Here is a 59854-nt window from a genome sequence, read left to right as displayed (position 1 = left end):
CAGATGCGGACTTGTAACTGAACACAGAATGGTCGACAGCACACTGCTTCAATCCAAAACGCAAAACCACAGTACTGAACCTTCCAAACCAAGCCCTAGGTGATTGCTTCAGACCATAAATTGCCTTCTGAAGACGGCATATTGCTGAGAACATCTCCCCCTGAGCAACATACCCAGGAGGTTGCTCCATATAAACCTCCTCAGAAAGATCACCGTAGAGGAAGGCATTCTTCACATCAAGCTGATACAGAGGCCAGCCACGATTAACTTCTAGAGAGACCAATACCCGTACTGAATGAATTTTGGCGATGAGAGAAAAGGTCTCCTGATAGTCGACACCAAATGTCTGAGTATACCCTTTAGCAACAAGACGAGCTTTGAGACGCTCTACCGACCCATTTGGAAGATACTTGATGGCAAAGACCAACGACACCCAACAGGTCGTGCTCCTGAAGGGAGAGGAACCAACCGCCAAGTTTTATTCGACTGAAGTGCAGCCATTTCTGCGTCCATAGCAGCCTGCCAACTAGGATGATTTAGAGCATCTGTAACTGACTTAGGCAAAGTAATCGAAGATAGGCTAGAAACAAACGAATGAAAAGATGGTAACAGATGCTCATAAGAAACAAAATTTGAAATGGGATGTGCACCAATACGAGACTGAGTACGGATAGCAATGGGTGAATCTGCAGGAAGAGAACAAATACCTGAAGGAGGACAGTCTGACTGTCGAGGAGGATTAGTTGGCTGAGAGGGTGCCTCATTCATAGCAAGGGGTAGAGATGGTGCTTCATTCGTAGGAAGAACAACCTGTCGAGGTCCCCGAGTATAAGTTTGCACTTCAGACTCAGTACTTTTCCCTAAAGGACTCGGGGGGGGGGGTCAACAACAACTGTAGGTATAGGTAGAGAAGGCAGAGTGGGCACAGGAGGCCCCATCACGATAAGAACTGGCACACTAGGTACGTTAACTGATAAAGGAGGAGGAGAATCAGCCGAATACGGTTGGTCTTCAAAAAATGTGATATCTGCAGAGACATATGTCTTTCGAAGACGTGGACTATAACACTTATAACCCTTCTGGGTACGAGAGTACCCCAGAAAGAAACACTTCTCTGCTCGAGGCTCCAACTTGTCAAGACCAGGAGACAAGTTATGAACAAAGCACGTACAACCAAAGATACGTGACAGTAAGGGAAATGGATCTCCTAAAGGATATAAGACTGAAAACGGTATTTTTCCAGATAAAACAGATGAAGGAAGTCGATTCCCTAGGTAGCATGCTGTAAGAGCTGCATCTCCCCAATGAATCTTAGGAACTTTCATCTGAAACATAATGGTCCAAATCATATCAAGTAGATACCAAATTTCCTTTCAGCAACACCATTCTGTTGCGACGTATATGCACATGACAACTGATGAATGATACCACGAGACGCAAGAAAATCGTCAAATCCATTATCCACAGAAAAAATATTCTTTAGCATTATCAGTACGTAAACACTTAATAGAACAATTAACTTTAGGTTGATGATAAATGCTCCCTATAGGTTTTTAACTTTGGTTGTCCCTCTTAATGCTTTTTTAGGAAAATGATATGGGAACCCGAAACCTTGCATATAAGTGCAGCTAGGCCTAATGTGGTAGTCAAGTTGGGCCCACGATATTAGGTGATCTAGGTGATTAGTCTGTTGGGCTCAGCATAGATAGGTTGTAAATGGAAGCCACAGCCTGAAAACATCTATAAATCGAAGATTAGAATCATCCATGAGGAGATTTTTAACGCACTACCTATATATTCCGGGGCCGACAAATGAATATTTTTTTTTCGCCCAGTAATGCAGGCCGTGCTTTGTTTTTTTTTGCAGAACTCATCTGACCAATAAAATATGAGGAATAGACCAAACCATCCATCAATTCCACTTTCATCTGTACTTTCCAAACGATATCCCATTTTGGAAGTGTTTTCCATTAATAAATAATATGAGGAAGTCTATAGGGCTCCCTTCCAAAAATCAGATGAAAGGACGCCCCCATTGGTTACTCATCACCAAACTGCATCCTCAAATAATATACATCTCTTGAACTGAAAAAATTAACATTGGGAGAGATATACCGGAATTTGGATGTACTTCAGTATTCAATATGTGCAGCGAAGAATGGTTGAAGTTGTTGTTTGATGGCATCATTTTCCCACTCCAATGCTTCCGACCATTCTCTCTCACCTTGAACATACCTTAGATTGACCATTCTCTCTCACCTTGAACATACCTTAGATTGGGTCTCCTTTGGATCCCCAAGGAAAGCCTCTTTAGATTCGGCCACCTATAAACGTCAATCATTTCAAGGGAACGAAAAGCCAAGGAGATCTCTTTGCAAGTACTCCGCACTTTAGTTAAGTGTACACGTTCTAAAAATCTCAACTTTCTCAACTTCATTTACAATTATCTCCTCCGATCCTCCACATCTTGAAACATTCAACTCTTGTAAGTTTAAGGAGTTGTTGAAGATGAATACAACAGTCCAATTTCGGGGCTCTGTTTGGATGCTTAAGCATTCTTTACGGAAGTAATGTTTATGGAGGGCGGCTGGAATTTTGATTCAATTAAAACCCCGGTAAAGCCATATAATGCCATGTGCTTTATTCTGTTTGGATGCAAGTTAACCAGGAGAGAAAGAGGTTTACATAGAAATCTCTTCTTTATTAAGATATTTCATATGTAAATCCAAGTGATGTCATGTCGCAAGACATGCAATTTTACACATGTTGGTAGTCTCTAAGGATTTGGATGCTACATTGGGATTTGTATACCAAATGTGTGTTCTCAACCATGTCTCTCTCAATCTCGGTCTCGATTGATTACAACAAATTAGAAAATGAAATGCCCAACTGGCACCGAGATTGAGAGTTTAAAAAAAAAAATAGCTTTTACAGACAGATTTTTTGAAATTTCGTAGGGAAAAACACCTTTTCCTTACGGATTTTTTTTTTTGAAATTTCGTTGGCAAAAGTACTGTTTACCTAATGATTTTTCGAAATTATGTAGGAAAAAGCACATTTTCCTTACGGACTAATTTCAATTTTCGTAGGGAAAAGTACATTTTCTCTACGGTATTTATTAACTTCCATAGGGAAAGTCCAATCATGTCCCTATGGATTGTTCCGTAGAGAAAGGTGGCCTATCCCTACGGAATTACAAATCGGTAGGCAAAAGGCTTTCCCTACGCCACCTAGCTTACAGACATACACATGATCATATAATTGTTAGATCAAAGACTTCTTTAAGGCATGTTTGGATCTAGGGAAAAGAAAATTATGGAAAGTAATAATCTCTTGGAATTATTTATTTATTTATTTATTTTTTTAAATATATTTTTTTCACTTTTTGGTTGACATTTTTCAATTTTTTGGAATTTTGTTTTCTGTTTGGTTCACATTCACTGTGTTTATCCCCACCAAATCAAGTGGCTTTCAGAAAAAAAGATGGTGAAAATCATCAATAACTAGGAAAGAAAAAAATTGTAGACGAAATCCAAAACAAGCGAGTGAATGCAAATGTTAATACAACTAAAAGAAAGCAGTAAAAGGAACATTCTGATGCCTGTATACTATCTTGAGAGCTTTAGCATTGGATATGTACACATCTCTAATAAGCTCTGCCTAAAAGTAAACCAACCTAGAAAATGGTGTTTGAACTTGATATGATTAACATGAAGTCACATCATTGAGTAATTCCACCAAAAATTAAGATCACCTAGAAAGATGGAAAGTGCAACAGGGAATATTGCAAAAAACGCAAATCAGTATTCTTGCTTATTGTTTGTGCAGATATTGCACAAAACTCAGCTAGGCACCTACTAGATCAATCATTCGAAATAAAAAATAAAGTCATTAGGAAAGCAGAAAGATAGGTCTTGGTCGTGTATAGCAGGAATTTTAGGGAGTTTAATTTCTCCAAAGTTAAATAAAACGTTTCTTTTTTAAAAAATTTGCTATCTTTTTTAAGAATTTTAGGAATTTTAGTTTTTTTTTTTTGTCGCCCGTGTAGATGGTTTTTTGGAAGGATGCCTTTCAGTTTATCATTCCTCATTAAATAAGGCTATTTGGAGGTTTTTTTGTTTTTCTTTCCCCATTTATTGAAGAATATTTTATATACGAAAATAAAAATCCCAATTAAATGAGAGAGCCAAACCATGGAAAACTAAAATTACAATTAAGTTGGCATCCTACTAAAACAGAGATTTTATATGGTCAAAACTCTCCTTTTAATATCAGTTGCGTCTAACTTAACTTTAGGTTGATGATAAATGCTCCCTATAGGTTTTTAACTTTGGTTGTCCCTCTTAATGCTTTTTTAGGAAAATGATATGGGAACCCGAAACCTTGCATATAAGTGCAGCTAGGCCTAATGTGGTAGTCAAGTTGAGCCCACGATATTGGGTGATCTAGGTGATTAGTCTGTTGGGCTCAGCATAGATAGGTTGTAAATGGAAGCCACAGCCTGAAAACATCTATAAATCGAAGATTAGAATCATCCATGAGGAGATTTTTAACACACTACCTATATATTCCGGGGCCAACAAACGAATATTTTTTTCGTCCAGTAATGCAGGCCGTGCTTTGTTTTTTTTGCAGAACTCATCTGACCAATAAAATATGAGGAATAGACCAAACCATCCATCAATTCCACTGTCATCTTTATTTTCTAAACGAAATCCCATTTTGGAAGTCTTTTCCATTAATAAATAATATGAGGAAGTCTATAGGGCTCCCTTACAAAAATCAGATGAAAGGACGCCACCATTGGTTACTCATCACCAAACTGCATCCTCAAATAATATACATCTCTTGAACTGAAAAAATTAACATTGGGAGAGATATACCGGAATTTGGATGTACTTCAGTATTCAATATGTGCAGCGAAGAATGGTTGAAGTTGTTTGATGCTTCCGACCATTCTCTCTCGCCTTGAACATACCTTAGAAATGGTCTCCTTTGGATCCCCAAGGAAAGCCTCTTTAGATTCGGGAACCTATAAACGTCAATCATTTCAAGTGAACGAAAAGCCAAGGAGATCTCTTTGCAAGTACTCCCCACTTTAGTTAAGTGTACACGTTCTAAAAATCTCAACTTTCTCAAACTTCATTTACAATTATCTCCTCCGATCCTCCACATCTTGAAACATTCAACTCTTGTAAGTTTAAGGAGTTGTTGAAGATGAATACAACAGTCCAATTTCGGGGCTCTGTTTGGATGCTTAAGCATTCTTTACGGAAGTAATGTTTATGGAGGGCGGCTGGAATTTTGATTCAATTAAAACCCCGGTAAAGCCATATAATGCCATGTGCTTTATTCTGTTTGGATGCAAGTTAACCAGGAGAGAAAGAGGTTTACATAGAAATCTCTTCTTTATTGAGATATTTCATATGTAAATCCAAGTGATGTCATGTCGCAAGACATGCAATTTTACACATGTTGGTAGTCTCTAAGGATTTGGATGCTACATTGGGATTTGTATACCAAATGTGTGTTCTCAACCATGTCTCTCTCAATCTCGGTCTCGATTGATTACAACAAATTAGAAAATGAAATGCCCAACTGGCACCGAGATTGAGAGTTTAAAAAAATAAATCAAATCTCCTCAATTAACAAAGCACAGATTATATTCTCTGAAAACAGAATAGTTGAGGAATACAGAATGACTAATGAAAGGACTAAGATTCAGAAAGAAAAAAAAAACCATCAACACACAAACTTATATATTAAATACAGGAAATTCAACATATCCATCAAGCCACAAAAGCAGGAAAAAAAAAGCCTAGAATCTAAGAAGCCCATCTGAACACATTTCTTCAAGCAAAAAACAAAGAGCCCAATATCTACAGCAACAAACCCAGTTCGAAAAACCCCTTTCACCACATTAGCAACATTACCACTAATAAGAGACAGGCTTTGGATGGCTACGACGGAGCCCACTTGTGAGAGCTTCCTGCAAACACCAGAAATGATGATGATGAGAGAGAGAGAGAGAGAGAGAGAGAGAGAGAGAGAGAGAGAGAGAGACTTTGGAATAGGGTGATCTAAGCTCAGCGAGGCCTTATGCGATAGTCAAGTGGACCCACATTATTAGGTTGTCTAAGTGATTAGTCAGTCTGTTGGGCCTAGTGTATATAGCTTGTGGCACAAAAATCTTCTCCATGATAAGATGATCATGACCCTCCGTTTGTGTGATAGTATAAAATAGAAGGCACACATACACAAATAGAGGGTTAGGATCATCCTATAAGGAGATCACCATCCTTTATAAATAGGGATTTGGTAGGGACGATCGTAGAAAGCATTTTGAAGAGAGGGTGTTGCATGAAAGAATAAGAAAAAATCTGTTGACAAGTGGAGCCTACTAGCCTTGTGCGATTGTCCCTACCAAATCCCTTATAAATAACATTATAACATACATCTATTGACTTGAACCGAAAAAAATAAAAATAAAAACCTGTGGGGGCGAAAAAATCTATTGACAAGTGGAGCCTAGCCTTGTGCGATTCTCTGTTGCCAAAAATCTTCCTTAGATTAGGTGCCTTTTTTATCCCCACGGGAAGCCTCTTTATAATCGGACACCAATCAAAATATAACTCTTCAAGTGCAGGAAAAGGCAAGGAGACCCCTTTGCAAATACTACCCAATTGAGGTAGGCTGTTAAGATATAAGACTCTCAACTTCGGGAGCAGTGATGGTAGAGCATCATCGTCGTCATCATCATGTTGGAGTTGGTCGACCTTCTCCTCTTCATTTACAATTATCTCCTCCAATTCATCGCAATCCCAAACCCGCAGCTCTTGTAAGTTAGGGAGTTGTTGAAAATTAATACGGCGCCAGGAGAAAAGCTTCCTCAAATTAGGACAACCATTAAATGTCAATTGAGTAAGGCTAGAGAGGGTTCCAGGTGGCATCGACCCCTCCCAAAGGCTCCGCAAATTACGTAGAAATCCAAGATGCAGAAACCCTAAGTTTGGTAAAGCAGTAGTCTCTTCTTGTAGCCTGTTCCAATCCATCACAGTCACCATTTCTTGGCATCTATCGATTATACACTTCTTCAACTCATTCAAGTTTTCCACGCCGAGTTCCAAGAGGTCTCTAACTCCACCATGATCTAAGTATAAAGCATCGGCACGACTTAGTACTTCAACGATCGCATTCTCATGGGTTGTGACCTCACCAACAAGTACCACACCTGGATCTACTTTACTGACCCTGTAGTCTCTCTTGGTGGAAACCAACCACAATTTGAAATGTTTTAATTTGTTTCTCTTTCCACGAAAGGCTGCTTTGGACAAATTGTTCAAGGCACTCCACATTTGGGAAGTAGCAGAATCCGAGATGAGTTAGTTCCCTCAAGCTGCATATCTCCTCTGTCATACAATTTGTAAAGCTCTCATCCCACCTCCCATCATATGGATCTACCCTGATACGCAAGTCTTCTAATAGAGAGAGCCTCGATATTCTTACTCTGAGTTCGTGGCAAGACACATGCAGAAGCCTAAGTTTAGTTAGCTCCTCAATCTCAATAGGTAAACAATCAATCTTCGTCCCGTCTCCAAGAGCAAGCACATCAAGTTCCTTTAGTGCCCCAACTTGAGACGTGAGCGTCTTCAATTTCTCACAATTATTTAGAAATAGTGTTTGAAGGCTGACCAAATTGCTAACGGATTCTGGTAGCGACTCTATGCTGGTGTCACTTAGGTCCAAAACTCGGAGGCTTGCCATGTGATCAAAGAATGCTGCAGGAATTTTTGTTAATGTTCTGTTCCCTTGAAGCAACAATGTCAAGAGCTTGAGGCAATATGGTGACGGGGGAAGACTATTTAATTCATTACGCATCAAGGAGATCCTCTCCACGTTTTCCCATTCCTTTTCCTTTGGGGGTTCGCTTATATCAACACCAGCTCTTACTAAGAATCTATACCCGTCTCCAGTTGGAGAAATGATTCGTAATGCTAGATCCCGCATAACACCATGCATCTTGACAGAGTCTGTCTCGACACTTTCAAAAAGAGATGCATCTATGAGATGTTTTACTATAGCATGTCCCTTATCATATGCACCTGCACCATTGATAAAACCTTCCCCCCTCCAATACTCAATTAATTCATCTATTGGAATCTTATGGTCTTCCGAATACAGTGCCCCATACAAAAAGCAATTCTTTGTATTTTCATTGTTTAACCTGTCGAAATTGAATTTCAAGCGCTTAAACACTTGTTCTTCCATATCTTCGATCTCACATATAGTTGGCGAGCGTAACTCATCCAATGCATTTTTCCACACATGGACATCCTCGTCCTTCCTCAAGCTCCCTCCCACCGCTATGATTGCAAGCGGCAAACCATGGCACTCCTTAACCACATCCTTTGCTAAGGATTGTATGCTTGGATATTCAACAACGTCCCCCACTTTATTTTGGAAAAGTTTCCATGCTTCCTCTTCAGATAAGATATCTACCCTTACCTCCACATCAGTATCCATCGACTTACAAACTTGTAGCCTTCTAGTCGTCAGCACTATTTTGGAACCGTTCTCTAGGTTTATGCGAGGGATTCCAACATTGTCCAACTCTATTTTCTCCCACATGTCATCCAAAAGAAGAATGAACTTCTTTCTTTCCAATTCCTGATATATTCTTGTTGCCATATTGTCATTTGATTCATCACTTCGTAAATTCAATGACAATCGTTTTGCAATTTCATTCTGCACATTTCGCAAGCTCCAATCTTTTGAGACGGTTACCAATATGACAATTTCAAACAACTGGGTTATTTCTGCTGAGTTGTTCAGACTTTTCATCATCGTCGTCTTTCCAACTCCACCCATTCCCCAAATTCCAATCTTTTGTTTTTTAATGTCTTTGATGCATCCCAATATTTTTTGTAGAGTGCGATCAGTTGATGTGTTCCCTTCTATTGTTGGTGCAGGTACGGCTTCAGCTATCTTTGTCGGTGCGTCAACCACCACCCCACCGACCCAAGAGGTTGATTTCTCCAAGAGATCTATGATCAAATTAGTGGACTCATCAATACGTTTGCCAAGCTTCAGCCGCAATGAAACATCTGGACACCATCCCATCAAACAAATTTTCTCCTCATGGTATTCTTTCTCTATCACATTCACCTTATCCTGTAGCCTTTCCACCTTTTTAAGCCAGTTTTCACATTCATTCGTAGCAGTCCCTTTGCTTCCATGCCTATGTATCTCCCCTTTGATGTCGTCCCTTGTACTATACAGAAGGCTTGCTTTTTCATTGCGATTTTTAAAATTCTTTTCAAGATTTTTGATGTAACTAATGCGTCGAATAATAGGATCACCTAACCACTTCACAATTTCACATCCCGGTGAAATCGCTGTCACAAGGGATTCCATATTGGCTGCAAAATAAGAAAAGGATGAGAGGCAAATAAAAGTATGCATTCAATCTTCTTAATAGACATATCATATATATTCCACCTAAAAGGAATCCAAAACAATTCTTTTAAATTATAATATTTTATCCATTATAAATGACTAATTCCATCTTCGTATATGGGCAAAAACAACACTCATATGCTCGTGATAAAAGATAAAAAATATACAATAAAAATCCCTGCTCCTAAAAGACAAGAGAATTGGGAAGACATGAATATTTCTATTAGTGAATGTATGTTAAGGGTTAATGATGATTTCCATCCAAATCAGATCATAATTTACTGTGATTGAATTGGACACAGAAACTTTATACAAAATATTCTATTTCTCGATTGGGAAGAAAAGTTATGCAGACAATTTTATAAGGCAAGCAAAAAGCAAAATAGACGATTTAACTGGATTATTAATGTAAAACGTATCATAGATGATTACCATGGACACCTGGATATGAAAAGTTGGCTACAGTTATAGGAATCGTTATTAATATACATTGTTGGAAAAAGGATGACGAGACCTACAGGAAAGCCAATCAATTAAAGTTCATTGGTTGTTTTGAAGCATCTCAAGAACATGCCATTTAGAGGGTCAAATTTCAGTATGATGTCAAAATCTACTATTTATAATAAGTTAGTACCTTGCTCTTTTTTAGCCATCTCGGGTATTGAGAGTTCTACTAGATTAAAATTCTCCTAATTAAGGGTACTAAGTTTTAATAAGTTTTATATTTTTTACTATTTTATAAAAGTATTTATTTTTAATAAGTACGGCTTATAGGAAAGCGAGTTTGGTTTGGAGTCTTTAGGACCATTTAAGACTCGATAATCATATTGTGTGAGACTTTTGATTATTATCTATAGAATTTTCTTTTTAGAGAAGTTTATTCGCTAGATCTCCTTGTGGGTTCAAGGTTTTGATCAAAGCTACATCTTCTCACTCCTTTCTATAGTTTCGTTCATGTGAACCACATATGATTTGTGACGGGGCTTGCGGTCAACATGTTTGTGATTCACTATACATAGTAAATCATCGACCTCCACCCAGTGAAGATGAATCCAAAGATGAATAGGTTGAGGAGAATATCCTCCAACATTGGGGAAATGAAGAGCGAGACATGATAAAAAAAAATACCCAATAAAAAATGATCTTCTAGACTTCAATTGTCAACTTCAAAAAGCAATTCTTTGTATTGTCATTGTTTAACCTGTCGAAACTGAATTTCAAGCGCTTAAACACTTGTTCCTCCATATCTTCAATATCAGATGTAGTTGGTAAGCGTAACTCATCCAATGCATTTTTCCACACATGGACATCCTCCTCCTTCCTCAAGCTCGCTCCCACCACTATGATTGCAAGCGGCAAACCATGGCACTCCTTAACCACATCCTTTGCTAAGGATTGTATGCTTGGATATGTAACAACATCCCCCACTTTCCTTTGGAAAAGTTTCCATGCTTCCTCTTCAGATAAGATATCCACCTTTATCTCCTCATAAGTATCCATCGACTTACAAACTTGTTGGCGTCTAGTCGTCAACACTACTTTGGAACCATTCTCTTGGTTTAAGTGAGGGATTCCAACATTGTCTAACTCTATTTTCTCCCACATGTCATCCAAAAGAAGAATGAACTTCTTTCTTTTCAATTTCTGATATATTCTTCTTCTCATATTTTCATTTGATTCATCACTTCCTAAATTCAATGACAATCGTTTTGCAATTTCATTCTGCACATTTCGCAAGCTCCAACCTTTTGAGACGGTTACCCATATGACAATTTCAAACAACTGGGTTATTTCTAGTGAGTTGTTCAAATTTTCCATCACCGTCGTCTTTCCAACTCCACCCATTCCCCAAATTCCAATCTTTTGTTTTTTAATGTCTTTGATGCATCCCAATATTTTTTGTAGAGTGCGATCAGTTGATGTGTTCCGTTCTATTGTTGGTGCAGGTACGGGTTCAGCTATCTTTGTCGGTGCGTCAACAACCACCCCACCGACCCAAGAGGCAGATTTCTCCAAGAGATCTATGATCGAATTAGTGGACTCAACAACACGTTTGCCAAGCTTCAGCCGCAATGAAACATCTGGACACCATCCCATCAAACATTTTTCCTCCTCATGGTATTCTTTCTCTATCACATTCACCTTATCTTGTAGCCTTTCCACCTCTTTAAGCCAATTTTCACATTCATTTGTAGCAGTCCCTTTGCTTCCAGGCCTACTTATCTCCCCTTTGATGTCGTCCCTTCTACTATACAGAACGTTTGCTTTTACATTGAGATTTTGAAAATTCTTTTCAAGATTTTTGATGTAACTAATACGTCGAATAATAGGATCACCTAACCACTTCGCAATTTCAAATAATTAACGGTGAAATCGCTGCCACAAGGGATTCCATATTGGCTCCAAAATAAGAAAAGGATGAGAGGCAAATAAAAGTATGCATTCAATATTATGAATAGACATATCATTTATATTCCACCTCAAAGGAATCCAAAACAATTCTTTTAAATTATAATATTTTTTCATTAAAAATGACTAATTCCATCTTTGTATATGGGCAAAAACAACACTCATATGCTCGTGATAAAAGATAAAACAAATACAATAAAAATCCCTTCTCCTAAAAGACAAGAGAATTGGGAAGACATGAATATTTCTATTAGTGAATGTATGTTAAGGGTTAATGATGATTTCCATTGAAATCAGATCATAATTTACTACGATTGAATTGGACGCAGAAACTTTATACAAAATATTCTATTTTTTGATTGGGAAGAAAAGTTATGCAGACAATTTTATAAGGCAAAAAGCAAAATAGACGATTTAACTGGATTACTAATGTAAAATGTATCATAGATGATTACCTTGGACACCTGGATAAGAAAAAACCGGGCCAAAAGGGCAAGTAATATTTGGCTACGGTTGGCTACAGTTATAGGAATCATTATTAATATACATTGTTGGAAAAAGGATGACGAGACCTACATGAAAGCCAATCAATTAAAGTTCATTGGTTGTTTTGAAGCATCTCAAGAACAGGCCATTTAGAGCGTCAGATTTCAGTATGATGTCAAAATCTACTATTTATAATAAGTTTGTATCTTGCTCATCTTTAGCCATCTTGGGTATTGAGGCTTCTACTAGATTATAATTCTCCTAATTAAGGGTACTGAGTTTTAATAAGTATTATATTTTTTACTATTATATAAAATTTATTATTTTTAATAAGTATGGCTTATATGAAAGCGAGTTTGGTTTGGAGTCTTTAGGACCATTTAAGACTCGATAATCGTATTGTGTAAGACTTTTGATTATTATCTATAGAATTTTCTTTTTAGAGAAGTTTATTCGCTAGATCTCCTTGTGGGTTCAAGGTTTTGATCAAAGCTACATCTTCTACTCCTTTCTATAGTTTCATTCATGCGTCAGGATGTGCCCAGGGATTACCCTCTTTTTTATGGCCGCTAACAAATAATAGGGCTAAATGCAATTCATCGGACAATGCTATGAGGAATGACAGTATGATAATGGTAGCATTCAAGGATTTTCAGTGGAACTATCCGAGATCGATGTACGAGATGCAAGTAGTAATTTCTTGATTGGTAGACACCTTCGAGTGCAATCAGATCTGTGACGACGAACCACATATGATCTGTGAAGGGCCTTGCGGTCAACATGTTTGTGATTCACTATACATAGTAAATCATCGACCTCCACCCAGTGAAGATGAATCCAAAGATGAAGATGTTGAAGAGATTATCCTCCAACATTGGCGAAATGAAGAGCGAGATATGATAAAAAAAAATACCCAATAAAAAATGATCTTCTAGACTTCAATTGTCAACTTTAATAAGGGCCCGTTTGAATGCCGAGAAGATTTTGATTTGGATTTCTCACATTTGCAGCCCTTTTTGCATTGTAATTTGGATCGGATCAAATTCTTGGATTTCTAATTCAGCAGCTGAAAGCGAAAAAAATCAGATTTCTAAATTTGTTGTGGAAATAAGAAATTGGAAATCCGTAGATCTAGCAGTTTCCTTCACCCTCTTTGCTCCTCAACCTCTCCCCTCCACTAGGAAGTTCCCCTTTCCCTCTCTGTCTCCCTCTACATTAGCTGCCGAATCTATTCATTTTCTATTTAAAACTCAATTCCAAATCCAAATACAAACTGGGAGGTACCCAAACGGGCCCTAAAGGACTTCCTCGATTGGCTTATTGAGGTAGTTATATTTTTTTTATTATATGGAGGTTCGTGAAGGCAAAGGGGTGAAGTTACTGGCATAAAATCTTAAAGACGGGGCTTCGGCTTAGTGTAAACAATTCCAACTTTCACATACACGACATATGAAAGCACCAATTAAAATTTGGCAAAGAATGAAGCAGTTGCTGCGAGAGTGATTCTTGCAGATAGATTATGATAAAGTGTTATTCCAACAATATCAGTATTGTTGTCAAGGATGCCTATTTGAGAAGGATTATGTGAAAGTGTTTTATTGCTTATCCCCATATAATGATTCTATAATGACAGAACCATAGCAAGTAGCAAGATTCACTGGTGGATCGCCCATGGCCATCCATGATAGAATCTGGCCACAACTCGTTTGGACCCTTAACGAGGTGTCAAGTTAGAACCTAGAGTAGATGTGAAACTAGATCATCTTCGAGTAGGAACTCGGCAATAGGGGGGTCGACTACTATTGAATCATCATGGGACACGATTCACAGTCGAGGGAAGGTTCTTATTTGAGGGTGATTCTGACAATCCCTGTCCATGAGCCGAGTTTTCGAAAGTGAATAAGACAATGATCACTATTAGGGATGGGAACAAGAACTCTTATTCTCCATCCCATCCGCTCCAAAATGATCACTACTAGGGATGGGAACAAAAACATGTATTCTCTACCCTATATGCTCGAGTGTTATTGATGTGGCCAGCCTAAACACAAATTCAATCAATGTCCGGGCCTAACTTGGCAACTAGTTTAGAAGGGGCAGGCAACGAGAACCTTAAAATTGAAGGGGAGGACTAAGAAGTCTCCGAAGAAGATGGTGAAGAAATGTTGACCTATGAAGATCAAGGGTTATCCCTTGTTGTGAGGAGATTAATATAATCTCCTAATCAAGAGGCATATCCACAGTGGCACAACATCTTCTAAAAGAAGTGTACAATGAATCAAAGATTTTGCAATTTGATTATTGATGAGGGAAATAGTGAGAATATTATCTCTAGAGAAACAGTGGATAAACTATAGTTGAAGATGGAAAACACCCTTCCATACAAAATATGCTGAATCTAAAGGTCAACGAACCAAGTTTGTTGAAAGGCATCAAATTTCATTTTCTATTGTAAATTTTTTTAAAGATAAAGTTGTATGTGATGTGGTCGATATGAAAGCCTATCAATTACTTGATCAGCTCTGGCTGTATGATGTTGAATACCCGTAAGGGCAAAGACAATGTTTATATCTTTTTCAAAGATGGGAAAAATAATCATTGCCCCTATGTTTATATCTTTTCTAGGGGTGGGGCTGTCCCTCCTAACTATGATAGATTTGTGAAAGAGTCAACAAAAATATGAGAGATATATGCCTTAATAGTGAAGGGTGATGTTGTGACTTGTGAGGCCTATTGGTAATCCAGAAAGGTTAAATACATTCATGCAAGAGTCAGGGACGGATTTAGTGGGTGGGGGGCAATTGCGCCCCTGAAAAATCTCAAAAAGTTTTTGTATATCCAAAATTTACTTAGATTTTTAAATTTTTGTGAGGGGGGGTGGGGGGGGGCAAATTTCCTTTATTTGTTTTACATTTTTATGTCAAAAAAGAAGTTTGTGGGTTTCCAAATCTCGCAAGAATTGGAAACATGATATTTTTTAGGCTCCTTACGGTGTCAATAATTTTTGGCTCAACGTTTTCAACGATTTTGGGGTTTTTTTTTCATCTCTTTGAAGTCTCCATCTACATTTCAATCTCTCCCTCCTTCTCTTGTCTCTTGATCTCCAACTCTAACAGTTTTACTCCGGCCAAAGGTTGAAAGGTATGCTCTCTCCCTCAATTTCTCTTCCTCTTTCTCTCAATCTCATCTCTATTTTTTTTTCTACTTAGCAATCTGATCTAAGTTTGTTTTGGACTTTGAGATGCCCTCTCCCTCGTTCTCTCAATCTCATCTCTATTTTTTTAAAAAATTCGCTTTATCAATCTGATCTAAGTTTGTTTTGGATTTTGAAAACCGATTGTGAACCTTTAACTCCTTGATTATGACCATTCAATCTTGCGGTTTTCAGCTTTCCTTCCACCAAGCGGGGGCAGGCGTGTTTGGCATGATCCAAAGCTAACTTGTTGAATGAATGGTTTAGATCATTCAAATGTTGGACCTACTATGCTATGCTATAGTGAGCACCCTTCACTGTATTACAATTAAGTTGCCATCGTACTGAAACATCCCCTCTCCTTTTAATATCAGTTGCCTCTAACTTTAGGTTAATCATAAATGCTCCCTAGGGTTTTAACCTTGGTTGTACCTCTAAATGTTTTTTTTAGGAAAAATGATATGGGAAACCGAAACCTTGGATATAAGTGCAGCTAGGGCTAATGTGGTAGTCAAGTTGAGCCCACAATATTGGGTGATCTAAGTGATTAGTCTGTTGGGCCCATAATGCGTAGGTTGTAAATGGAAGCCACAGCCTGAAAACGTCCACAAATCTAAGGGTTAGGATCATCCCATGAGGAGATTTTTAAGACACTACCTATATATTCCGGGGCCAACACATGAATATTTTTTATCACCCAATTATGCGGGCCGTTTACGGGTTTTTTTTTTTTTTTTTTTGCAAAACTTATCTGCCAGGTTGATCAATTCCACTTTCGTTTTTATTTTCCTAATGAAATCCCATTTTGGAAGTGTTTTCCATTAATAAATAATATGCCTTCCAAATATGAGATGAAAGGGCGCCCCCATTGGTTACTCATCACCAAAGTGCATCCTCAAATAATATACATCTCTTGTACTGAAAAAATAACATTGGGAGGTATATACCGGAATTTGGATGTACTTCAGTATTCAATATGAATGGTTGAAGTTGTTGTTTGATGGCATCAATTTCCCACTCCAATGCTTCCCCCCATTCTCTCTCGCACTGAACATACCTTAGTTGGGTTCTCCTTTGGATCCCCAAGGAAAGCCTCTTTAGATTCAGGCACCTATAAACGTCAATCTTTTCAAGTGCACGAAAAACCAAGGAGACCCCTTTGCATTTACTCCCAAATTTAGGTAAGTGAATAAGTTCTCAAAATCTCATCCTTCTCCTCTTCATTTACAGTTATCTCCTCCAATTCACCACATCTTGAAACATTCAACTCTTGTAAGTTAAGGAGTTGTTGAAGATTAATACAACGGTCCATTGTCGGGCTCTGTTTGGATGCTTAAGCATCTTTTAGGGGAAGTAGAGTCTACGGTGGGCGGCTGGATTTTTTATGCAAATAAAACCTCAGTAAAGCCATATAATGCCATGTGCTTTTTTCTGTTTGGATGCAAGTTGAGAGAGAGAGAGAGAGAGAGAGAGAGAGGGGGGGGGGGGGGGGAGGTTTACCTAGAAATATCTTCTTTTTTAGTATATTTCATATGTAAATCCAAGTATGTCACGTCACAAGACATGCAATTTTACACATGTTGGCTTTTTAACTCTCAATCTCGGTCCCCATTGATCATGTCATTTTCTAATTTTAGTTACAACAAATTAGAAAATGAAATGCCCAACTGGCACCTAGATTGAAAGTTTGAAAGAAAAAAAAAATCTCAGCTTCTCAATTTACTAAAAACGCATATTATCTTCTCTGAAAACAAATAATTCATGAATACAGAATGGCTAATGAAAGGGCAAAAAAAAAGCCATTAACACACAAAATGATATAGCAAAGATACAAGAAATTCACATATCCATCAAGTCAAAAAACCAGGAAAAAAACAAAAATCAAAGAAACCCATCTGAACACACATTTCATGAAGCAACAAACAAAGAGCCCAACCTTGAAAGCTACAAACCCAGTTCGCAAAACCCCTTTCAGGAAAAGAATGGTTGGATTTCCGAATCATTTCAGCACATTAGCATCAATACCACTAATAAGAGATAGGCTAATTTGGATGGCTACGATGCAGTCCAAGTGTGAGAGTTTCCTACAAACACCAGAAATGATGAGAGAGAGAGAGAGAGAGAGAGGCCTAATGTGATAGTCAAGTGAGGCCCACATTATTGGGTGGTCCAAGTTATTAGTCTGTTGGGCTGGGCCCAGCGTATATAGGTTGTGGCACAAAAATCTTCTTCATAGATAAGATGATCATGACCCTCCATTTGTGTGATAGTATAAAATAGAAGGCACACATCCATGAATAGAGGGTTAGGATCATCATATGAGGAGATCACCCAATAAAGTGGGTCCATAAATTAATGATTTAGATGGTCCATCCTTAATAAAAAAAATAGTAGAAGGCATAGTAGTAGGGACGATCGTAGAAGGCATTTTGCATGAGAGACCGTCCACCTCATAGGATAAGACAAAATCTGTTGAAAAGTGGAGCCTATGTGGCTGCCCTCTCATGCAATAGCTGGTCCGTGAAATGCCTTCTGTGATTGTCCCTAGCAAATCCCTTATAAATAACATTCAACTCTTGAACCGAAAATAAAAGAAATGAGTTTAACTAAGAAGAAGATAAAATTTTGAGAGGAGGAAAGACAAGTGGAGACTAAAATTATATTGCTTTCTCTCTTTACTTTTTGATTGCCATACATGGATATAAAATAAAAGACATGAGAACATTCTAGCTAGTCAAATGAAGCAATTACTCTCTTAGACTTTCAAAACCGACTTTCCAACTCCCACTACATTCAAATAGATAGTATCTAATTGGTTTATATTTCCAACACTCCCCCTTAAACCAAATTTCTTCCATCAATTATTCCAAGAGAAGTTCTGAACTTGTAAAACAGCTCGGCCTTCACGGCTTGGTAAGAATATCCGCGACTTGATCTCTGGACTTGATATGAACCAATTCAACCTCTTTTTTCTTCACATGATCTCGAATTGAATGAAATCGAACATCTATATGCTTGCTTCTTTCATGATAAACAGGATTTTTTGCTAACTCAATTGCTGATCTATTGTCAATGCAAATCTTTGTAGCCGTAACTTAATGAAAATGAATTTCTTTGAACAACCATCATAGCCAAATAGCATGAGAAACATATGATGATGCCGCCACATACTCGGCCTCACGAGAGAGATACAATAGGTTGCTTCTTGGATACCCATGTGAAAGGAGAATCACCCAAAAAGAAAACAAAACCGGTGGTGCTCTTCCGTTCGTCCATATCTTGATGCAAGTCTCTCCTAGGCTTCTTGGACTAAGGATCGGGAGAGTGACAGACACACACTCAAATGCTCAAGAATTCGGATTCAAGAAAAACATATTTGCACAAGTTCGGTAAAATGAGCGTATCTCCCTTAATATAGGTCGGAATAACTTGATTAAAAAGCCAAAATTTCAAGGACTCAAAGATCTACAACTTTGCCGACAAACGTTTGCTCAGAAAAATACTGGAAAGGGCTTGAAATAGTGATGGAAGTGGATGAATGCGAATGGACAGGTTTCTGGAAATAGAGCGAGGCAAAATAGAGAAAGATAACTTCAATGGCTACTCTTCTAGGTTGCCAAGGAAGATAGGTAACATCAATTCTTCTAGATTGATGGTTGCAACTCTTCAAGGATGCAAACAATAGGGGAAAGCTCCTACTCTTCAAGGAATGAATGAAACTCTTCTAGGTTTCAAGGAAGAACTCTTCAAGGTTCAAGGAAAAATGCACCAAACAAATTTTCATTCAAATATTCAACTAACTCCATTACATATGTTTGATACTCTTTAAATAGAGAAATACATGAGAAAATTCGTTCAAACTAGTCCACTAACTAGTTTAGGGACTCACATACATTATTAATAGTTTAGGAACTCTAAACACATTAACTAGTCAAAGCTAGCAAACACAGTCTACCAAAATAGCCATAACTCTTCAACCACTGAGCCAAATTAGGACCATGAATATCTGTTGGAAAGATAATTCAAAGACCTACAACTTCCTAGTTAAGCATTTTCTCTGATTCGTCCATCTAGAGATCCAACAACGGACTCCAAAAAGTGGTCAGACCCATTAATGCGGGACTCCAGCTCGATCAGCGTGTCCATGGTGGTCTTTATGCTTAATGGATTCAAGTTCGACACGGGCCTTCTGTTGGGCTTGGATGCGGGCTGACCTTCTCACTTGCTTAGGATGGTTCATCTGGGCTTCAAACTTGTCAACCTCATGGGTGTGGGCTGCATCATATCTCCACCCCAATCACTATCAACATAACCAATGAGCTGAAAATCATTTGATGGCACATAATGCAAACTATAAGTAATGGTACCTTTGATGTAGCGAAGAATCCTTTTAGCGGCTTTGAGATGTGTAGACCTAGGATTCTCCATGTAACGGCTTACTAGTCCAACTCCATGCAAAATATCTGGTCTAGTGACGGTCAAATACCTTAAACTTCTAAGAAAACTTTTGAACATAGTTGGATCCACCATTGCACCTTCATCATTTTTGGATAGATTGAGCCCGCACTCCATCGGTGTATTGACCGTATTGCAATTTTCTATCTTGAATTTTTGGAGAACAGTTCTAGCATATCCTTCTTGTGAAATGAATATCCCTTTCTTGGATTGCTTTACTTCAATGCCGAGAAAATAGGACATTAAGCCATTGTCAGTCATCTCGAATTCTCAAACCATTGCTTGCTTGAATTCTTCGAACATAAGAGGATTATTTCCTGTAAAAATCAAACCGTCAATGCACAAGCAAATAAGCAAGATATCACCATTAACTTTTTTCATATAGAGTGACGGCTCATATGGACATTGTGCATATCCATTTGCTTTGAAGTAGGAATCAATTCGGGAATTCCAAGCTCGTGGTGCTTGCTTCAATCCATACAAGGCCTTCTTCAAACGCAAGACTTTGTCTTTTTCTTCTTGTTTGACATACCCCATGGGTTGTTCAATATAAACCTCTTCTTCAAGATGTCCATTCAAGAATGCCGACTTGACGTCCAGTTGGCAAATCTTCCATGAATTTTGTGCGGCTATAGAAATGATCATTCGGACAGTCTCCATTCGAACAACGGGAGCAAACAATTCATCATAATCAATCCCTGCCTTTTGCTTGTAGCCTTTAGCTACCAACCTTGCTTTACACTTATCAATTTCACCACTTGCATTTTTCTTGATTTTATATACCCACTTGACACCAATAGCTTCATGATTTTTTGGAAGTGTAACAAGCTCCCAAGTTTGATTCTTTTCGATGGCTCGAATCTCTTCATCCATAGCATTCTTCCACTTCTTTTCTTGAACGGCTTCTTCAAAAGTGAGTGGCTCACTATCAACAAGAAGGCAAAATAATTGCAAATTGTTGGATTCTTGAATTATCGCATCCGTTCTATCATAAATGTCTTCAACCATCCTTATGCGGGGTGGTGATGAATCACTATGACTTGCTTCGGAAGATGATAAAGTCCTCTGCTCTTGAATTGGTGAAGATGGAGGTTCTTGTGTTTCTAGTGAAGATAGTGGTTGTTCCTCCATTCCTTTAATGATGCCAATTTTATTACTCCAATCCCATGTGCTTGCTTCATCAAAATCAACATCTCTAGAAACATAAAGCTTGTAGTTAATAGGATCAAATAATTTATATGCTTTGAATTTGGAATCATATCCAATGAAAATAAACTTGTTACTTCTATCATCCAATTTTGTTCTCCCTTGAGCCGGAATATGTGCATAGGCAATACTTCCGAACACCTTCAAATGAGAGACGCTTGGTCTCTTTCCACTCCATGCTTCTTGAGGAGTGAAATCTTCCACACCTTTTGTTGGACATCTATTTTGCAAATAGACTGCACACTCCACCGCTTCAGCCCAAAATTCTTTTGGTAAATTCTTGCTTTTGAGCATGCTTCGAACCATGTCAAGGATGGTTCGATTTTTCCTTTCCACCACCCCGTTTTGTTGGGGCGAATATGGGGTTGTTAAGAATCACCGAATCCCATGATCTTCACAGAATTTGTTGAATGCACTTGAAGTGAACTCTCCTCCACGATCTGTCCTCAAGTTTTTGATTTGATACCCACTTTGCTTTTCAATGTAAGACTTGAATCTTTTGAATATATCGAACACTTCCGACTTTTCCTTCAAAAAATACACCCAAGATTTTCTTGAAAAATCATCAATAAAAGTAAGAAAATAACGATGCTTACCAAAAGATTGAGGAGTGATAGGACCGTACGCATCCGAATGTATCAACTCAAGCGGCCTCCTAGCATGATATGTGGCCTCCTTAGGAAAGCTATTTCTGGAGTGCTTTCCAAATACACATCCCTCACACAATTGATTGGGATGATCAATTTGTGGAAGCCCGTGTACCATATTTTTCTTAGATAGCAATTTGAGACCACTAAAGTTAAGGTGCCCAAATCTTAAGTGCCAAAGCCATGTAGTGTCTTTCATACAAGCAACCAAGCACTTTGGAACTTCATTCTTGATGTTTAACACAAACATTCGATTCTTTGACATATCAACTTTTGTGATCAAATGATTTTGTTGATTTCTCAATATTAGGCTTCGGTCCGTCATAAAAATATTATAACCCTTCTCAAATAATTGTCCCAAGCTTAGAATATTTTTCTTCATATTCGGCACGCAATAGACATCATGAATAAATTGATGAGATCCATTCTTTAATAGGATTAAAATTTTACATCTACCTTTCACCGAAGTCTTTGAGTTGTCTCCAAAAGAAACTTGGCCTCTTAGTGATTCATCCAACTCAACAAAGAGTTCTTTTCTTCCACACATGTGGTTGCTTGCACCGGTATCCAAATACCACGCATCTCGGTTGCCAATGTCTCCATCAAGGTTTGATAACAATAGTACATCTTCATCTTCCTTTACAAGGTTTGATTTTTCTTCAACTTGATCTTTGTACCAACAATCCGATGCATAATGGCCAAATTTTCAACAATTATAACAACGATCTTTAGAAGTGTCATACCGTTGATTTCTTGCCATGCCTCCTCGGGAACGTCCTCCTCGACCTCGATAGTTAAATTTTTGAAAATTTTGTTGATCTTCTCCTCGACCTCCTCTTTGGCCTCGACCACTTCCGCGGCCTCTTCCACGGCCACGATTCCATCCTCGGCCACGACCTCTTTGGTTGTTGCTTCCTTTCGAGCTTTCTTCATCATCCTTAATGGTGAGTTTTGTTTGAAGCACCTCTTCAATCGGCTCCTTTTTCTTCATAAGCCGTTGTTCATGTGCTTGCAATGAACCCATAAGTTCATTTATTGACATTTCGTCCAAATTTTTTGATTCTTCTATAACTACAACAACATAATCAAACTTCACGTCCAATGAACGTAGAATTTTTTCTACGACTAGCCCATCTTCAATTTTCTCACCATCTCTTCTCAATTGGTTTACAACGACAAGGACCCTTGTGAAATAATCTGAAATAGCTTCAGATTTCTTCATTCTAAGAGACTCAAAATCTCCCCGAAAAGTTTGGAGGCAAATTTTCTTCACCTTTTCTGCACCTTTAAAATCATTGTTGAGCATATCCCATGCTTCGTTGGAGGTGGTGGCAGCCGCAACTTTTTCAAAAGTGCCTTCATCTAGAGCTCGGTAGATGAGGTACAAGGCCGCTTTGTCTTTCTTCCTTAAGGTCTTCAAGGCCTCCTTTTGAGCATTTGTCAACTCCGATTCATTTTCAAGTTCGGTGTAGCCATTCTCTACCACATCCCACAGATCTTGGGCGCCAAGCAAAACTTTCATTTGAATACACCAATTTTCATATTTTTTATCACTAAGTTGGGGAACCGGAAAATCGGAGGACATTGTTATATTTTTTACCATAACTCTGGTACCACAATGTTAGAGTTTAACTAAGAAGAAGATGAACTTTTGAGAGGAGGAAAGACATGAGGAGACTAAAATTATATTTCTTTTCCTCTCGTTACTTTTTTATTGCCATACATGGATATAAAATAAAGGACATGAGAACATTCTAGCTAGTCAAATGAAGCAATTACTCTCTTAGACTTTCAAAACCAGCTTTCCAACTCCCACTACATTCCAATACATAGTATTTAATTGGTTTATATTTCCAACAAAAAACACTGGGGGCGAAATACTGTAATTGGGATGGGCTTCATCTTTTTACTTCAAGGAAGAAAGGTTGGAGTTGTTGCTTGATGGCATCGTTTTCCCACTCCAATGCTTCCCACCATTCTCTCTCGCCACGAATCTGCCTTAGATTGGGTGCCTTTTTTATCCCCACGGGAAGCCTCTTTAGATTCGAACACGATAGAACTTGTATCTTTTCAAGTGCTGTAAAAGCCAAGGAGACCCCTTTGCAAATACTACCCAATTGAGGTAGGCTTTGAAGATGTAACTCTCTCAACTTAGGGAGAGCAGCATCGTCATCGTCATCATCATGTTGGAGTTGGTCGACCTTCTCCTCTTCATTTACAATTATCTCCTCCAATTCATCGCAACCCCAAACCCGCAGCTCTTGTAAGTTAGGGAGTTGTTGAAGATTAGTACGGCCCCAAGAGAAAAGATTCCTCAACTTGTGACAATTCGTCAATCTCAATTTTGTAAGGCTAGAGAGGGTTCCAGGTGGCATCGACCCCTCCCAAAGGCTCCGCAAATTAGGTAGAGAATAAAGACTTAGATACTCCAAGGTTGGTAAAGCAGTAGTCTCTTCTTGTAGCCCGTTCCAATCCATTACAGTCACCATTTCTTGGCATCTTACGATTCTACACTTTTTCAACTCATTCAAGTTTTCCACGCCGAGTTCCAAGAGGTCTCTAACTCCACCATGACAGATTAAGTATAAAGCATCAGCACAACTTAGTACTTCAACGATCGCATTCGCATGGGTTGTGACCTCACCACCAAGTACCAAAGCTCGACCTCCTTTAGTATAGCGCCAGAAGTCTGGACCACAGGAACCAACCAGAATTTGAAATGTTTTAATATGTTTCTCGTTCCAAGATCGGCTACCTTGGACAAATTGTTCAAGGCACTCCATATTTGGGAAGCAGAATCCGAGATGAGTTAGTTCCCTCAAGCTGCAAATCTCCTCTGTCACATAATTTGCAAGGCTCTCATCCCACCTCCCATCACGTGGATCTACCAAGATACGCAAGTCTTCCAATAGAGAGAGCCTCGATATTTTTACTTTGAGTTCGTGACAAGACACATACAGAACCCTAAGTTTAGTTAGCTCCCCAATCTCAATTGGTAAACAATCAATTTTCGTCCACATTCCAAGATCAAGCACATCAAGTTCCTTTAGTGCCCCAACTTGAGACGTGAGCGTCTTCAAATTCTCACAACTATTTAGATATAGTGCTCGAAGGCTGTCCAAATTCCCAATGGATTCTGGTAGCGACTCTATGCGGGTGTGACTTAGGTCCAAAACTCGAAGGCTCGCCATGTGATCAAAGAATGATGCAGGAATTGTTAATGGTTCGTTCCTTTGAAGCAACAATGTCAAGAGCTTGGGGCATTTTGGTGATGGGGGAAGACTTTTTAATTCATTACGCATCAAGGAGATCCTCTCCACGTTTTCCCATTCCTTTTCCTTTGGGGGTTCGCTTATCCCAACACCAGCTCTCACTAAGAATCTATACCCGTCTCCAATTGGAGAAGTGATTCGTAATGCTAGATCCCGCATAACATCATGCATCTTGACAGAGTCTGTCTCAACACTTCCAAAAAGAGATGCATCTATGAGATGTTTTACTATAGCATGTCCCTTATCATATGCACCTGCACCATCGATAAAACCTTCCCCCCTCCAATACTCAATTAATTTATCTATTGGTATCTCATGGTCTTCCGGATACAGTGCCCCGTACAAAAAGCAATTCTTTGTATTGTCATTGTTTAACCTGTCGAAACTGAATTTCAAGCGCTTAAACACTTGTTCTTCCATATCTTCGATCTCACATGTAGTTGGCGAGCATAACTCATTCAATGCATTTTTCCACACATGGACATTAGCCTCCTTCCTCAAGCTCCCTCCCACCACGATGATTGAAAGTGGCAGACCATGGCACTCCTTAATCACATCCTTTGCTAAGGATTGTATGCTTGGATTTTCAACAACGTCCCCCACTTTGTTTTGGAAAAGTTTCCATGCTTCCTCTTCAGATAAGATGTCTACCCTTATCTCCACATCAGTATCCATCGACTTACAAACTTGTAGACGTCTAGTCGTCAGCACTATTTTGGAACCGTTCTCTAGGTTTATGCGAGGGATTCCAACATTGTCCAACTCTATTTTTTCCCACATGTCATCCAAAAGAAGAATGAACTTCTTTCTTTCCAATTCCTGATATATTCTTGTTGCCATATTGTCATTTGATTCATCACTTCCTAAATTCAATGACAATCGTTTTGCAATTTCATTCTGCACATTTCGCAAGCTCCAATCTTTTGAGACGGTTACCCATATGACAATTTCAAACAACTGGGTTATTTCTGCTGAGTTGTTCAAACTTTTCATCACCGTCGTCTTTCCAACTCCACCCATTCCCCAAATTCCAATCTTCTTTTTTTTAATGTCTTTGATGCATCCCAATATTTTTTGTAGAGTGCGATCAGTTGATGTGTTCTTTCTATTGTTGGTGCAGCTATGGGTTCAGTTATATTTGTCGGTGCGTCAACAACCACCCCAACGACCCAAGACGCAGATTCCTCCAAGAGATCTTTGATCAAAATATTGGAATCATCAACACGTTTGCCAAGCTTCAACCGCAATGAAACATCCGGACACCATCCCATCAAACAATTTTTTCCCTCTTTGTATTCTTTCTCTATCTCATTCACCTTACTTTGTAGCCCTTCCACCTTTTCAAGCCAAATTTCACATTCATTCGAAGCAGTCCCTCTGCTGCCATGCTTACTTATCTTGCCTTTGATGTCTTCCCTTCTACTATACAGAACGCTTGCTTTTTCATTGAGATTGTTTAAATTCTTTTCAAGATTTTTGATGTAGCTAATGCATCGAATAATAGGATAACCTAACCACTTCGCAATTTCTAATACCGGTGCCGCAAGGGACTCCATATTGACTGCAAAATAAGAAAAGAATGAGAGGCAAATAAAAGTGTGCATTCAATCTTATGAATAGACATATCATATATAATCCACCTCAAAGGAATCCAAATAAAAAGATCAATTCTTTTAGGGAAATGATTTTAGCACTCCGTTGTTTTGATATGTCGCAACAGTACCTTGTCTTTTTATTTTTAATTGGCATTGTCAGAGCTTTTTGGGAACTGTAAATAACCTTTTGACAGCCCTTTGAACACTAAAAGACAAGAATCTTGCTCGACATATCAAAACATTGGACTGCTAAAATCATTTCCCTTCTTTTAATTTATAATATTTTATTCATTAGAAATGACTAATTCAATCTTCGTATATGGGCAAAAACAACACTCATATGCTCGTGATAAAAGATAAAAGGTATACAATAAAAATCCCTGCTCCTAAAAGACAAGAGAATTGGGAAGACATGAATATTTCTATTAGTGAATGTATGTTGAGGGTTAATGGATGATTTCCATCCAAATCAGATCATAATTTACTGTGATTGAATTGAACGTAGAAACTTCATACAAAATATTCTATATCTCGATTGGGAAGAAAAGTTATGTAGATAATTTCGTAAGGCAAAAAACAAACGGACGACTCAAGTGGATTACTAATGTAGAACGTATCATAGATGATTACCTTGGGCACCTGGAATAGAAAAAATGGGCCAAAAGGGCAAGTGATATTTGGCTACGGTTGGCTACAGTGATAGGAATCGGTATTAATGTACATTGTTGAGAAAAGGATCATCATACCTACAGGAAACCCAATCAACTAAAGTTCATAGGCTGTTCCGAAGCATCTCAAGAAGAGGCCATTTAGAGGGTCAAATTTCAGTTTGATATCAAAATCTACTATTTATAATGTGTTTTTATCTTGCTCATTTTTAGCCGTCTATCATATTGAGAGTTCTACTAGATTATAATTCTCCTAATCAAGGGTAATGAGTTTTAATAAGTATAATATTTTTTACTATTTTATAAAATTTAATGTTTTTAATAAGTACAGCTTATAGGAAAGCGAGTTTTGTTTGGAGTCTTTAGGACCATTTAAGACTCAATGTGAGACTTTTATCTATAGAAGTTTCTTTTTAGAGAAGTTTATTCTCTAGATCTCCTATGGATTCAAGGATTTGATCAAAGGTACATCTCCTCCCTCCTTTCTATAGTTTCATTCATGCGTCAGGGTGTGACCATAGATTACCCCCTTTCCGATGGCTGATAACAACGGAATGGGCTAAAACAATTCGCCAGGAATGACGATATGATAGTGATGGCATTTGAGGCTTTTCACTGGAACAATTCAAAGATGAATGCAGGAGATGCAAGTAGTGATTTCTTAATTGATAGACACCTTAGAGTGCAATCAGATCTGTGAGAACGAACCAGACATGATCGGTGAAGGAGCTTGCGGTCAACATGTTTGTGATTCACTATACATACTAAATCATGGACCTCCACACAGTGTAAGTGAATCCAACAATAAAGAGGTTGAAGAGAGAGACATGATAAAAAAAACAATCAAAAATGATCTTCTAGACTTCAATTGTCAATTTCAATCAAAGGCTTCCCGATTGGCTTATTGAGGTAGTTATATTTTTGTATTATATGGAGGTTTGCGAACGCAAAGAGGTGAAGTTAGTGGCATAAAAGCTTAAAAGTGGGACTTCGGCCTAGTGTAAACCATTCCAACTTTTACAGACATGGCAGATGAAGGAACCGATTCAAATTTGGCAAAGAATGAAGCGGTGCTGCGAGCATGATTCGTGTAAATAGATTATGATCAAGTGTTATTCCAACAATATCAGAATTGTCGTCAAGGATGCCTATTTGAGAAGGATTATGTGAATGTGTTTCATTGCTTATCCCCATGTAATGATTTGACAGAGACAGAATCATAGCAAGTAGCAAGATTCACAGGTGGATTGCCCATGGCCATCCATGATAGAATCTGGACACAACTCGTTTAGACCCTTAACGAGGTGTCAAGTTAGAACCTAGAGTAGATGCGAAACTAGATCAGCTTCGAGTAGGAACTCGGCAGTAGGGGGGTCGACTACTATTGAATCACCATGGGACATGATTCACAGCCAATGGAGGGGTCTTATTTGAGGGTGATCCTGACCACCCCTATCCATGAGCCGAGTATTCGACAGTGAATAAGATAAAATGATCACTATTAGGAATGGGAACCAGAACTCATATTCTCCATCCCATCCGCTCCAAAATGATCACTACTAGGGATGGGAACAGAAAACCTGTATTCTCCACCCCATCTGCTCAAGTGTTATTGATAGCTTTACCGACTTCAATGGCATATTTTTATGCGGGTCCTACTAAAAAAAGGATTGGGTTATTCGGTAAATACATTCAACCATGGCCAGCCTAGACAAAAATTCAATCAATGTCCCCAGTGTCAAGTATCTAACTTTGTAACTAGTTTAGAAGGGGCAGGAAACGGGAATCTCAAAATTGAAGGGAAAGAATAAGTCCCCCAAGAAGGTAGTGAGGAAATGTTGGCCTATGAAGATCAAATGTTGTCCCTTGTCGTGAGGAGATTAATGTAGTCTCCTAATCAAGAGGCATATCCACAGTGACACAACATCTTTTAAAAGAAGTGTACAATGAATAAGAGATTTTGCAATTTGATTATTGATGAGAGCAATAGCGAGAATATTATCTCTATAGAAATGGTGTAAGAACTATAGTTGAAGATGGAAGACACCCTTCCATACAAAATATGTTGGATCAAAAATGTTATAATATGTGGGATCCAACGGTTGGATTGGGTTAAGATCTCACCGTTGGATCATCTTGGAGGTAGATTGGGCAAGTGGCTAAATGAAGCAACTAGATAAATTAGCCAAGTAGATTAGGAAAGTAGATTTGATTAGGTTAGATTAGAATATTCTAGTGTTATCTCTCTCCATAGTTGTCTTGATTTATTATGTAAGTGCTCTATAAAAGCACCAATGGATTCTCTTTGTAAGCAGCCAAGATTAATATAATTTTCTATTATTTTACAAAAAAGGTCAATTAAAATTGTTTGTTGAGAGGGGCATCAAATTTCATTTTCTATTGTAATTTTTTTTTTAAAGATAGAGTTGTGTGTGATTTGGTCGATAGGAAAGCCTATCAATTACTTGATCGGCCCTAGTTGTATGATGTTGAGTACCCATAAGGGCAAAGACAATGTTTATATCTTTTTCAAAGATGGGAAAAATAATCATTGCCTCTATGAGAAGGAAGAATCAACCTAGAACTTTAATAGTGGTGGGGCGGTCCCTCCTAGCTCTGATAGATTTGTGAAAGAGTCTACAAAAATATGAGATATATGCCTTGATAGTGAAGGGTGATGTTGTGACTTGTGAGGCCTATCGGTAATCCAAAAAGGCTAAATAAATTGATACAAGAGTTGAATGAAATTATTCCCAATGAACTCCCAAATGGAATTCCTCTATATGTGATATTCAACACAATATTGAACTTATTTTGGCCACTAGTTTGCCTAATCGCTCGTAGTCATATGAGTCCAAAGAAGAACAAATTATTACAAGGTTAAGTAGAAGAATTGGTTCATAAGGGACTAGTTAGGGAAAGTATGAGCTTGTGTGTCGTGCCAACATAGACAACAATAAGAAATATGGAAATTAGAGCATGTGTTTGATAGTAGGGCCATTAATAAAATTATTTTCTGAAGTATAGATTTCCTATATCACTGCCGAATGATATGTTGGATATGCTAGAATGGTTGACAATGTTTTCCAGATTAGATTTAAGAAGAGGGTATCACCGGATTAGGATCAGATCAAGTGACGAATGGATAAAAGCCTTTATGACCAAGGAGGGTCTATTATATGAGGGTCCAGTAATGTCATTTGGGCTCACAAACGCACCAAACACCTTCAGAGGCAAATGAACCAAGTTTTTTTTTTTTTTTATGAGTACTAATGAACCAAGTTCTCAAGCCTTATCTTGGTCAATTCGTTGTAGTCTATTTTGAAATTATACTAATATACAATTGTAGTGAAGAAGAGCATGTTGGTAGCATAAGAAAGGTACTTCTTGCCCTCAAAGGAAACAAGTTAGGTAAGAAGTGTAACTTTATGAAATAGCCTTCTATTGTTTTCTATCTGGTAGGCTCTAAAGGGACCCATATAGATGAGAAGGTAAGAGCTATTATGGAATGACCTACACCTAAAACCACTAATGAAGATAAGGAGCCTTCTCTCACCGGTTTGTGAAAATTTCAACACTATCATAGCGCCCATCACATAATGCATGAAGAAATATTCTACTGACACTACAAGAAAAATGGCCTATAGCGATGACTTTTTCCCGTTGCCCATTAACCGTTGCTACAACATAACTAGGGGTGCAACTCGGGTCGGGTTGGGTCGGGTTGAGGCCAACCCGAACCCGACCCGACCCGAGTCTCAACCCGAAAGTGTCAACGCGACCCAACCCAACCCGAATTAAAAATTTCTGAACCCGACCCGAATTGTAGAAGAAAAATAGAAATAAAAAAAAGCAAAAAAATAAAACTAGAAAAGAAGGTATCTGGGTGCTTCTTCCACCTGAGAATTGTGGGTGATAGCAAAAACGTGCCCATCAAATGATTATTGGCCTGATGAGTTGAGGTGGAACATCATCTTGTCATGGAAGATGGGCTTGATGAGATGCTCCTTGAAATTAGCAGTTTCATTGTGTGGAAAATGATGGTGAAAATGAGAGCGTTGTGGTGAGGAAGGTGACTGTGTTGTGGTGAGGTACCAACAACAAAGCATGTGGGATGAGTGGGTTAGTGTTACCGAGTTCAAGCAAAAAGGAAGAAGGAAAATGGCTGAGGCGGTTTACAATATAAGTGTAAAATAGTTGGTATAGTAAGAAATGTACAATAATGGAAGAAAAGAGGTCTGATGGTGATGGGCCTGACGTACTGAGTACTACTGACTGATAGCTGTCGAGACAAATTTGAAAAGTAACTTTTGAAAGAAAAAAGATGGCCCCATTTCATTTGATCTCGTTTTCAAAAAATTTAACCTTCTAAGCAAGAAAGCTTCAGGTTTCGGGTCGGGTCTGGTTTTCCGTTCTTCAACCCGAACCCAACTTGAAATCAAATCGGGTTGCCTTTTTCAAACCCAAACCCGACCCGAGTTTTGACCAGAGGGAGTAAAATGAGTTTTGGGACAAAACGAGAGATACGTAGGATAAGGATGTGGATTTGAATGATGTTTCTACGGTTGAGAATTTTTTTAATGGATATTTTAGGGAATTAGGGTGGAAGATTGGTGAAAAAATAATGCAATGTGAGATTAATGGAGGTTTTGGGTTCTTGAGAAGGTAGTTTATGGTAAAAAACTAAAAAAAAAATGCATGAAAGAGATAGATACAAGGGTTGGAATCTCACAAACTAAAAATTCAAGACATCGCACCAAGGGATTCCTACGCATCGCACCATAGGGAAGATCAAGGCATCGTACCTTCGCAAGGAGTAGTGATGCATGACGACCGAACATTTAAATGATATTTGGCTTTGATACCAAAATTAACACAGGGCGGATCTGTGTGAGGAGGATGAAGGAATAATTGAAATAGGGGGATCTAAACTTCTGCAAAAAGTCTAACAGCAGATCGGAAAAAGGGTCTGTTATTGGTGAAGCCTGATCTCAGTCTAATCTGGAAAGTACTGTACACTCTACCTCGACTGCGGCGGTCCCGTACTTTCATGAATTAGGGTTTTTTCTCTTTATTGTAACGCGTCTTAGAACGCTATATAAAAGGGATGTGCTATCAGGAGACGCCTAAGAGAGGTGTGAGGGTTTTTGTAATCTTTTCTTCAGAATAGTGGAATCGTTGGCTTGTCGCTCTGCCGTGGACGTAGCCCATACCAAACTGGTTGGGTGAACCACGTAAATCTGTGTGTTCTGTGTGTGATATTTCATTTTATCTTTGCATCGTTATTTTGCTGCGTTGTTAATTCCTAACAGGGTCGTACAAAACAATTCGATCGTTGGATTGACTTGATTCTTGAATATGTAGTAGGGGATATTATGGGAATGAATATAACTAATTTTAGTGCAAATCCGATCGTAAATCTGGGTGAAAATACAGAATCTGTAATTTTTGTAAATCGACAGCGCAGATCTAATTACAGGAACAGATCCAAACGTTGGATTACTCTGGGTTTTGTATGTGAGAAAAGCCTATAAGAATTAACAAACCCCAAAGTTTGGCCTCGATCAGACAGTCGGATGGTCCGATTGGGGTTGATTTACATAAATTGATTAAGAAATGGCTATTTTTGATTTGGGAGGGGTGGACAGAAAAAAGAAACATGGACGAGAGATAGAAAGGAAGGTCGGAATCTCACCAAAACCAAGGCATCACGGTTCCCCCCTCCCAAATCAAAACCAAGGCTGGTTTTTATTTTGATTCAGCTCAGGAAGCTTTCTATACGCTAGGAACCTTTAAAAGTTGTTACCGGAGATCTTTGATCTTGATAAGCCAAAGGGGGAGTAGAGGGAGATCATCATGGTTCCCCCAAAATCTTTTCCTCGGTCACTAGGAAGCCAGGAGGACTTGGACATGATGACAAGGAGGTTAGTGTTCATAAATGGTATTGCTTGGGAAAGGAGGAACGTTTCAAACCAAAATGAAAGCGACTGGAAGTGTTTGAAGTGTAACTACAACAATTTTGGCCCTCGTAGTATCTGCAGAAGATGTTTGGGGCCGAAGAATAACAAGAAGGAAGAGGTGGTTAAAACATGGGTTCCTAAGGCAACCCCCAAGGAGAATCTCACTCTTAGAGTGAATGAGAAACCCCTTTGTTCATTATCCCAATCGACTTGATTAATGACAGGAAGAAGACCCTAAAAAGCTGCTTGATAGGCACTATGAGAAACAGGTCCCTGCTGAAGAAGTTTGAACTTGGGTGAGGAGACAATGGGCCCTTCCGCTTCTTAGCAAACCATTTTCTATTAGCCCTTCAATGGTGCTTTTCTGTTTTGAGTCTCAGGGTCAGGCTACATCCATTCTACGGCAGGGTGGTGACGCTTTGGGAGGATATCTTGTTTCCCTTCAACCGTGGTCTCCTGCTCTAAATACTGATGCAAAAATAGTGAGGCTTAGGTTCTTCAATATTCCACTTCATGCCTGGTCTCTCTCCACGGCGGAGGTTTTGAGTCAGCATTTTGGGCAAGTTTTGGAATCACAGATGTCTGATAGTCATGACCATTGTCTAGAATTTGCATCTGTTAAGGTATTAACTTCGATGTGGAATTGTCTACCATCTTTTATAAACCTTATGGTAGATTCCACTGTCTATCCAGTTGGAGTTAAGATGGTGGATGAGGCATTAATGTCCTTTAAGGATCGTTCGGTGGAGGGGGATTCCTCCCCTTTGGCCCCCTGTCTTTGAAGCCTCTGTTGACCCTTCGTCGGCGATTGACACCCTGTGGATGGGCCTTTCATAGTAGTCCCTTGGGGTAAATCTGTCATATCCATGGTAAAAGAGCCGTTGGACAGATCTGCCCCAACCTTTGAACTATCCTATACTTCGGGAGCGGAAAAACCCTCAGATAAATCATAAAGGTTAGCCTCAACATTGAAAAGGAAATCTTGGGTTTGGGGCGTGTCAGCAGACATTAAAAGCTACATCTTGTATCAGCTCCTGAAAAGCTTTCAGAAAAGATATCTCTGACTGTCTCAATCTACAACCAGTGTCAGTTGAAAAAGCGGTAAAAATTAAAAAATCACTTTTTTAGAAATAAAAAGAATAAGGGAAGTTCAAGAGTTTTGAATGACAGCATCAGTCATATCAGAGGGCTTCGTGTCAGCTCCTCTAGAAAAGGCACACCGATTCAGAGAGAAAAAGCAGGACAGAAAGGGCGAGGCATGCGTCTCGAAAATCATTTATTAACCATGAAAGGGGGCCTCTCTCTCTTTAAAAGAAATCCCTTGGGTTTCTGGAGGAAAGAAAACCCGAGTTACTTAGCCTCCAAGTTTAGCCTCCTCCTGAAAGACTTTGATAAACCTTTCTCCTCTACCATGTCGTCTGATTCTGGTCCCTCCTCTAGGAAGAGGACGGCGCTTTCTTTTGAGGTAGACGACCTTTGGTTCGTTAAAGACCTGGAATTCGATGAAAAAATGGCGGCAGAAGAGTGTCCTGCACCAAGGGAAATCTCCATGGGAATATGGAAGAGGTAATGGAAACAATTCAAGAGGGACGCTATGGCTAACAAGGATCGTCTTCTAAAAGTCTCAGGGAAGACTGACCCTAAGGAGGCTTTTGTCAGAATCTATAAACTTCCATTTTTTAAGGAAGCTCTGGAAGAGGAGCGAAGAGCCCGACGTCAGCGTTGGGAGGAGGTTAAGGCAGCGGAGATTGAGAGACTGGAAAAATTGGTGGCTATCTCAGTAGAGGAAACCCAGTAGTCAAGGGATTCCCTAGACCGGAAAGTTAGTATGGATGTTCGGGTTCGGATGGGGTTGGAGGTGGAAGATCAAGAAGAGGGTTTAAGGTCGGTGGATCTTTTGGAGTCAGAAGAAAGTAAAGCTCTTCCTTCTGAGGAAATGGACGAGTTGTTGGCTATAGGAGATGTCTTTGGGATAGGTTTTGATGATGATCTTGAAGCCATTAAGAATTTGTTTCTGTCTAGGACAATCAGAGATTTGAATGAAAGAAGGGAGGTTTGTTTGGAGAAGGATGGTGGAGAGAAGGGGGCTGAGGGTAGTAACCCTAAATGAAAAGCCTTTAGGCCCCGATAGTTGGAAAAAAATAGAGGAAGTAAAAAGGAAAAAAAAAGACTTTTCAGGTAAAGAGGAGAAGGACGAAGAAAAAATATACGAAAGAAGAAAATTGAAGAATGGGTTATATTAGAAGATAAGTGTTTTGGGGTTGTTTCATTGAAAGTGTCTTCTTTGGTGGGAAGTTGATTCCCCTAAGCTTGAGAATCCTCAGTATCTCGTGTTTAGGGTCGACTCCTTCCTCAATCTTGTGCATGATGGTGGCGGTATTTTTCTCAATTAGTCTGGTGGTTTTCATTTAAGTTTTAGGATTTGGGTTGTAAGTTGTTAGATGATAAATACTCTTGATGATCATCCAAGATAGCTATCGTTTAAATAGCACTGGGAATTCTCTGTCGATATCTAGAAGCACTCAATCTTCAGTAGCCATTGCTTGAGAGACTCGTTCTTTCGCTTAGGCTTTCCTGTGTGGATACTCTAGCTTTGCTAAATCTTCTTGGAATTTTACGATTAGATCTAGAGTTTTAGAGTTTAGAATGCAAGTTTGGTATTTTCAGGAGAATTGGTTTATCCGTAGTTTTAGAGATACTTGTTAGGGGAACCAGAATTATTTGCAGTTTTAGAAGGGTACAGATGAAAGTTTTGAAAGAATGCTATGGAAGTTTGTAAAGAAGGCATGCTATTGATTAGCAGAAAGGGGTGTTTTATGCTTTTACTTTGGCTTATTTTGCTTAATTTTTGAATTGGTCTCGGGTATGCCCGTGCCAATGCAACTTAATATTTTGTATTGCAGGCTGGGACTCCTGGTCCCAAATGCTATCTGAGTATTAATGAAATATGTCAACTTCCAAAAAAATAAATAAATCAAGGCATTACACTAAGGGGTTCCTAGGCATCGCACCATAGGGATGATCAAGGCATCGCACCTTTGCAAGGAGTAGACATGACGTCCACAAAAGACAAGAAACATTCAAATCTTTTTCATTCATCATAACATAACATAGCATTCTTTTCAAAAGTGCCCTAAGGCTTACAATATATAAGAAGAAAGAAGAGAACTAGAAAGTTCTAAACCCTAAAAGAAAAACTTTTTGGACCAAAATACCCTATCGCTTGCTTCCTACTTAAAAATCCCGTAATACACAAGTGGGGGCCTATTTAAAACATACATAAGTCAAAGAATTTAAGTTATTTTGATGTAAAAAGACTCTAATACCCATACTATAACATAAAGGACTTAAAAGACACCTAAAACACACTTAAAAATTAAAATATAGCCCTACAATGGTCCCCATTATTCTCTCCTACTTGAAAAGCTTCGACCACATCAAATAAAATGATTGGCATGATGAGTAAAAGTTCTTCAACTGGAATCCTCGCACGTGTCGCATACGGTTGTCCTTTCCAATGAACTAAGTACTTCCAACACACAAGTAGCTTTGGGCAATCATGTCGTTGGTTTGAAGTAGTGTAATAACCATGTGCGCTTTCGATTTGTTCCTAATGACGTGTCAGCTTAGGGAAAGTGAAACTTGGTTTTTCTGCTTCCTTAAGTCTGTAGGCTTCTACTTCTGTATCCTCGAGCAAGTAGTAAAAATTTGGCAAGGGTCCAAACATTACGATCAAAGACTATTTTGGTGTAATCTGAAGCTCCTTTTGACTATGTCGAGCGACTTTCCTCTTTCAGGGGTGTTGTATGATAGTTGTTGCTCTCTTGATTCTCTTATAATGTTCACGAACTAACTTCTGTCGGAACAAACTTGGTACGACGATTATGGCTCTTCTCCGTTCTAATTCTGTGTTCTCCAAAGAAGGTATCAACAAAGGTTGTTCCGACAGGATCTCCTGACTCCATGCAATCTGTGAAGTCTCTATGGCTAGAGGACGAGCATGACAACCTTGGTAAATATGACTCACGCAATCCAAGTGGGATAGCAAACCGTCAAATTTGGCGTTCAAGCCTTTCAAAAATTCAACTATTCAATCTTCAGTGCATCTAGATGACATGTTTCCACCTTGAGCACTGATACAAAATTGATGCAGGACGATCGAACGTTGAAATGATAGTTGGCTAGAGGACGAGCATGACAACCTTGGTAAATATGACCCACGCAATCCAAGAGGGATAGCAACCCGCCAAATTTGGCGTTCAAGCCTTCCAACAGTTCAACTATTTGATCTTCAGTGCATCTAGATGACATGTTTCCACCTTGAGCATTGTTACCAAATTGATGCAGGACGATCGAACGCTGAAATGATAGTTGGCTTTGATACCAAAATTGACGCAGGACGGATCTGTGGGAGAATGATGAAGGAATAATTGCACTTAGGGGGATCTAATTTTCTGCAAAAAGTCTAACAACAGATCGGAAAAAGGGTCGTACGGAACAATCCGACTGTTGGATTGACTTGATTCTTGGATATGTGGCAAGGGATATTATGGGAATGAATATATCCAATTTTAGCGCAAATCCGACAGTCCGACCGTAAATCTATGTGAAAATATAGAATCTGTAATTTTCGTAAATCGACGGTCCAGATCTAGTTTCGAGATCAGATCCAAACGTTAGATTACTCCGAGTTTTTGGATATGTGAGAACAACCTATAAGAAGTAACAAACCCCAAAGTTTGGCCTTGATCAGACTGTTGGATTGTCCGATTGGGGTTGATCTACGTAAATTGATTAACAAACGGCTGATTTAGGGGGGGGGGGGGGGGGGAGGGGAGAAACATGAACGAGAGATAGAAAGGAAGATCAGAATCTCACCAACCAAAAGCTAAGGCATCACACCAAGGGGTTCCTAGGCATCGCACCATACGGAAGATCAAGGCATCACACCTTTGCAAGGAGTAGACATCACATCCACAAAAGAGAAGAAACTTTCAAATCTTTTTCATTCATCATAAATAACATAGCATTCTTTTCAAAAGTGCCCCAATGCTTACAATATATAAGAAGAAAGAAGAGAACTAGAAAGTTCTAAACCCTAAATGAAAACCTAACAATTTTGGACCAAAATACCCTCGCTTGCTTCCTACTTAAAAATCCTGTAATACACATGTGGGGCCAATTTAAACATACATAACTCAAACAACTTAAGTTATTTTGATATAAAAAGACTCTAATACCCCTCCCATAACATAAAGGAAATAAAAGGCACCTAATACACACTTAGAAATTAAAATATGGCCCGACGACGGTCCCCATCAAGTAGACATCACATCCACAAAAGAGAAGAAACTTCAAATATTTTCATTCAACCTAACATAACATTCTTCGAAAGGGCCCTAAGGCTTACAATATATAAGAAGAAAGAAGAGCACTAGAAAGTTTTAAAACCCTGAAGAAAAAACCAACACTTTTAGAGAAAAATACCCTCTTGCTTGCTTCCCACTTAAAAATCCCGTAATACACATGTGGGGCCTATTTAAAACATAAATAACTCAAAGAACTTAAGTTATTTTGATGTAAAAAGACTTTAATACCCCTACTAGAACTTAAAGGACTTAAAAGACACCTAAAATACACAAAAATTAAAATATGGCCCTACGATGGGCCCCATCACCTTCCTAAGTCCAAAAGCAAGAAGTGAAGTTTCCAAGAGCTGTTAGACCCCTCTTATCACTCCACTACAACACCATCCCTAGTAGATTCACATACCACTAGCATGCAACATCACATCACACAACACCGTACCATTATTTTGCACTACATTGTAGAAAACTGCCCCAACATTGACATCTCTAGCAGACAAAAGGAAGCTTCTAAATAACCTATCCATAACCCTAGTAGAGAGATAGACCCTCAGAGTCGTATGGCGAGATCGAAGCATCTATTCCATCCCCTTCCTTGAACATTCTTGATCTTTTAAGCTTTTAAATGTTTACCATTGATGAGGGATTTCTGCACGACGACTCTGCAAGGAGTCAATTGCGATGAGACCGGGCTAGGACCTGCCAAGGACTCTGATTGCGCCCGTTCACACACAAAAAATCCTATGATTCTAGCTTTGTCCTCCGCATACTCGTATTCTCGGACAAGGAGGGACACATGTAGATAAATCCTTTTGTGCATTCGCGACGGCACACATTCTAGCACTCTGATGATGAGCCAGAGCTTTCTAAGAAGATACACCTCGATTTCCAAAGCATCCTCGAAACTTAACCCCATAAAATCTAAAAATATAATTCTCGAAAACCTCCACAAACCACCAAACAATATCAACCCAAGGCGTCCAAGTGGCTACCTATTAGCCGGTCAGATGCCTCTCCTAGGACCAATCACAATTCACCTGCTAAGACCTCATGAAACAACTAAGATTGTCTGTACAGCCACCGCCCAATGGACAATGAAATTAAGCTGAACCACTCCGTCAATGGGCGGCACCGACAGAACCTCACTTTTCTAGACTGCCGGCGGCAATTAGTTTACCATCGTTGTTAGTAAAGCTAACCCCCACGCTAGAAAAACGGGATGTCCGACCGGTAGCCCCCAAAATTATGAACTTTACCCCTCTCACTCGGCTATAAATAAGGACATACCCCTAGGGAAAGGAGAGGAGAGAGAGGACCTCTGGGAGTGGAAAAAACCCAGAGAGACCGGAGAGAGCAAAAGGAGGACCAAGTTAGGAAATCTAGAAGAGAGAAAAACTGAGAGAGTTTGGAAATCTAGAAGAGCGAAGAATCGTCGCCTACCCCGCCCTCCTGCAATCACACACAGCCTCACTATATACCCACAAAGCAACCCCCACCACTCACAAACTTAACTCCGTCCAACCCTAGTCGAGACCCTGAGGAGATCAAGGCAATCAACATTGGAAGATTTGCGCCCCCATCTATGTCCTGGCAAGGACCTCTTGCACGGTTGTATTCTCTCATGAGTGCAACTCAATCAACTAGCTTCTTGCATGTATACATTTTCCACTTTAACTCGTATTTCCTTATGTTGTTCAAGGAGCTCTGGTTAGATTTAGTGCCCTAAAAGCCAGTACATTTTGTATATGCTATGTTTTATGTATTAATAAATATCATGACATTTAATGGGTATTATATTCGAATGTGTGTGATGTGCTTACATTTTGACACATATTCGTCCCTCTGTAGTAAAGTAAGAATACCATGCTCAAGGATTCACAAATCCTTGGGTGTAGGGAGATATGGTATCCCGATTCTTTGCAAACCTTAAAAGTTCCTGGTTGGGATCAGGATTGGACATCTCTTCCTGTATACAACCAACACCGGTATTGCCTACAAGCACATGTTGTGAGGTGGCTTATCTCAGTCACTTGCGTAGTGGACCCTAAGCAAGAAGTGTGGGTGCAATGATTGGATCACGCATTGAACAAGATCATATTAGAATAGCCTGTGGACAGGATTTAGTAAGGTTGTTCTACCCAGACAGAACCTTTTACATGTCCTTTGACCGGAGGGGTCATATTAGTCCGGGGGCCCATTCTAGGGTTTTAGTCTACCTTACAGCGATTCTTATTTGGAATATGTAGTACTGGATCACGCACTGAACAAGATCATATTAAAATAGCCTGTGGATAGGAGTTAGTAAGGTTGTTCTACCCAGACAGGACCATTTACATGTCCTTTGACCGGAGGGGTCATATTAGTCTGTGGGCCCATTCTAGGGTTTTAGTCTATCTTACAGTGATTCTTATTTGGAACGGGTAGTACTGGATCTTAGGACAAACCCTTGAGTTCAATAGGGATACCCAACATGGAATTCTCCACGCCAAAATTATGGGGGATGACATCTACAGTCTCGATCAGCACAGTAGGCCTATAAAATAGCTTGGCCAGACAAATTTGATAAATGATTTATCAAATTATTTTCGAAAAACACTTGTATGCTTTTGAAATTATTTCGCAAATACATTTCCGGGCCCAAACTGCTTAACTAGAAGGTATACTGTGAGTGGGAGCAGGGGGTAGTAGATGTCCACACTCCGTAGGACCCCAATTAAGTAGATGTAGATCGGAGAAGGACTTACACGTTAGATGTGGTTAGGGGTATGGTGATCTGACGGTCATCTTCAAGGCTATGTCTCGACGGAGGCCACTAATCTGATGCGATTGTAGTTTGACTATGGAGCGAGATCGCAGTGGGGGCCATCTTTGGGTTCTGCAGGATCGACCGTCGGATTCCTGCAACGATCGCTCTCATAACTCGTATGACCCGTTTACATCCTTCTAGGATCAAGGTACCACATTTACTAGATTGCAGGGTGGATCGGATCCGTTGTATTGGACACCAGGGAACAAATATACATGGTCTTTTGGTATAGACACCAAAGGACATAAAAGTAATAAAAAATTAGTTAAGTGTTAACTAAAGGGTATTAGGGGAAATTCAAGTTATTAAAATAGAGCTGAAATCCCATTGGATCAGAGGTATTGATGAGAAGTATTGATGTGATGTAATAAATAAAAAGAGTTCTATTTATTTTAAATAAATGAATCATGAAAATTCTTAAATGGGAGAATTTTTAGGGGATAAGGTGGTCTTACACGACCAACCCATTCAGATTAAAAATAAAGAAAACAAAAGAGCTTTTATTTAAATTTGAAAATTTGATGTTAATTAGTGCAAAATGTTTTTGGCAGATTATTTAGGGGAGTGGTCCCCACTCAAATTCGTCCACCACCTTTTGTATTTTATTTTTGAAATTCAAATTAAAAGTTAGATACAATCTAGATTGAGAAAAAGTAGGGAAGGTAGAGAGATAAAGAGAGATGGAGATTAGATAGGAATTTGTTTTTGATTTAAACTAAAACAAAGTGGAGATTTTGTAGGACAAAATTCATTCAACTCACATGGAGAATTCGTCCAACATATCTCTCCACTTTAGGTTAATTGAATCTAGACATTTTTTAAACCAATTTGTAAAAGTGATAAAAATGACTGAAGTTTTTGTAGGGATTTTAAAAACCAAAACTCTAGATTCTATATATACATATAGTGCACGAATTTTTCATCATTACCCCTGAGAAAATTCGTGCAACTCATTTCTCTCACTACTCCCTTGATTTCTCTCATCTCTTTCATCCTCTACTTCAAGATCTTGAGTAAAACTAAAAGAACACCAAAAAGCTCCATTGTTTTTTTGTTTTTCCATTCGTTTCTGATCTGTATCAGAAATCTTTAAAGAACAAAAGTTGTTCGTCATCCCTTTGTGTAGGCGTGCAACGCAGGTCGGGTTGGGTCTTGTTGAGGCCGACCCGAACTTGACCTGAGGAACATGTACTCAACCCGAGTTCCAACACGATGAGGTTCAACCCGACCCAACCCGAGGAACCCTTTTCTCCAACCCGAACCCGACCCGACCCGAGTTCAACCCTAGTTTTTTAGCTTCCTAAAACAATGATTAAAAATGTCGGGTTTCACTTGGTTCGGGTTGAGTTCGAGTCGGGTTCAGGTTTCACTAGGGTCGGGTTTCACTTGGGACGGGTTGCCCAACCCCTCAACCCGAACCCGACTCGAACTCAACCCAACCCGACCCGACTTTTTTCTGGGTTGAACCCAACCCCACTTGCACCCTTACCTTTGTGCGATCAAAAGGAATCCATTGGTCCAACTTGTCAGGTAGCGGTGTTAAGAATGATCGTAGCCGTTCGGGGAGTAGATCAAGCAGAGGATGACACCATATCCAGCAGCAAGTAAGGTATTATCTCTTCTCTACGCATTTATTTAAATCGCCATCAGATCATCTAGACCCTAGGATCCTAGGTTAACGGGCAAGATTGATAAAAAAAATTAATCTATGTGATTTTATGTTTCGCTGCGCATAGCAATCTTGCCTGGGGGTGAAAACCCCTCTAACAACTCTGGATCTACCATTAATCAAAAAGGGAATGTTAGATCGGATTCGCACCCTAGGATTTCTAGCCCATTCACACAAAAAGTCCTCCTGTAAGGTTCAACCACTTTCGGTTAGTTCCACTCGGAACTCCAAGTTGCCCACGAAGGCATTCACCCTCAATACCGCTAGGGCGTTGGGGTATTTGGAAGAACGGTTCTTCGAAAAAACGTGGTAGAAGCAGAAGCCGATTTTTCAACTAATAAAAGTTAATCCCAAAATATAGCATCAATTCAACTTTTGGGGATTGTGATGAGAAGGAAAGGAAAAGGAGCACCCCATCTTACGAGCAAGGACACTCAATTAGGAATCGGACCACCTAGAGCAATGGGTGAGCCGGATCCCAGGAAAAGTGAGCCCCGGATCTAGCCAGATCCATCCTTATAAGATGAGGCCTGTGCAGACCACCCTCTGAAACAACTCCTTGCTTCACTTTCTCCATTAGTGGGAATAAAAGGAGCGGATTTCAGTACTTTTTTAGCATCCATTTTTCCTTCAAGAGTCATTGGAATCCTGCTCTCATTTTTCCCGTAAAGACCGATCACCGATCTAGCGGAACCGGTGCAAACCCCTAGGGGGTGCAACTTGGGTCGGGTTCTTAAATCATGGGTCTTGAGTAGGGTCGGGTTTCAAGTTGAAAAACCCGACTCAATTTCGGATAGGGTAGGGTTTCAGGTTGAAAAACCAACCTAAAACCCGACCCAACTCGAAATAGATAAATTGAGTAATGCACACGTTAGTAAATATCATTGAATTTAACATCAACACTATTATTTTTGTATGTTTAAATGAATTGTTTATGTGGTGATATGAAGTTTACTCTTTGGTTTGTTGTACGATTACAAGTGGAGTTTCAAACATTGTCAAAAATTATAGAACTACCATCCTCTGCAAACCGGATGCATGTTTGCATTTTCTTGCTAGTTAGTCCTTGCTTAATAAGCATGAACCAGTGTTTTGTATAAAAAAAGATTAAATGCAAGCATCTAAGCACTCATACACCTATATATACCTTTATGTAATCCCATGCCACTAAGTTTGTTTCTCTCTGCATTTAATCTCAGTGAGTTGAAGTTAGATAATATAAAACAATTCGCCAACGTGAAGAAACCCGACCCGACCTGCGAATTGTAATGGGTAGGGCAGGGTTTGGGAATCGTGGGTTTTCCGGAAAAAAAAACCCAACCCGACCCGACCCGAGTTGCAGCCCTGCTAACCTCTTCCGGCCCCTTGCTCTGAATCTTGATGCAGATCACAAAAGTATCATATCGGGACCTAGGACCTGTTATTTCCTAGGTGGCGACTATGAAAAGAAAGAGACGTGCCTCCCATTCTCATCGGGTCAGCCAATTATCGAAGAAACTTATCTGGGTACGATCCTGTGGTCCATATTTCAACCATATGTGATCGATCACATCCGAACACCATATGTTATCGTATGATTACTTTAATCGATAAGGATCGACTCTGATTATTATCAATGGCCCAAATCTACTCGGAAAAAATTAAACCACCTAGACGATGCACAAAAAGCAACACTATGCACTTCTAGCATCATCAACCAACTGCTTTTGCTCTGCGCGCACATGTGGACCAGCATTGCACCGTCCTATGGCCACCATGCAAAACTCACTTTAAATAAAGCCAGAGCTAGGAGTAAGACATGCTTTATAAATTCCTGTAGGGAAGTGATATATCCGCCCCTTTTCATCACCAGGAACACCCCCTATCAGTGTATCAATGACTAAGGAGGGGCTGTTGTACTTATGTCAGAAGAATTCAATGCCGCTGATTGCCACACACACTGACAGAGGGTGTTCCTGGTGATCAAAAGGGGCGGATATATCACTTCCCATTCCTCTACAATGTGGGATTAAACGTGTAGTCTCCGCGAGCCTTTTGCAAACTTACCTTTTAAAAAGACCCATTTTCAAAAGGCAAAACTCCTAAAAGGCAAGCTCCATTGAAGCTCACCGTGCATTGCTAACCTTTGGCCAAGGCCACTCATTTTCAACTGGGAAACTTTCGCCCAGTCCCCGCATACTCACAGAAACCGTTAAGGGGGGGCGGGGGGGGGGGGGGGGGGGGGGGGGCGCGCGGGGGGGAGATATCAGCGCCCTTCACATAGAGTCATCAATTTAAAAGAAATTATTTTCAATAAGCTACCTCAAATGAATCCAAACAAAATCACTAATTTTATATTTATCTAAGTTTTCTATAGGTGATAAAAAGACTAAATTCAATCTCATTATATGGGAAAAACCACCCAGGTGTTCTTGGGTTAGAACAATAGACAAATATACAATAAGAATCCATTACTCTTGAAAGGATCAAGATTGGAGTGTCATGAGATGATTGTGAGAACACACAAACACTTCATTACATGAAAAGGATAATTAAGTGAGATACTAATCTGAAATACAGAAATAAGAATTCAAACAACATACAACATGAACTCAAACAACATACAATATGAACTCAAACAACATACCCGATTGTCCTGGTTAACAAATGCAATGAGAGAGAGAGAAATGAATGATCTTAAGGTTGTTTCTTCAAATGATGCCTTCAAAAAGAGTAAAGTTTCTGGGTGTACGAAGACCAGAAGATAGCTTTGAATGAGTGGATGAGCTTGTCTCCTCAAAGATAAGGCTGGAGGGTTAAAAAGGTCAGCAATAATTGAGGCGGGAGAGTCTCCTGAAGTCAAGGATTTATTTAAGTGACCTAAATATGGGTTTTATTTTGAATAACGAAGGTCCCAGACTCCCAGTGGTCAGCTGTGGGACCCAAAAAACATCAACCGCTTAAACACACATTAAAGAATGTCTTTAATTATCTTGCTTGATTAACGGTCTAGAATCATCCAATTATGGTGGGACCCAGGTCGATATACAAGACATGATTAAAATCTGATCTTATTAGATGATTAAAATTAATGATGGGTTAAAATTATCAAATGAAGGTAGTCCAAATGTTATTGCTTGAAATAAATCATATTTATAACCTATTTATGAAGTTGTACAAGACTACAAGCTAATAAAAAATTATAACGAATAATTTTTGTTGGAAAGATACCCCAACAAGTGGTTAGCCTAATGCTTCTCATATTATGAATCCTGACTATTGATCAATACACCCCTTTCTCTCCTTTAAACGTCTTTCATTGAGAAGGGGTGTATAAGCTTGTGTAACCATGGTTTTAAATTTCGACCGAAATCCGAATTGACCGACAGCGAAATCAACATTATCCGAAATGATATTTTATTTCGGTCGAAATTTCCGAATTTCGGGTGAAATTTCGTTTTTTCCGAAATTTAACCCAAAATAGCTGTTTTTTTTTTAGATCAATTTAATATTTCACCGAAATTTTGGCCTAAATTTAATATTGAATAAAATAGTCATTTATTTGTTGTACCGGATTTTGATCGAAATTTCAAAATTTCATGGGTCAGAAACCGGTATCGAAACCGAAATTTCAAACCATGTGTGTGACTAAGTTTTTGTTATTGGAATCAATAGACGGGTGTATCCATCAAAGTAAGGGGGATGCAAACATGATACCTTTTGATGACTATAACTAGGGATTTGCTGGCGTCAATCGCCATAGGCATTTTTCGTGTATCTTTTTCAAGTTCATACTTAGTTGCCGGCCTTTAGTTAAAAGGACTCCAATCTATTCTCCATTAAAAAATACTTTATAAAAGAGATGGAAGGGAGATATTTGCATTCAAAAAGAGTAAAATTTTGAGAAAAAGTACGGAATGGGTGCTGATGTTTAGTGAAAATAAGGATGACGGGCACTTTTTAAAACAAGAACAAAAAAAGAGCTAAACTTCAAAATCGGGTTGTCAAAAGACCCCGATACCCTTCTGACATCGACAGAGTCCTCCTTTTTCATTACTGTCTCTTAAATTGGCCCGATTCACGAGGCTTCTTTTGGTTTATTTAAATGTGTAATTGAACCGAGAGAACCTTGGGTTCGTTTCTATCTTGGCCGTCGGAAATAACTAGAGACGGATGGACGGTAGACGTTATTTTTTCTCACTTATCTTTTGGCTTAGAACGGGAGACGTTATCTTTTCTCACTTATCTTTTGGCTTAGAATCTTTTCCCTCCGGCGATATTGGGTACGCCGGCGGAAATAATAAGATACGCTGGCGTACATAATGGGTACGCCGGTGGAAATAATGGGTACGCCGATAGAAATAATGGTTACAGAGAGGAAAATAATAGGTACGCCAATGGAAATAATTGTTACAGTGAGGGTACGCCGATGGAAATAATGGTTACAGCGAGGGGAATAATGGGTACGCCGGCGGAAATAATGGGTACGCTGATGGAAGTAATGGTTACAGAGAGGGGAATAATGCGCCGCGGAAATAATGGGTACGCCGATGGAAATAATGGTTACAGAGAGGGCAATACTGGGTACGCCGGCGAAAATAATGGGTACGGCGATGGAAATAATGGTTACAGAGAGGGGAATAATGCGCCGGCGGAAATAATGGGTACGCCGGCAGAAATAATGGGCACGCCGGTGGAAATAATGGTTACAGAGAGGAGAATAATGGGTACGATGAGAATAATGGGTATGCCGGCGGAAATAATGGGTACACTGATGGAAATAATGGTTACAGAGAGGGGAATAAGAAATGAGTACGCCGGCGGAAATAATGAGATGGGTACGCAAAGAGAGGGGAATAATTGGTACACCGGCCGAAATAATGGGTACGCCGGCCGAATTAATGGGTACGCCGATGAAAATAATGGTTACAGAGAGGGGAATAATGCGTACGGAAAGAGGTATTATTAGAAGACGCCACCGTTTCATATTGATTTCTACGTGTCGTGGATCCGACTATCTATTCATATTGGCGACCGCCAAGATTTAAAGGAACCCAAGGACTCTGGGTTCATAGAAAGATTTCAATCCAAACCAAACCGATTATGTATAGAGCTACTAGCATTCCAAAAAGCTTTTCAACACGTGTCAGGCATCCATCCGTCTCTAGGTATTTCTGCTGGCCAAGATAGAAACGAACCAAGGTTTTGTCGGTTCAAATACCAGACGAACCAAAAGAACCTCGTGAAATACGGCAGTAATAAAAAAGGACGCTAAATGATGTTTCTGTTGATGTCAGAAGGGTATCAGGGTCTTTTGACAACCCGATTTTGAAGTTTAGCCCTTTTTGGTTCTTGTTTTAAAAGATGCCCGTCAACCGTATTTTCACTAAACATCGGCATTCATTCCGTGCTTTTCTCTAAAGTTTTTTAGTGTTCGAAGACCAGACAGTAGCATTGAATGAGTGGATGAGCTTGGCCGGTCAGTCCCCTCAAAGATAAGGTGGGAGGGGTAAAAAGGTAAATTTAGTATTAGTCGTAATTTTTAAAGAACGAAGGTTAGGGTGCAAAAAAAAAAAAAAAACCGCTTAAACACATATTAAAGAATGTCTTTATTATCATGCTTGATTAACAGTCTAGAATCATCCAATAACGGTGGGACCCAGGTCAATATAGTATGCATGAGCCCTGGATCACAATCTGATCTCTTCAGATGGTTATAACCGTTGCTTCTTTATACTTTACCCTTTAATGGACAAAAAATGATGGGTTAAAATTATCCAGTGGATGGACAATTTTGATATGTGGTCCATCAATTGTGTTGGGGGTAAAATCGGGCACACAGCCACGTAGCACCACATGGCCACCCTCACATAGATGGGATAAACCGCTCGGCAAGCTGCTACGCCAAGTCCCACAGAGCGTCGAGCGGTCAACTGTAAATAGTTCCCTCGGAGGTGAAAGTCTTCACCTGAGTAGCAATTGCGCAGGGTCTACCCATAGGCATGGCCTCTATAACGTCACCATTCCTGAAATGATTTCCACCTGCCTAAGAGATCGTGCAATGTCTTATCGCTCTTCAACGTTGCTATTACCGACTGCGGTACGAGATCCAGTGCCCGCCGTAGAAGAACGTATATCTCCAAACATCACCACCTAGATGACACACAATGCATGACTTGTCACATCGCCTCTCAGGATCATACACGCATGATCTGCGTCTCAAGTGATCTACACAGTGTCATGTCACCATGATATCACACCAATGAACAGGGAACTATGCCCATAAAAGGGAACTAGGGGTGCAACTCGGGTCGGGTTCAACCCGAATTTGGGTTGGATCGGGTTAAGCTTTTTCCCAAATCGGGTTGGTTGGTTTGGGAAAAATCAAACCGAATTAAAAATCGGGTTGGGTTGGGTTGGGTTGGGGTGTCGGGAAATCCGACCCGACCCGAAACCCGAATTTGGGTTCCATCTGAAGAAGTTCATATGTGTTTTTCTTTTTCAACATTGAAATAGTCTAATAAAGAGAAATAAAAGGGGGTGGAAATATCATTTCCCTAATTTTGCATGCATGTAAAATTGTAAAAGTTACCTAAATTTATATGCAATAGTTTGGAAATTAATTAACTATGAGGCTTCATTTTAACTGTTTTATCTTTCAAAAAAAAACATTGAAATAGTCACAGTTGACAATGGACGGTTTAGATAATCCTATTTTGCGGGCCATACCGTACTTTAATAAAGTGAGGAGTGTGATCATCAAAATATAGTAGTGCGGACATCATTTCCCTTTGTTAATTGTTAGCTCTTGTTTGTTTTGGATTTTGAGAACCGATTGTGAGTCAAAAACTGATTATTGGTGACTCACTATTGGTTCTCAAAATCCAAAATAACCCGGCTTGAGTTGAGGTGGTCAACTATTGGTACCATATCAAATCGGGTCAACCCGACCCAACCCAACCCGAATTGGAAATCGGGTTGGGTCGGGTTGAGGAAATTGCAAATCAGGTTGGGTTGGAAAAATGGCTTCCTCGGGTTGTGTCGGGTTGGCCTCAACCCGACCCAACCCGACTCGAGTTGCACCCCTAAAGGGAACCCTCCACTCCACATTCTGGATTTGTGGCCTCTCCCATAAGCAAAGCATAATACATGAACTCCACACCCAGATGCACGTATACACCCGGGCCGCTTAGCGCCCGCTCACCTATCTCTCTCCCTCTCTTTTGTGTTTAGCTCTTATTCAGGTGCTTATGTCCGACTTGAGTGTCAAATGGTTCCCCCGGAGTTCCTACTATGGGTGGTCCTTAACCTTTACTCCTTTAGTTTGTTAGTGCAGGCCACAGGTTGGAGCAACCTCCCTTCCATCCAGACCAGATAGAAGTCGGGACCCAGTGTATCAGGACCATTTGTATGCTCGACAGAATTTGAGTAGCATCAGAGTCGTCCCCACCGTAGGGCCTCTATATTGTACTTACAGTGTGAAAGGGTTGGATACTAGCCTTGAAGATTAACACACTGGGTGCTAGAGGAGTCTGTGGACGGTCCACTCATCCCCCTTCGTTTGCTCCTTTCTTGACGATTTAACATTATCAAACGCATGACAAGGGAAACCAAGCTATCCGAAGTGGCGTACACTTGGTATGCCTCTCTCATCATGACACCATTAGCTCTTTTCAACAGTTGGGTGTGTTATTCGTCGATCGTTTCATCTCCAGCTCAGAGTTTGACCTTATCCTCTCTAGCGACCCTCTGACAGCAAAAGGGCAAACCCTTGAAAAGCTATGTTACTTGATACAACACCAGATCCCTGAATGTAAAGGATCTAACCCCGGAAACTGCCTTGCACGCCTTTGAAGGACTAGAGTCAATGTCCTTACTCCGACAATTCCTGACTAAAAAATCGGTCAATGACATGAGCAGTCTCTGCAAGCAAGTCGATAAGCACATCGACTAGGAAGATCGCACAAGAGGAAATGGGACCAGATCTTCTCCTAACCAACCAAGGAAATGTAAAAACAATCCATCTTGATCATAGCATCCACCTGCGCCAGAGGCGTGAGGCCTCCGGCCGCCCAAAAAGTTACACCCTATTGACCACCACCAGAGAAAGCATTATGTAGGAGATGGACCAAGAAAACCACGTCGAGTGGCCATCTGGCTCCGCTTAATAGGGCAGAGGGTGGACAAAAGCAAATATCATTAGTTCCACAACGGCTATGGACACGACACTGAAAGCTGTAGACAGGTGAAAGATCAGATCAAGGAACAAATCCAACTCAGATATCGTAAGAAATGGGTGAAGACGCATGCCCGCGGGTGACCACGACACTAGCACCTTAACGCCACACAATGCGGCCCCCATGCTCGACTACATTTCCAAGCCTGCTCCCTGTGTACCTTCGCTCATTTCACCTTTGACAACGCAGCCTTGTGGTCATCTATGATGTGCCCCCTCTCCCTTGGCATCCCCGAGGGCCCGCATGAAGGGCGGCGACGCATAATGTAGCAAAACTAATCAATAAGATATTGAAGGAATTACCAAATGTTGTGCCGGTTAATTCATGGTTAATCAAGAGCATTTAGAATGAAGCATTGTTAATTGATTGTGATAGATTGGATAGAATAACTCTTATGAAGTTTATATGACTAAAATAACTTAAGTTATGTTAAAGTTGCTTCTTCCAAATGATTTTTATGCAAGAAATGGTTGGGAGACGCTTACAAAAGAGTAAAGTTTTTAAGCTTTGAGTGAGTGGATGAGCTTGGCCGGTCTCCTCTAAGATAAGGCTGAAGGAGTACAAAGGTAAATTGAGAACATCACTTGATATTGTCGACCAGCTCACAACAATAATTGATCAGGAGAAAGAGTATCCTGAAGCCTAACTAATGATAAATAGTTTGGTATGGATGGGCGCTGGATCAATATCAACCCTTGCTTCTTTATACTTCACGGTCGGTCCATTTAATGTGTTAGGCCTAAAATCGGTAACAGGTTATGGTAGGGCTGGGTGGTCCGAGCTAACAAGCCACGACTGAGGGGCTGGTTGAGTCCTGCGCTGCACAAGGGTACAGACAAGAAAGAAAAGGGTCAGAGGACCAACCCGGAGTGATACTCCGGACGGGCGCTTCGACACTCAAGTCAGTATGAGCAGGAGTGCAGAGCAATGTCAGAGCAAAAACTTAGAGTTTTGGTTCTCAGATTTTCAGGACCCTCACCTTAGCACAAGTGAAGGCTATTTATAGTGATTCTGAGCCACCTGTCTAGGACAGGTGGTAGTTCTGAGCCACCTGTCCAAGACAGGTGGTGGCCTCTGTATGGACCAGGTCTCATACCTAAGGAGGGCAGGTGGAGGTCCCTGATTGGTCCAGGTGCCACACCTAGTGGAGACAGGTGTTGGCCTTCCAACAGTCCTTGTGAGGGCCACGTGCCAGCAGCTAATTGGATGCTGAGTTCGGACCCCTCAGTGCTGAGTCCGGATTCCCTCAGTGCTGAGTCCGGATTCCCTCAGTGCTGAGTCCGGACCCCATCAGTTGCCCCCTGGTTCTTCAAGCCATGAAAGTGGCTAGAAGAAGCAAAGAGAAGGTAAAGACAGCGTCGGGCCGGCCTTAAGGCCTCCAGGCAGCTTAGGCCGGGCTCAGACTCAGCTAGGAGAAATAGTGGCCGGACAGGAGACTCCGGGCGCCCTGGCCTGGCCTTGGAGTTTGGCCTGAAGGAATAAGGCAGGGCAGAAGGCATTCGGCTATCCAGTACGGCTAAATTTTTGACCAGAGGTCTGGGCGGCCAGGCTTCCTGGACGTCCTTGGTTCAGGAGGTTATGTGGTCCTGTTCGGCTAAGGCTGTGAACGGCCAGCCGGGCAGGTCTTTGCTTGTAGCGCTTTTTGTCGTCTAGCGCTTTTGTCGTCTAGCGAACGCGCCATATCCTGTCCGGACAGCCGGACAGCGCTTTTTGTCGTCTAGCGCTTTTGTCGTCTAGCGAACGCGCCATATCCTGTCCGGACAGCCGGACAGGTCTTTTGTCGTCTAGCGCTTTTGTCGTCTAGCGAACGCGCCATATCCTGTCCGGACAGCCGGACAGGTCTTTTGTCGTCTAGCGCTTTTGTCGTCTAGCGAACGCGCCATATCCTGTCCGGACAGCCGGACAGGTCTTTTGTCTTCTAGCGCTTTTGTCGTCTAGCGAACGCGCCATATCCTGTCCGGACAGCCGGACAGGTCTTTTGTCTTCTGAATGCGCCATATCCTGTCCGGACAGCCGGACAGGTCTTTTGTCTTCTGAATGCGCCATATCCTGTCCGGACAGCCGGACAGGTCTTTTGTCTTCTAGCGCTTTTGTCGTCTAGCGAACACGCCATATCCTGTCCGGACAGCCGGACAGGTCTTTTGTCGTCTAGCGCTTTTGTCGTCTAGCGAACGCGCCATATCCTGTCCGGACAGCCGGACAGGTCTTTTGTCTTCTAGCGCTTTTCTCGTCTAGCGAACGCGCCATATCCTGTCCGGACAGCCGGACAGGTCTTTTGTCTTCTGAATGCGCCATATCCTGTCCGGACAGCCGGACAGGTCTTTTGTCTTCTAGCGCTTTTGTCGTCTAGCGAACGCGCCATATCCTGTCCGGACAGCCGGACAGGTCTTTTGTCGTCTAGCGCTTTTGTCGTCTAGTGAACGCGCCATATCCTGTCCGGACAGCCGGACAGGTCTTTTGTCTTCTAGCGCTTTTGTCGTCTAGCGAACGCGCCATATCCTGTCCGGACAGCCGGACAGGTCTTTTGTCTTCTGAATGCGCCATATCCTGTCCGGACAGCCGGACAGGTCTTTTGTCTTCTGAATGCGCCATATCCTGTCCGGACAGCCGGACAGGTCTTTTGTCTTCTAGCGCTTTTGTCGTCTAGCGAACGCGCCATATCCTGTCCGGACAGCCGGACAGGTCTTTTGTCTTCTGAATGCGCCATATCCTGTCCGGACAGCCGGACAGGTCTTTTGTCTTCTGAATGCGCCATATCCTGTCCGGACAGCCGGACAGGTCTTTTGTCTTCTAGCGCTTTGGGACCTGTGCCTTGTATTTAATACAAACGGCGCATTTAATGCGGACGGCGCATTTAATGCGAGCGGCGTATTTAATGCGACAGGCGACGTGGCGCACTCCGGCTGGCGGGAAAGGGGCGGGATTTTTCCCGCTCTTCCCAACCTCTCTATAAATACTGAAGTTTACTCTTCATTTCTTACTTTTCATCTTTTACTCTCCTCCTCTTCTGTTCGGCTACTCAAGTTTTCTGCCCGCTTCGGATCAGTGAGCCCGGAGGTCCTCGTCCAACACTTCAGTTCGGTAATCTTTTTTAGCTTTTCTTTTCTTCCCTTTTTTATGTCTAGCACTAGTTCGGAGACGGACTCCAGCTCAAAGGAGTCCGGTTCGACCAGTACCACCACGGGGTCCGGGGCGTCGGAGAGGGCGGTGCCGGCCTCACCTATAGTGGAGGCCGGTATTGAGGGCGAAGAGCTAGTAATCGTAATAGACGAGGAGAGCGGTGAGGAAATGAGTGTGGACTTAGACACAATCCCGGCCTGTGGGGACGGACCGGACCGGGTAGAAACCAGCGACGATGATGAGGACGTCGAAGCGGCAGTTCCTCAATCGTCGCGCATGCCAGTCGAGGTGATAGCGGAGGCACAGATGGAAGCCAACCCACAGTATAACATCGGGGCCCTATACGAGGTGAACCATCTGTGGCCGAACAGGCTTCAGATCGTCAGGGACAAATACTGTATTCCTAGCCGGTACATTCTGAGGGCGGCTGTCGAAGGGGATCGGGCCAGCAACGATAGTGCAGACCTCTGCGTATATGAAGAGGCCTTACGGGCCGGGCTTAGGCTCCCCTTCCACCCCTTTTTTGCGGACGTACTGAATTATTACGGGCTGGCAGTTACACAGGTCGTCCCAAACTCTTGGAGAACGCTGGTCGGCTTCTTGTACCTTCTTGAAGTCCGGCTCCGTAGGAACCCCACCGTGCCCGTCTTCAGGATGTGTGCGCACCTGAAGAGGCATAAGGACGGCGGCTGGATCTACATTAGCCAGAGGCCTGAAATGAGAATGATCACTGGGATACCTTCTTCCATTCACACATGGAAGAACAGGTTCTTCTATGTAAAGGACACCGTGCCGGGCTCGCACTGGCCGTTCTCATTACAATGGAGAACGCCGGACACTCGCCGCCTTAGTAAAAAACCAGCCCTCGAGGACTATGACCATATGACCTTCGCTCTGATCAAAGAAGAGCTCAAGCGAGGTCCAATACACTGCTCAGAGTTCGAAGAAGAGGCCGAGCTGGTCGCACTCGGGGTCAGTCGTGCGACGCCGGCACGTACGTAGATCTTTTAGGATAACATTTTGTTTTTCTGAAGTGTTCTTCAATTTTCATATTTCTGACTGCGCTCCGTTCTCTTTTGCAGAAATGGTGAAGCAGATGTCCCTTTTGGACAGAATCAAGCAGACCTCTGGCGCGTCCCCAGCGCAGGAGCAGCCCCAAACAAAGGGCAAGAAGAGGAAGGTGCCGGAGTCGACTCCGCCGATGGTCGCACTGGCTAAGCCTCTGAAAAGCAGCCGGGCGACGCATAAGCTTGCCCTATCGAGCCGGGCAGATACCCCGGGTCAGAGCTCCAAGTCCGGAGCGGCGACAGGGCCAAAACACGGCGGGGCAGTACTGGGTATTCCGGCCGCCGCATCGGTTGTAGGCGACAACGTCTTCCGCCCGAACTGGGCCGTGCAGAAAACGGACACCGGTCTGGGGGATACCCGGGTGGCCACAGAGTTGATGTACAAGGGCGTCCTCCCACGCGACCGGTTAGAAGTCGAAAAAGAGGTGCCGGAGACCTGCGAAGCGGCAATCAGCTCCGCCCTCTATCAACTCCAGGTCTACTCAAGGGATATGGCCAAGAAGCGATATCTCTTCTCTGAGACGATCACAAGGATCGAGTATGAAAAGGCCCAGCTCCAGAAGGAGAACGGCGAGCTCACTGAAGCCGTCCAGATCAAAGAAGCCGAACTCAACAGCTTACAGGACGAACTGCAGAGGGTCAAAAACCAGGCCGTGCAGGATCTCCTAAGTTCGGCAGAGAGGGCCGGAAGGAAGGAGAAGGCGGCCGTGGAGAAGGCCGTGAAGGAAACCGAGGAGAGGAAGGAGGCTCAGCACTTCGACTTAGGCCTCCAGGCTTACAGGGCGGGTTTCCTTCTCTGCTCCGAGCAGGTGAAGAAGCTTCACCCCGGCGTCTCCTTGGACGGGCTGACCGTTCCGTATGCACCTCCGGAGGAGGAAGACGAAGAGGAAGACGAACCGGACTCCTCCCGGCCTATTGAGGTGGATGCGGAAGTGACTGTGGCCGCAGTCTCCTCTGTTGAGGGCGGCGAACTGGCAACCCTCACTCCCACAGAGGTCGTCACCGAGGTGGTGGCCGACGAAGAGGCCTGAGTAGCAGCCTTCTTTCTTTTTGGTGATATGTTTTTTTGCACAGTTTGTAATGCCCATTCTTTGTAAGCCAGCTCGGCGAAGAGAGCAATTTTGTAATATGAATACTGAATACAAATACACTTTTGTTCAGCTGTCTGTACGGCATTCTTATTTTTTGTACGCATTATTTCTGTGCTGCGTCATTGACCGAGTCTGGGAACTAAGTATGCAAACACATAGATTCTTTAGAAGTGGTTTCCACTGCGGGCGTCCCGGCTGGAACTGATCTCCAAGCCACTAGAATGAACTGGAGTGCACCACTACTGCTCGTCCTAAGTCTGCGAGAACCGAGCTGGAAGCTTGGTACTCAAACACTTAGGAAATATTTGAAGGTGGTTTCCACTGCGGGCGTCCTGGCTGGAACTGATCTCCAAGCCACTAGGATGAGCCGGAGTGCACCACTACTGCTCGTCCTAAGTCTGCGAGAACCGAGCTGGAAGCTTGGTACTCAAACACTTAGGAAATATTTGAAGGCGGTTTCCACTGCGGGCGTCCTGGCTGGAACTGATCTCCAAGCCACTAGGATGAGCCGGAGTGCACCACTACTGCTCGTCCTAAGTCTGCGAGAACCGAGCTGGAAGCTTGGTACTCAAACACTTAGGAAATATTTGAAGGTGGTTTCCACTGCGGGCGTCCTGGCTGGAACTGATCTCCAAGCCACTAGGATGAGCCGGAGTGCACCACTACTGCTCGTCCTAAGTCTGCGAGAACCGAGCTGGAAGCTTGGTACTCAAACACTTAGGAAATATTTGAAGGCGGTTTCCACTGCGGGCGTCCTGGCTGGAACTGATCTCCAAGCCACTAGGATGAGCCGGAGTGCACCACTACTGCTCGTCCTAAGTCTGCGAGAACCGAGCTGGAAGCTTGGTACTCAAACACTTAGGAAATATTTGAAGGTGGTTTCCACTGCGGGCGTCCTGGCTGGAACTGATCTCCAAGCCACTAGGATGAGCCGGAGTGCACCACTACTGCTCGTCCTAAGTCTGCGAGAACCGAGCTGGAAGCTTGGTACTCAAACACTTAGGAAATATTTGAAGGTGGTTTCCACTACAGGCGTCCTGGCTGGAACTGATCTCCAAGCCACTAGGATGAGCCGGAGTGCACCACTACCGCTATATGCTGATGTTTATATAAGTTACTCAAAGAGGGACACTTGTTCGGGAAACTTATTTTATTCATTCCAGAACTTGGATGATTACAGCAGTTCTTTACAAGCCTATGAAGGCAAACAAAATTACTGATAGTAGATCCGAAGATTTCTAGAATTCCAGGCGTGTGGTAGCATCTGTTCGTCGAGGGACTCTAACCGATAGCTTCCTGGGCGGATGACTTCTTTGATTCGGTACGGTCCTTCCCAGGTCGGAGAGAGCTTGCCCACGCTTCTTGGCTGGGAAACGGAGGCTTTCCTCAGGACTAGGTGGCCGGCACGGAATTCTCTTGGTCGGATCTTGACGTCATGATATCTGGATACTTTCTGCTTATAGGCCGCCGCCCTGATCTGAGATTCCTCACGGACTTCTTCAAGCAAGTCAAGGTTGGCACGGAGTCCGTCCCCGTTGAGCTGCTCACTGAAATGGACGATCCTTGGGGAGGGGACGCCGATGTCAACCGGGATCACTGCTTCTGTTCCGAAGGAGAGATTGAAGGGTGACTCGCCTGTGGCCGTACGCGGAGTAGTCCGATACGCCCAGAGCACATGATACAGTTCGTCCGCCCAACGTCCGGCCTTGCCATCCAGTCTCTTCTTTATCCCCTGCAAGAGGGTCCTGTTCGTCACCTCTGTTTGCCCATTCGTCTGAGGATGTGCCACAGATGTGAATCTCTGCTCTATGTGCAGGTCAGAACAAAACTTTCGGAAGTTCCTCGAGTCGAACTGCTTGCCATTGTCCGTTATGAGGACCCGGGGGATTCCGAACCTGCACACCACTGATTTCCAGAAGAAGTTCTGTACATTCTGCTCTGTTATCTTGGCCAGAGGCTCTGCTTCTACCCATTTGGTGAAATAATCAATGGTGACAACGACGAACTCACGGCCTCCCGAGGCCGGCGGAAAGGGGCCCAGAATATCCATTCCCCATACTGCGAAGGGAAGAGGACTGATGATCGGGGCCATCGGAACGGGTGGCTGGTGTACGGTCGGAGAGAACTTCTGGCACTTCTCACACTTTTTCACAAGGCTCAGCGCGTCCTTCCTCAATGTAGGCCAGTACAGACCTCTCAGGAGGATTTTAATGGCCAGGGCCTTGCCCCCGAGGTGCTCTCCGCAGATTCCTTCATGGGTTTCCTGCAGGGCTAACAAGGCATCACTGGGGCGAAGACACTTTAGATACGGGAGGGTATACGACCTCTTGTATAGAGTCCCGCCATCCAGTGAAAACCTCGCTGCCCTCTGCGTGACCTTACGGGCCTCCTTTCTCTCTCCCGGGAGCTCTCCGCTGCGCAGATACCTGATTATCTCATCCATCCAGCACGGCTCATCGTCAATCTGCATCACCACGACGGACTGGGCATCGATACTGGACCTCTTCAGAAACTCCATGCGAATTTCTCTGAGGGCGGTGTAACCTGATGCCGCAAGCTTTGATAGCACATCTGCCTTTACATTCTCTGCTCGGGGGATTCTGACGACCTCAAAGCTCTTGAAATGAACGGCCAGACTGTGAACCCTTCCCAAGTACTTGATCATTCGCTCTTCACGGGCTTCATATACTCCCTGGATCTGACAGACGACCAGCTGTGAATCGCAGTACGCCCTTAACCTCTGAGCACGGGTCTGCACAGCGAGATTCATCCCGGCTATGAGCGCTTCATATTCTGCTTCATTGTTGGACGCACGGAAACCAAACCTCAGGGCATAGTTCAGGACGAAGTCCTCTGGTCCAGTGAGAACTAGTCCTGCACCACACCCTGTCTTGTTCGATGACCCGTCCACATAAACTTCCCAGAGCGGCTCTTCATCAAAAACTGGGTGCGCGATGACAGACTCAGTCCCGGGGGGCGGTGATGCTCTGGAAACGACTCGAGGCTCCGGTACAGCCAGCTCTGCTTCTGGAGACGGAACTGCTACCAGCCCGGGGTCTGGGTCCGGAACTGTGCACTCGGCTATGAAGTCAGCGAGAATCTGAGCTTTGATCGCCGGCCTGGGTAGATACTTGATATCAAACTCACTGAGCTCCACGGCCCACTTGACAAG

The 59854-nt window shown here is 41.5% G+C and overlaps 2 protein-coding genes, 1 long non-coding RNA gene and 1 pseudogene across 5 annotated transcripts; all 4 read right to left on the bottom strand.

The window, feature by feature from the left end:
- Positions 1-5645: 5645 nt before the first annotated feature.
- LOC143865496 (putative disease resistance protein At4g27220) lies at positions 5646-9414 on the bottom strand (annotated as a pseudogene).
- Positions 9415-10602: 1188 nt separating this feature from the next.
- Positions 10603-16856, bottom strand: LOC143865495 (disease resistance protein At4g27190-like). Its single transcript, XM_077375826.1, has 3 exons — positions 16773-16856; positions 16602-16655; positions 10603-11799 (listed from the first exon to the last, which is right to left on the bottom strand). The coding sequence occupies exons 1-3, from the start codon at positions 16854-16856 to the stop codon at positions 10603-10605; spliced, it is 1335 nt and encodes a 444-aa protein (XP_077231941.1).
- A 382-nt stretch (positions 16857-17238) lies between these two features.
- Positions 17239-45853, bottom strand: LOC143865507 (uncharacterized). The gene is made up of 2 exons (XR_013241913.1): positions 45793-45853; positions 17239-17628 (listed from the first exon to the last, which is right to left on the bottom strand). It is a non-coding gene; the product is annotated as an uncharacterized LOC143865507 (long non-coding RNA).
- LOC143865506 (disease resistance protein At4g27190-like) lies at positions 19334-26681 on the bottom strand. 3 transcript variants are annotated; one of them, XR_013241912.1, is made up of 2 exons: positions 19912-26681; positions 19334-19844 (listed from the first exon to the last, which is right to left on the bottom strand). XR_013241912.1 is itself a non-coding variant. In XM_077375841.1 (1 exon), the coding sequence occupies exon 1, from the start codon at positions 26142-26144 to the stop codon at positions 23751-23753; it is 2394 nt and encodes a 797-aa protein (XP_077231956.1). In that variant the 5' UTR covers positions 26145-26681; the 3' UTR covers positions 19334-23750. The 3 variants fall into 3 exon arrangements, 1 of the variants encoding a protein (XP_077231956.1); XR_013241911.1 differs by having other exon boundaries at positions 19334-19819; XM_077375841.1 differs by having other exon boundaries at positions 19334-26681.
- Positions 45854-59854: the final 14001 nt, after the last annotated feature.

This window comes from Tasmannia lanceolata, unplaced genomic scaffold (assembly GCF_043159265.1).
Source record: "Tasmannia lanceolata isolate RefF3 unplaced genomic scaffold, GAP_Taslan_0.1 ptg000081l, whole genome shotgun sequence".
Lineage (NCBI taxonomy): Eukaryota > Viridiplantae > Streptophyta > Magnoliopsida > Canellales > Winteraceae > Tasmannia > Tasmannia lanceolata.
This window is presented reverse-complemented; position numbering and strand designations above follow the sequence as displayed.

What these genes read in the sequence shown, in the direction of transcription:
- LOC143865495 (XM_077375826.1), bottom strand. Translation starts at nt 16,856, where the DNA reads ATGGACCGTTGTATTAATCTTCAACAACTCCTTAACTTACAAGAGTTG. An exon ending in GTGAATTGGAGGAGATAACT is followed by an intron (nt 16,656 to 16,772) that starts GTAAATGAAGAG and finishes TGACGTTTATAG; the next exon opens with GTGCCTGAATCTAAAGAGGC. An exon ending in CAAAGGAGAACCCAACTAAG is followed by an intron (nt 11,800 to 16,601) that starts GTATGTTCAGTG and finishes GAAATTGCGAAG; the next exon opens with TGGTTAGGTGATCCTATTAT.
- LOC143865506 (XM_077375841.1), bottom strand. Translation starts at nt 26,144, where the DNA reads ATGGGTGGAGTTGGAAAGACGACGGTGATGAAAAGTTTGAACAACTCA.